The sequence below is a fragment of the Nicotiana tabacum genome, chromosome 22, assembly GCF_000715075.1.
Source record: "Nicotiana tabacum cultivar K326 chromosome 22, ASM71507v2, whole genome shotgun sequence".
Lineage (NCBI taxonomy): Eukaryota > Viridiplantae > Streptophyta > Magnoliopsida > Solanales > Solanaceae > Nicotiana > Nicotiana tabacum.
In genome coordinates, this window is record NC_134101.1 from 86,483,317 (window position 1) to 86,555,405 (window position 72,089).

The following is a 72,089-nucleotide window of genomic DNA, read 5'->3' on the forward strand; positions in this document are numbered from 1 at the left end:
CAACATTCAGATCTTGGAGGACATGCTACGTGCCTGTATTATGGATTCGGGGGTTCATGGGATCAGTTTTTATCGCCAGCAAAGTTCGCCTACAACAACAGCTACCAATCGAGTATTCAGATGGCTCTTTATGAGGTCTTATATAGGAGACGGTACCATTCTCTAGTTGGTTGGTTTGAGCCAGGAGAGGCTAGGTTGTTGGGCACTGATTTGGTACGGGATGTCTTGGAGAAAGTCAAGTTGATTCAAGATCAGCTTCATACAACATAGTTTTGACAGAAGAGTTATGTTGATTGGAGGGTTCGTGATGTAGCATTTATGGTGGGAGAGAGGGTTTAGCTTCGGGTTTCACTCATGAAGGGTGTGATGAGGTTCGGGAAGAAGGGCAAGTTGAGCCCTAGGTATATTTTTCCCTTTCAAATCCTAGAAAGAGTTGGTGAAGTGGCCTACAGACTTGCATTACCACCCAACTTATCGGCAGTTCACCCTGTGTTCCATGTTTTTATGCTCTAAAAGTATTATGGTGATCCATCACATGTATCAGAAATCAGCTTAGTCTAATTAGACAATGATTTGACTTAAGTTTAGGAGTCGATGGCCATCTTAGACAGGCAGGTCCGAAAGTTGAGGTCAAAGAATATTTCTTTAGTGAAGGTTTAATGGAGGGGTCATCGGGTCTAGGAGGCGACTTGGGATACCAAGCACGACAAGCAGAGTCATTATCATCACATTTTCGTCACTTCAGGTACGTCTTATGCACAATCTTGGACGAACATTTGTTTTAAGGTAGAGGGAATGTAATGACCCTTCGGTCATTTTGTGTATTTGAGTCTGTTTCCTCTTTTTGTGCTTCACATATGTGTATTTGTGGTTTTATGACTTTCGGGGTTGATTAGTTTCCTGGAAGGTTTTGGGTTGATTTTGACCCTTTGGTTCTTGCTTTAGAAGCCTAAGTTGGAAATGTTGACCAAAGTTTGACTTTTGTGAAAACAACCCCGAAATGGTAATTTTGATAGCTCCGAAAGATTCGTATCATGATTTTGGACTTGGGCGTATGCCCGAAATTAAATCCAGAGGTCTCTAGGTTGATTTGGCTTGTTTTATTTTGCCAAAGTTGGCAATTTGAGGTTTAGAAGTTTTTTCAAGTTTGACCGTAGGTTGAATTTTTTCTATCGAATTTAGAATTTGGTTTTGGGACTTAAAATAGGTCTGTTGTGCTATTTATAACTTGCTTGCAAAATTTGATGTCATTTGGAGTTGGTTTGATAGGATTTTGATGTTTGGTTGCAATTATGAGCACGTGATTTTTGCCTCATACGAATTACTCCAAAAGAATTTCCAAAATTAGGTCTTTTCTTTAATTATGTGTTATTCTAGGAATTACTGTGCAATTTTCTTGATTGTTTGCATATTTAATTTTAAATTAAAAATACCAAAATATAGCATCTGCACTTAGGATTTGATTTTACATTTTTGGTTAATTTAGTAAAATGTTATTTTTACAAAAAAATGAAAAAATGCACAAAAAATAACGTACTTTACATTTTTAAAGTGTTTAATGTCAAATTGTGTGATTGTTTTATTTTTATATAATTACTTGTGATAAATATTATTTGAAGTGGATTAGTATTTTAAGTCAATTTTGGTTTTATAATTTGAGTTGGGATTTTGGTTTTAATTTTTTTTTAGACAATTTAGGAAGAAAATAATTAATAAAAGAAAAGAAATCGGAATTGGGCCGAAATTAAATTAAATCCCCAAGGCCGAAATCCTTACAGCCCAATTCAAACACCCCTATACCCGGTCCAACACGACCCAGTCCCCAACCCTAAACCAAATGGCCCCGTTTTGTTAAGCGACTCAATCGGGACCGTTGGTTTCCATCCATCCAACGGTCCAGATTAAGTCTTTGATTTAATATGTCACACCCCCCATACCCTTAAACCCATCTCCATTCCCAAATCCCCCCCCCCCCCGTTCCAATCGTCTCTTTAGAGACCGGAAATCCCTCCCCCAAAACCCTAGCCGCCGCCGGCCTGCTCCACCGCCCAAAACCCGGCGGCCGGTACTCCAATGGCCACCAAATTCACACCCCAGCTTCCCCTCGACCTCCCCAACCTAACCCCTCTAACCATCACCCTCGAATCATGGCCGACTGCTTCGAATATTAGATCGAAGACAAGACCTCAAACCTCAAACCTACCCAATCAGTCCCAAATTAACACCATACCACCACTAGACCTCCTTCGTCCCTAATCCAACACCATTTTCCTTCGAATCAAGGTGGATTCCTTCGAATTTGAAATCGATTGGACGAACCCTAAAAGAACCAAGCCAGGGGATCGATACGCGTAAAAAACTAAGGTCGTAATCGACCTTAGTCGTGTGTTCTCAGTCGAGAACACTCGATTAAGGTCCATTTTGGCTTCAAAATCAAGTTGAAGCTTCGAGTAGGACGGATTCGAATGGTCTAAAATTCCAAGGTATTTCTTTCCATTTATTCTTTTTCGTTTTGTTGTCTTCTGATTAATTTTCGTTGTAATTCGTCTTTTGTCAATTATTTTCTTCCTCCTCTTTCGGACCCTTTTGTTGGTCCAGTTTGCTTGGTTGAATAACATACGTTATAAACTGTTGAATCGATTTAAATAGTTTCGTCCATTAGTCCATTTTCTTGTAGCTAATTCATGTTTGTAGTTAGTTGTTCTCTTCAAGTTATATGACGTTGGTTGTTTAATTTTCCGATCCGTATATTCTCAGCTTTAGGGGTTCATTGTTAGTTTTGAGTTTTGCTACTTGAATCAGTAGTTTTTTTAAATTCATATTCGTTTTGAATTGAGTTACAATCAATCGAAATTTAAGGTAGAGATTCAAGGGGGCTTTAATTTAAAAAGTTGGACTGAGGGTAACATGACAGCATGGGCTGTCAGGGCACTTTTTAATTTAGAAAACCATGCTGCCCATAACTAGGGGAATAAAATAATGAAATTGGGATGTAATGGGGTAACTGACACTTCTATCTTGGTTTCTCTATGAGTGGAAAAATCAGAGGGGGTGATGGGAGGAAATACTTTCTTAATAGTTAAATGCTTTTAGGAGGTGGAAAGTAGAGAACATGGGGGGATGATAAAAAGAAAAGGGGTACACATAGTAAGGGGGAGGCTGGAAAGAAAAAAGGAGGAATGAAAGGAGTTGATGCTAGTCTTTAAAAAGGGACACGGGCATTGTGATACAAGGGGGAGAGAGACCTAAAAGCTTTGGAGATTGAAAGGAGAACATTCTAAGAACTCTAAGGAGTAACACTGTTCCATTGAGTGATTGGGGATTTCTAAAGTTTTCTTAAGGCTAAAACAATTTCTGGTTAGCTGATAGTTGAAATAAGTTGAAGTCAAGTCAGGTTAAGGTCTTTTGCTCATGTGTTTGGATTGAAACTGTTTTCTGGGCTGGTATTTCACTTTTCTGGGTTGGAAACTGATTGAAAACTGTTGCTGACCACTATTCTTGCTACTGTTCTGCTGCTGTCTCCTCATCTTCTGTGTTGTTTTCGAATTCCAGGTACATATCTTTGACTCTAGGCATGTAAAGGTGGTGGACGTGATCTTGAAATGAAGGCCTCCCTTCTTATTAGCTATTTCTTTCTTCATTTGCCTTATTCCACCTGATTTGTTGGTCTAATCTTCCTGTTATAACATGTTTAAAACAAGGCCATGCTGTGAACTTTGAGGCTTGCCTTGAAAATTTGTAATTGGACCCTTGTTTGGTATTTGCTGATTCTGTTTCGTCTTTCTGTACTCACTTACTGAAGAACAAATCTGCGTGGTTGAGAATCTGAGTGTGATCTTGAAGTCCAAGTACTTTATATGTTGATTTTTTGGGATTCTGATGGCATTGAGGAGAGTTTTATCGAAGTTCAGGTTTTTCTTAAGTAGTAGTTAGTATAAAACGCATGTGAGGAGAAAGAAAAAATGGTTGAGATTTTTTTTAAGAGCCTGCAGTGATTTACTTTGATTGGCATATGAGCATGTTTTTAGTTAAAACTGGTATCCGAATTTCCGAATGCTCAGATAGTTTATTCAGGATTCAATTTGTAGAAAAATGCAGAAGTATCATGTTAGCTCAATGGCATGTTTCATTAGTTGTGATTGAATTTTGCATTTTTGAATGAGCTTGTACCAACGATTGGGCTCTGAAATCTGGGCTTAAAATGGGCCCAGCAAAGAAATATCTTTCCTCGAATCCATGGTACGTTCTGAGTCCAGAATGGGGCTCATCTTGGACCCCGGATGAAAGGCTTCAGGCAAATGGGGTTGATGACCCAAAATATGTTCTTCTTTCCTAAATAATCAGCCTTGTCTCTCTTTAGAACATTTCCCTATTAATTAGTTTGTGTGCCATATAAAATGGAATTCAGTCCTTTTAATGTTCAAGTAATTAGAACCCTTCAATTATTTGAGGGATGCCGTATTAAGCAAAATACAGTCATGACCTTAAAAATTTAGTTTAACCTCCCTTTTAAAATTAGAAACAAGGTGCACCGTGCCGGATAATAATCTCAAATTACATGGTCCTCGCTTTAGTTAATCTTGTTTACCCTAGAACTTGAAGAGCGACGTCTAGTAAATTTCATGGCCCTTGCAAAGTTGCAAACACGTAGTTGCTATAGGTGCGCTACTTAATAATTTATCTTCCTAAACTAGGGTGCGTATTTATGCGACCCAAATCCAAGTCTCAACAACGTTAGATAAAATATATCGTGGACCGCGGGTGCATTTATGTGACGTGGTTCGAGACATATTTTAAATGACGTTGCAATCTTCCTTTAAAAATGAATAGAAGCTGTTAAAAGTTAAAATTTCACATAGGATTAAACATGTTTAAAATTAGATAATTAGGCCAATAATAACAATTGAGCGACCGTGCTAGAACCACGGAACTCGGGAATGCCTAACACCTTCTCCCGGGTTAACAGAATTCCTTACCTGAATTTCTAGTTCGCGGACTGTAATACAGTGTCAACCTTTTTCCTCGACTTGGGATTTGAACCGGTGACTTGGGACACCATAATTATCCCAGGTGGCAACTCTGAATCTTTTAATAATAAATCCCGTATCGATTGTCCTTTAATTGGAAAAACTCCCTCTACGCCCCGGCGGGCGCAGGTGAAAAAGGAGGTGTGACAGCTCTGGCGACTCTGCTGGGGACAATACTCAGAATCTCTGGTTCAAGGTTCAGAATTCGAGCTTTAAATAATTGTTATAATTGGCTTGTTTTATCTGATTTTTACATGTTTGGGCCTAATGTGCTAAGTGATGCTTTTTACCACTTTGATATTATTTGAACTGTATATATAAACTGCTACGTAACCCCTCTCTTCTCTCTCCTGAGGAGTGCACGCTGGTCGTGACTTCTTTCTGTTAGTGTCATATCCCAAAATAGAACGAGGATTCGGAGGAGTTGCAAAATCGGATGATCTTTTGGTTACCGGTACACAGCTCCCATCCTCGGCTCGAGTTGTTCGCTCGGGTAAGCCAGGTCTAGAACAATACACCCAGGCATTAAACCTAGTAAAACAAAATCTTATGCCGGATCCCTAGTAGGAACGTTTGTGTGCATCATATGCATTTTTTGACTTAGGGGACTCAAAACAGGGGTTGGGTCCGTCTAGGACAAGCAACCTGAAAGGAAATGGCCATTCTGCTGCATCCTATTTGTTTTACGCATTTATTTGCTTCAAATTTGCATGCTGACCGGCTTCTGAAAATATGGGAATATCGGAAAAAGTGGGAAAAAGAGAAAAAGAAAAATAGCAGTGTAGAGAGATAATTACCTATTTTTAGAAAAAAAATAGTGCCCAAATAGCGGCGAAACTCTGCCAAAATTTTGAGAAAATGAAAAAAAAAATATATTTAGTATGATTTACTTGGAAAAAAAAACAAAAGAAAGAAGTCTTGTTTTCCAAATTAGTTTATTTTCTTTGCCCGAACTACGCCAGTTTGATTCTCACAGGGTGTGAGATACGTAGGCAACCCTCATCGGGTCCAACTTCCTTTTCGCAAAAATAGCCAAAAGAACAAAATTTTACTTTTATTTGAAAAATAGTTAGAGTGATGCCATTCTTGTCAGAAATAGCCGAATGTCCTTAAAAAGGGCGCCGGAAGGCCGTTTTTGCAAGAACAACCACCTGTGGTCATATTTTTTTTGCAAGGCTTTCACTAGTGAGCCAACACATCCTTAAAATCTTCATTCTCGAAGTGCTGAAAGGCCGTATTTGCAAAATCGGAGTTTTTATTTTATTTTTGAAAAAATGTGTGTTAATTTTATTTTGAGTCAAATAAGTCTTAAATTTTAAACACCCCAATAAACATGCAGAACAGGATAAGGTCAATCTACATTTGGGGGGTCTCACCGGGTTATTAAAGATCAGACCTAGAGGAGACATCACAAAGGCTTTGGTTACGTTCTGGGACCCGGCCCATAACGTATTTCACTTTTCGGATTTTGAACTCACCCCGACCTTGGAAGAGATAACAGGTTATATGAAAAGTACTGCAGGTTTGAGGCATAAGTATCTGATCGCTCCAATGGCCGTTAACTCTCACAAATTCATGGATTTGCTAAAGATAAGCAAGGGAATCCCATATTCCGAGTTGGAAGGGGTTTTTTCCACTCTATGTTTTATATACCAGAAGTACGGGCATGTAGGAGGGTTCAATGATCCAGAAAGCGGGGTTTGCAGTAAAGGGAACCGAACAAAATGGGACGAGCATAGGTGTTTCGCTTTCATGGTAGCATTCTTAGGCCTTGTGGTGTTTCCCCGAAAAGACGGGAATATCGATTTGAGGGTGGCTGGAGTCGTCAAGGTCCTGGTTACCAACGCCAAGAGCACTCTCGCCCCTATGATAATGGCTGAGATATACCGAGCTCTCACAGCTTGTAAAGCTGGGGCAGACTTCTTCGAGGGATGCAATTTGCTATTACAAATGTGGATGATCGAGCACTTGTGCCATCACCCTCAGTATATGAGTTATGGATTCGCAGAGAAAAGCTGCATTGAAGAATTCAACACAAGGGTTTCAGGGTTCAAGTTACCGGAGGGGTTTGGAGAATGGATAGCCCGCCTTCGCGCCATCACTACGGGATAAATAGAATGGACACTAGGTTGGCTTCCTATTGAAGAAATTATGTATATACCCGCCACAGGTCCTTACTTCCTCCTAATGGGTCTTCGAGGTATTCAGACTTACGCTCCCTACCGAGTAATGAGACAATTAGGAAGGTGTCAGGTGATGCATCCAGATGAAGATCTCAGTATCCACGCGGTTGAGATTAGTTCCGACGGCTAATTTCACGAAGAAACAATTCGTTCTGTTTGGAATGAGTGCCAGTATTTGACGGCAAGCACCCGAGTGCGGAACCTATCTAAAGGCGAGGTCTCACCCGCCTACCTTGCCTGGTATAGAAAGAAGAACGCTGCAAGGTTCGAATCAAAAAGGCTGGACAAAAAACCACACATTCATGAATTCGCCGAGGCGTCACAAGAACCGTGGGCTTGGTTGGCCAAAGAAAACGAGTACAGGGTTACAATAGGCAAATTGGAGAAACAAGTCATGGATTTGCAATTTGAGAAAGATCTGCAGGCCGCGGTGGATGAGGGTGAAAAGAAAAGGTTAGCCAAAGAAAATGAGGCCCTCCGAGCTCAAATTCAGAAACTAAAAGTAGCGGCAGAAAATCCAGTCCGAAGTAATAGAGATGAAAAGCTCGTAGCTAACCTAAGGCAGAAAGTGAGTAACTATAGTTTCTATTTGAACAAAGCAGAAGGTGAACTGGTTGGGGCTAAAAAACAATTGGCTAAAAATGTAGATGAACGGGTATGCCTGGTTAAGCAGTTAAGAGAAAGGTACGACGATGAGGTCGCGGGGTTGAAGAAAAGGGTTATCGCCACGAGAAACAAAATGATCAAGCAGGCAAAAGACTTCAAGGTTGAAAGGGAACACTGTTACACGACGTTGGCGCAGTTAGAAATAGACTTGCAACAACTTCAGGAACAAAACTATGCAGCCAAGCAAACCTTGGAGGCCAGGGCCCAGCAGATTGGGCATTTGTTACAAGAAAAGGGCATCATAAGAGAGAGAATTAGAAACATCGCTGACTACATCGTTATGAAGTTCCACATTTGTGAGGATATGACTCGCACTACATTTTTTGCAGCGGTGATGACCTTTGTTAAACAAATAATGAACAACTTGGACCGACTCCAAAGGGATCTTTCACATAGGCCTGTGGCGAGACCGAATGATGTCCCACGGACACCAGGAGCATTGATGTACTCATGATTTTCCGTTTGAATTTGTATTTCCTTTTCTGTCAGAGTTTGTGAGTCATGTTAGGTTTGTATTTTCTTTCTGTTTTGAGTCTGTATTTCTTTAGAGTATGATAGCTTAATTTTGGAGTCTGTTTGTCGTCTTTGCGTCAGAGTTTGTTAGTCTTTTGAAATTTGTTGATATTGAGTCTTTGTAATCGAAACATTTATTTTTATAAAAGCTAAAAACCCCAAAAATGTTTTATTTACTTGCACGCTTATCTGACAGAACTACGCACGGTCTGATTCATGCGGGGACATGATACGTAGTCAATATCTATAGGATTCGACCACCACTAAACAAGAAAAGGGGAAAATGAAAAAATAAATAAAGAAGGACAGAATAAAGGGAGCTTAAAAGAAGGGGCACAATTATGAGAGGCCAGAATGATGCACGCAACCGAAGCAAATGCATGATAGAAAATGGTTAATTGCCTAGGTGCATTGCATCCCAACGTGTAATTGCATATGTGTTAAACTCTAAAAACTAACAAGTTTGTTGATTTCCAGAGAATTCAAGCAGTTAGTTTATTTAGAGGATACTGGCACATTACCATTACCAAACCAGATCGAAGGGACCAATACCGGAAATCATGTCTATTCCAGATGTCGACACTAGTGTTGAGGTAGAAGAGTTGGATGTCTACAAAATGAAAGAGGAGATGCTCAAGCTTAAGCAACAGATGGCCGAAATGTACCAAGCCTGGTCCAAAGGGCAATCACCGCCAGCTTACCCTGCTAACCCTGCTTTTACCCCACCATTAGCTCAGTCTCAGGATCATCCCGCCATCGATCCAGGTTTTCCCATTTATCAACACTACCATGGCACTACTTCTCATACGCCACAAGCTCCACCACCAAAATCAATTCCACACCCTCCTCCGCCAATCACCCCTGTCTTTGTGGCATCTCCACCAGCTGCACTCCATAAATCCCCGAGCGAACCTGTGTGCCAAGCTGAGGACAACCAGTATTATCCCCCGAAGCTCACCTTCAAAGCACCCGAAGCCTATCCATATGATCCACATTCTGACCTACCGGAGAAAGCACAAAAACCGGCCAGAAATCCTGAACAGGAAGAGATGTTCAGAAAAATGAAAAGCATAGAGCAATCCTTTAGGGATATGAGAGGGCTAGGAGGTCATGTAAGCATGTCTTACAAAGATCTGTGTTTATTCCCGAATGTACAACTACCGACAGGGTTCAAAATGCCCAAGTTCGACTTGTACAACGGGCACGGTGATCCGGTGGCTCATTTGAGAGGCTTTTGTAGCAAGATGAGGGGAGCGGGCGGAAGAGATGAATTACTGATGGCGTATTTCAGCCAAAGTTTGAGTGGATCGGCGCTAGAATGGTACACCAGGCAAGATCATAACAGGTGGTACACCTGGGACGATTTGGCCCAAGCATTCGCTTGTCACTTTCAATATAATCTTGAGATCATTCCAGACCGACTGTCCCTGACCAAACTGGAAAAGAAGCATAGTGAAAGTTTTAGAGAGTATGGGTTCCGGTGGAGGGAGCAAGCAGCAAGGGTAGATCCCCCAATGAAAGAGAGCGAGATGGTTGATTACTTTTTGCAGGCTCTGGAGCCAACTTACTTTGGTCATTTAGTATCCGCAATTGGCAAGTCTTTTAACGAGGTTGTAAAAATGGGAGGTATGGTCGAGGAGGGGCTTAAGTCCAATAAAATCATGAGCTATTCAGCGATCAAGGCGACCACTCAGGCCATCCAAAGCGGCACTGGGGGTATACTTGGGAAGAAGAAGAAAGAAGATGTCACGACTGTTGTCCGGAGCCTGGTTCAGATCTAGAGGCCCGTCACCCTACTATAGCCAACCACGACCCTACCACCAAAATTACCCCCATACTCCATATAGCCCTCCACAACATTACTACCCACCGCTAGATCCCCATTTTTCCGTCCATCATGCACAAACCTATACCCAAACTCCGGCACACGCACAATGGCATGCGCCATCTCCACAAAATCCCTACCCAGCTCCACAAAACACATATCCACCCCCAAGGGCCTACAGAAATCCCCCCGGGCAGGTTTCCGACCAAACCCAGCCCTCAAGAATGAGAGGTCACAGAAGCAAAAGACTTTCACTCCACTGGGGGAATCATATACCAGTCTTTTTCACAGATTGAAGCAGTCGGGCATGTTGAATCCAATTGAGCCTAAAATGCCAAATCCTCCCCCTAGAAATCTTGACCATTCGGTGAGTTGTGAGTACTGTTCAGGGTCCCCAGGGCACGATACAAAGAAATGTTGGAAGCTGAAAATAGCTGTGCAAGAGCTTATCGATACTCATCGGATCGAGGTTCAAGCACTAGAAGCACCAAATATTAATCAGAATCCACTGCCAGCTCACCATGAGACACACATGATTGAGTTGATACACAAAGAGGGGGAGCCTAGGAAGCCCTCACAGATGGTAATGATGAACCGTTCCAGCGAAACCAACTCAAAGGAAAAAGTAACCAGTGGGAAATCAGTGGTCCAGTTGAGAGGGGTAGATGATAAGCCAGCTGTGGTAGCCGAGAGAGGGTCATCGAGCCTTGTTGCAGTGAAACCCAAGAGAGCTAAAGTGGTAGTGCCAGGGGTTGCAAGTAAACCTGTTGTGGTCGTGAAGGGTTCTCGTACAGGGCCTGTTATTATAAAACCGGTAACTCAGCTTCCAGTGATCAACAACAAGGCTGTTCCTTGGAATTATGAACGGTTGATGGTGATTTACAAAGGGAAAGAAGTCAAAGGAGAAGTGTGTAAAGCCCAAGGTCTAACTCGTTCGGGAAGGTGTTTTGCTCCCGCAGAGTTAAGAAGGGCCAATCCAGTAGCAACAAAGAATCCAGTTACCGAGGAAGAGGCGGAAGAATTTTTAAAGAAAATGAAGGCGCAAGATTATTCCATTATGGAGAAGTTGAGGAAGACCCCGACACAGATCTCATTGTTATTCTTGTTGATCCATTCAGATGAGCATCGCCAGGTATTGATAAAAATTCTGAACGAAGCCCATGTTCCGGATAAGATCTCTGTGAACCATCTGGAGAAAATAGCAAACAAGATTTTTGAGGTCAACAGGGTCACTTTTTCAGACGATGAGTTGCCCGTGGAGGGTACAGAACATAATAGGGCCCTCTATTTGACTGTGAAGTGTGAAGACTCGGTAGTCACTCGAGTACTGATTGATAATGGTTCCAGTGCCAATATCTGTCCTTTGACCACCTTGAACAAACTGAAGGTCGATGGTGACAGAATTCACAAGAACAACATCTATGTTCGAGGGTTTGATGGTGGTGGTACAGACACAGTAGGTGACATCATACTTGAATTAACAATTGGTCTGGTCGAGTTCACCATGGAGTTTCAAGTGTTAGACATGGCAGTGTCATATAATCTTCTGTTGGGGTGACCTTGGATCCACACCGCCAAAGCAGTGCCTTCTACATTACATCAGATGGTCAAATTCGAGTGGGATAGGCAAGAGATTGTAGTACATGGGGAAGACAATACAAGCGCCGTAAGTGATGCCATCGTACCCTTCATAGAGACTGACGATGACAAGGGGCCGTGGGTTTACCAGGTTTTCGATACGGTTTTAGTGGACAAAGTTCCCGAGGGTGAAAGCATCCCACTTCCCAAAATAGCAGCTGCAACTGTCATGGTAGCCTCGGAGATGTTGAAAAACGGGTTTATGCCAGGCAAAGGTTTAGGGGCTGATCTTCAGGGTATTGTTCAACCGGTTTCTTTGCCCAAAAATATGGATACCTTTGGGTTGGGGTTCAAGCCTACAGTGTCGGATGTGAGACGGGCCCGCAAATTGAAGAAAAGAGCCCGGGTCCTTCCCAAGCCAATCCTGCGCCTGTCCAGATCTTTTGTCAGGCCGAGCATCAAAAAACAATTGCTATCCAAAGTTACAGGGCCTTGGATTGGTGCAGATGGAGACTTAAATGAAGTCTTTAAAAGATTATTCACCAAAATCAACATGGTAGAAGTTGGGGAGGGGTCCAGCAAGGCGGATGTGCAGTTTGTGGGGCCAAAGGCAAAAATCAACAATTGGATGGCTACTCCTTTTCCCATTCAGAGGGAGTCTTGGTAGTTGGCTCTAATTTTTTTTCCTGTTGTCTGGATTATTCCAGGGTTGTAGTCCAGATTCCTTTTATTTTGTTGTGTTCATCAAAGTGTGAAACCTTGTTATCCCGTAATTCAATAAAATAAAAAGTTTCTTCTTCATTTCTTATTTTATTTTAATTTTGTTTCTTCTTTTCTTTTTCTGTACAGTTCTCTTTATACTGGTCTTAATGACATGGCGTGCATAAGGAATTCTCAGCCCAGTCTTAAAAATCAATCGGATTCCGCAATGATAGTTCAAGAAGTAGATTGTGATTACGAATCAGAATATGACGATGAGGATGAAGCCTTCAAAGAAATTAGTAAGGAGTTAATTCACTTCGAAGAAAAACCCAAACCCAATTTGAATGACACGGAAGCCGTCAATTTAGGGGACACATACAACGTCCGAGAGACTAAAATAAGTGTCCACCTCGAGCCAAAAATCCGGGAGGAGTTAATCAAAATACTCATCGAGTACAAAGATGTTTTTGCGTGGTCATATGACGACATGCCAGGTTTGAGCATTGATTTAGTGGTTCACAAATTGCCCACTGACCCAACATTCTCCCCCGTCAAGCAAAAGTTTAGGAAGTTCAAGACTGATATGAGTGTAAAGATTAAAGAAGAGGTTACCAAACAGCTGGATGTAAAGGTTATCCGGGTCACCCGATATCCTGTTTGGTTGGCTAATGTTGTGCCTGTGCTGAAGAAGGATGGCAAGATCAGAGTATACGTCGATTACCGCAATCTTAACAAAGCAAGTCCGAAGGATAACTTCCCACTACCCAACATCCACATTTTGATCGATAATTGTGCCAAGCGTGATATCAGATCTTGTGTGGATTGCTATCCCGGGTATCATCAGATTCTAATGGATGAAGAAGATAAAGAAAAGACGACATTCATCACACCCTGGGGAACTTATTGCTACCGGGTAATGCCATTTGGTTTGAAGAATGTTGGGGCAACTTATATGAGGGCAATGACTATAGTGTTTCATGATATGATACACAAGGAGATTGAAGTATATGTAGATGATGTGATCATAAAATCAAAGCTTCAGGCCGACCACGTCGAGGATTTGAGGAAATTCTTCCAGAGGCTTCGCAGGTACAACCTCAAGCTTAACCCCGCCAAGTGTGCATTTGGTGTTCCATCCGGAAAGCTATTAGGATTCATAGTCAGTCGGCGAGGCATCGAGTTGGACCCATCAAAGATCAAAGCCATACAAGATTTTCCCCCTCCGAGGAACAAGACTGAAGTGATGAGTCTGTTAGGAAGGCTGAACTACATCAGCAGGTTTATTGCTCAGCTCACGACAACTTGTGAGCCTATTTTCAAGTTGTTGAGGAAGGACGCTGCGATCAAGTGGACTGATGAGTGTCAAAAAGCGTTTGAAGGTTACTTGACAAACCCACCTGTGCTGGTTCCGCCAGAACCAAGGAGACCTTTGATTCTTTACTTGATAGTCTTGGAAAATTCATTTGGATGTGTATTGGGGCAGCATGACGTCACCGGCAGGAAGAAGCAAGCCATCTATTATCTTAGCAAGAAGTTCACAGCTTATGAGGTTAAGTACACTCACCTGGAAAGGACATGTTGCGCCTTAACTTGGGTGGCACAGAAGTTGAAACATTATTTGTCATCCTACACTACTTACCTCATTTCACTCTTGGATCCATTGAAGTATATCTTTCAAAAGCCTATGCCGACAGGAAGGCTTGCAAAATAGCAGATTTTGCTCACAGAGTTTGACATAATCTATTTGACTCGGACTGCGATGAAAGCCCAAGCATTGGTTGATCATTTGGCCGAGAACCTGGTTGATGAAGAGTATGAGCCACTGAGGACTTATTTTCCCGATGAAGAGGTGATGCTTACTGATGAACTAGAACAGGCCGAAAAACCAAACTGGAAACTTTTCTTTGATGGGGCTGCTAACATGAAAGGAGTCAAAATAGGAGCTGTGCTTATTTCTGAAATAGGGCATCACTATCCTATTACGGCTCAACTTCATTTTTATTGTACCAACAATATAGCTGAGTACGAAGCATGCATTTTGGGTTTAAGGTTAGCTGCGGACATGGATGTCCAGGAAGTCTTGGTCTTGGGAGACTCGGACCTTCTGGTACATCAAATTCAAGGAGAATGGGAAATGCGAGATCTGAAGCTCATACCATACCGACAATGCTTACCTGATCTTTGCCAACGGTTTAGATCAGTGGAGTTCAGGCATATTCCAAGGGTCCATAATGAGGTCGCCGATGCTTTGGCTACCCTAGCATCAATGCTGCACCATTCGGACAAAGCTTATGTCTATCCTTTGCATATTCAAGTCCGAGATCAACATGCTTATTGTAACATGATTGAAGAAGAACTGGACGGCGAACCATGGTTTCATGATATCAAGGAATACATCATAATGGGGATATACCCAGTGCAAGCCACAGGGGATCAAAAGAGAACAATTCGACGGTTGGAAAGTGGATTTTTCTTGAGTGGAGGAGTTCTGTATAAGAGAACACCAGACCTGGGATTGTTAAGATGCATAGATGCTAGACAGGCTATGGTTGTCATGTCCGAAGTACATTCAGGAGTCTGTAGACCACATATGAGCGAATATGTGCTAGCAAAGAAAATTCTCCAAGCAGGTTATTATTGGCTCACCATGGAGCGAGATTGTATTGGTTTTGTGCACAAATGTCATCAGTGCCGGATACACGGAGATTTGATTCATTCTCCACCATCGAAATTGCACACAATGTCAGCGCCATGGCCCTTCGTCGCTTGGGGCATGGATATCATTGGACCAATTGAGCCAACAGCATCCAACGAGCATAGGTTCATTCTGGTAGCCATTGATTATTTCACCAAATGGGTTGAGGCCAAAACTTTCAAATCTGTGACCAAGAAAGCAGTGGTCGACTTTGTTCACTCACATATCATCTGTCGATTTGGAATCCCGAAGGTGATCATCACAGATAACGGTGCTAATCTTAACAGTAATTTGATGAAAGAGGTATGTCAACAGTTTAAGATTACACACCGCAATTCCACCCCATATCGTCCCAAGGCGAATGGAGCAGTTGAGGCAGCCAACAAAAACATAAAGAAGATACTTCGGAAGATGGTGGAAGGTTCGAGGCAATGGCATGAAAAATTACCATTTGCATTATTGGGTTATCGCACTACTCTCCGTACTTCAGTAGGGGCAACTCCTTATTTGTTGGTATATGGAACCGAAGTCGTAATACCTGCGGAAGTTGAAATCCCGTCCCTTCGGATTGTCACTGAAGCTGAGATTGATGATGATGAGTGGGTCAAAACTCGTCTGGAGCAGTTGAACTTGATTGACGAAAAAAGGTTGGCAGCTGTGTGTCATGGCCAGTTATATCAAAAGAGAATGGCAAGAGCATACAACAAAAAGGTGCGTCCCTGGAAGTTTGAAGTGGGCCAGCAAGTGCTGAAACGCATCCTTCCACATCAGGCTGAGGCAAAAGGCAAGTTCGCCCCGAATTGGCAAGGTCCATTCATTGTAACCAGAGTGTTGTCCAATGGTGCTTTATGTCTAACAGATATCGAAGGAAAATGCATAGACATGACTATCAATTCTGACGCAGTTAAGAGATATTATGTATGATTTCTTTTAATTGTAATTGTTGTTTGTTTGCATTTGGCATGGTATCGGAGAATGAAATGACGGAGGAAATTTGTTCTTCCATCCAAACACTTCAACCTTTGCTTCCTCTTTTGAGCCTTATTTATTCTTTCACACCCCTCTTTTGGAATCAGTAATGAAAATGAAAAAGGGAGAAAAGAAAAATAATAATAATAAAGACAAAAGAAAAGTCACAAGAAAAACAAAGGAATTGAGAACTAAGTTTGACCTGATTCCTCAAAAAAGGATACCTAGGCGCCTCACGGCTCGATCATAGTATAATAAGAATCAAAAATCCCCAAGCAAGAAAAACTGGGGCAGAAGTTGTGTTTATAATTTTAGGAAAGAAAGTTGATTCCAAGAGTTGTAACGTTTTACCCATCAAACTTATTTTAAATTTTTCTTTAGCCGTACACCAGGAACCCATATTGGTATCCAAAAGACCTCCCGATCAGTATCTGAGAAGTGCCAAGTTGGGCAAATGGAAGTCTGGAGTAACACTCTGGTCCCCAGCAGAAAAGAAATGAAATGAGAGAATCCCCAGCAGAGAAGAAAGGAAATGAGGGAATCTTGTCAATAACACCCCAATCCCCAGCTGAAAAGAAATAAAATGAGAGAGTCCTATTGGTGAAAACTTTCACAGGCACCATAGGGCGACGGAAGTTGAGAGAAATAAAATGAGAGAGTCTTATTGGTGAAAACCTTCACAAGCACCATAGGGCGACGGAAGTTGAGAGAAATAAAATGAGAGAGTCTTATCAGTGAAAACCTTCACAAGCACCATAAGGCGACAGGAGTTGAGAGAAACGAGGGAGTCTTATTAGTGAAAACCCCTCGAAGGGCACTATAAGGCGACAGGGAATTGAAAGTGGGCAAACGAGGTAAGGTTTACAGAAATGATCCGTCGAGGCATCAAGTAGAACAAAGATGTTGATTCGGCAAAAGAATTGGGTTGCGGGACCTTTTGAAATGCAAAGTAAGACCATTAGAAAGATTGAGTGATACAATAGATTGGGTTGATTAAGCCGAAATGCACGACATGATCATTGAGATCGGTTACACCATTCAGATAAGTCCTTTTCCTTTTTTCTCTTCAAACAATTCTTTAGGAAGATTTTTCTTTTTATCTTTTGAAGTCATCATCTTTCATTTCTTTTGGTTAAATATATTTATGGTAGTTTGTTTTTAAGAAGGATTTTCAAAGCCAACTCCCAGTCGCCAACATGGGGCAAGGTAAATGGGGATAAGACAGGCTAAAGATAATGTGACAGGACAAGAAAGACGTCATTATAAGGCCAAATGATGGATTGGTCCAAGATTTCAGGACAGTATGGAGCAAAGGTAGAAAACAGCGGTGGAGAAGTTGGTGAATACAAAATCATCAAGAAGGTCGGGAGTTATCAGCCAAGTTGCAAGATGGTCGAACAACGCAGAACATGGAAAAGAGCGAAAGGGAAAACCATCCCCAGCAGGAACGTCCCCCACGTTTTAAACTAACAAATTTTCTTTGATTTGAAGCAGGGACAGGAAATGTTATTGATGACGGAAAGACATGCCACAAGAAAGATTGTCAAACTGGGGCAGAAAATTTTCTCTCATTTCGAAAATTTTCTGGAAGTCTAACACAAGTTTTGAGGGAAGCGGTATCCCCAATAGTTTTCGGGAGTAAGCAAAACAAGTTTTAAAGAAAGCCGTTTTAGGGGGGAAGACAACACAAGTCTTAAGGAAAGTAGTTTCAGAGGAAGGAAAACACCAGCTTTAAGGGAAATAGTCTTTGAAGGAGGAGAATAACATATTTTTGAATGAAACACCGGAATTATCCCCAGCAATTTTTAAAGGAATGAAATACCAGTTTTGAGGAAAACAGTTCTGAAAGAAGATTATTCAAGTTAGAAGGAAAATGGATCAGGAGGCAGGAAGGAACAACGGCAATAGAACGTATTTTTAAGTTGTGTTGGAAGTCAGGAGCCCGCCTGGAGAATAGAGGTGTTTTATCTTCAAGTTGTAGTTGAAGTCAGGAGCCCGCCTGGAGAACGAAGGTGTTATATCTTAAGAAATTATTGAAGTCGGGATCCCGCCTGGAGAATGGAGGTGTTATATTTTAAGAAATTATTGAAGTCAGGAGCCCGCCTGGAGAATGGAGGTGTTATATTTTATAGGCGAAGTCAGGAGCCCGCCTGGAGAATGGAGGTGTTATATTTTATAGGCGAAGTCAGGAGCCCGCCTGGAGAATGGAGGTGTTATATTAGTTGAAGTCAGGAGCCCGCCTGGAGAATGGAGGTGTTATATTTTAAGGAGTAGTTGAAGTCAGGAGCCCGCCTGGAGAATGGAGGTGTTATATTTTAAGAGTTAGTTGAAGTCAGGAGCCCGCCTGGAGAATGGAGGTGGTTGTATTTTTAAATTGTTTATTGAAGTTAGGAGCCCGCCTGGAGAACGGAGGTGTTATATTCTTATAGTCGAAGTCAGGGGCCCCGCCTGGAGAATGAAGGTATTATATTTTTAAGTCGTTGACAAAGTCAGAAGCCCGCCTGGAGAATGGAGGTGTTATTGTTTTGTTGTAATTGAAGTCAGGAGCCCGCCTGGAGAATGGAGGTATTGTCTTGTTGAGTCGTAGGAGAAGTCAGGAGCCCGCCCGGAGAGCGGAGGGCTGCAACAAAAAATCCTCAGCATAAACTCAAGTGCAGAAGTCAAAAGAGAGGCAACGATGGTCAAAGAAAGATAATTCGCATATCGAAGGAGAAACAATTCGAATATCACAAGAAAGAAAGAAACGTCAGAGGAAACACAAGCCAACAAGAAAGCAAGGCAACAAGAGCAAGTTTGAAGATCTAGATAAGATTTTGTAACTCCTAGTTTAGTCTAGCTTCTTGTTTTCTTTTAGCATGGTGTAACAAGGAGGTCAGTAAGCAGGTAGCAGCAGCAGCAATAGCAGTGACAACAAAACCACAGCTTCATGGTAGTCCCAGCTACCAAAACTTCCCGAACTACATTGACCTGATTCCTTTATAGCCAAGGATATGTAGGAAACCTTTGAAGCAGAGGTTCGATCAAATCTTTCAAAATGCTTCCCCACGGAGTATTCAAACAGGCAAAAATCACTCGTATCCGCTCACTTTATCTTTGCACGAAAACTCTTCATGTTTCCGGACAAAGAGGGGCAGCTGTGAGCACGTGATTTTTGCCTCATACGAATTACTCCAAAAGAATTCCCAAAATTAGGTCTTTTCTTTAATTATGTGTTATTCTAAGAATTACTGTGCAATTTTCTTGATTGTTTGCATATTTAATTTTAAATTAAAAATACCAAAATATAGCATCTGCACTTAGGATTTGATTTTACATTTTTGGTTAATTTAGTAAAATGTTATTTTTACAAAAAAATGAAAAAATGCACAAAAAATAACGTACTTTACATTTTTAAAGTGTTTAATGTCAAATTGTGTGATTGTTTTATTTTTATATAATTACTTGTGATTATTTGAAGTGGATTAGTATTTTAAGTCAATTTTGGTTTTATAATTTGAGTTGGGATTTTGGTTTTAATTTTTTTTTAGACAGTTTAGGAAGAAAATAATTAATAAAAGAAAAGAAATCGGAATTGGGCCGAAATTAAATTAAATCCCCAAGGACCAAATCCTTATAGCCTAATTCAAATACCCTTGTACCCGGTCCAACCCGACCCAGTCCCCAGCCTTAATCCAAACGGCCCCGTTTTGTTAAGCAACTCAATCGGGACCGTTGGTTTCCATCCATCCAACGGTCCAGATTAAGTCTTTGATTTAATATGTCACACCCCATACCCTTAAACCCATCTCCATTCCCAAATCCCCCCCCCCCCGTTCCAATCGTCTCTTCAGAGACCGAAAATCCCTCCCCCAAAACCCTAGCCGCCGCCGACCTGCTCCACCGCCCAAAACCCGGCAGCCGATACTCCAATGGCCACCAAATTCACACCCCAGCTTCCCCTCGACCTCCCCAACCTAACCCCTCTAACCATCACCCTTGAATCATGACCGACTTCTTCGAGTCTTAGATCGAAGACAAGACCTCAAGCCTTAAACCTACCCAATCATTCCCAAATTAACGCCATACCACCACTAGACCTCCTTCGTCCCTAATCCAACGCCATTTTCCTTCGAATCAAGTTGGATTCCTTCGAATTTGAAATCGATTGGACGAACCCTAAAAGAACCAAGACAGGGGATCGATACACAGTAAAAAACTAAGGTCTTAATCGACCTTAGTCGTGTGTTCTCAGTCGAGAACACTCGATTAAGGTCCATTTCGGCTTCAAAATCAAGTTGAAGCTTCGAGTATGACAGATTCGAATGGCCTGAAATTCCAAGGTATTTCTTTCCATTTATTCTTTTTCGTTTGTTGTCTTCTGATTAATTTTCGTTGTAATTCGTCTTTTGTCAATTATTTTCTTCCTCCTCTTTCGGACCCCTTTCTTGGTCCAGTTTGCTTGGTTGAATAGCATACGTTATAAACTGTTGAATCGATTAAATAGTTTCGTCCATTAGTCCATTTTCTTGTAGCTAATTCATGTTTGTAGTTAGTTGTTCTCTTCAAGTTATTTGACGTTGGTTGTCTTATTTTCCGATCCGTATATTTTCAGCTTCAGGGGTTCATTGTTAGTTTTGAGTTTTGCTACCTGAATCAGTAGGTGTTTTTTAATTCATATTCGTTTTGAATTGAGTTACAATCAATCGAAACTTAAGGTAGAGATTCAAGGGGGCTTTAATTTGAAAAGTTGAACTGAGGGTAACATGACAACATGGGCTGTCAGGGCACTTTTTAATTTAGAAAACCATGCTGCCCATAACTAGGGGAATAAAATAATGAAATTGGGATGTAATGGGGTAACTGACACTTCTGTCTTGGTTTCTCTATGAGTGGAAAAATCAGAGGGGGTGATGGGAGGAAATACTTTCTTAATAGTTAAATGCTTTTAGGAGGTGGAAAGTAGAGAACATGGGGGGATGATAAAAAGAAAATGGGTACACATAGTAAGGGGGGAGGCTGGAAAGAAAAAAGGAGGAATGAAAGGGAGTTGATGCTAGTCTTTAAAAAGGGACACAGGCATTGAGATACAAGGGGGAGAGAGACCTAAAAGCTTAGGAGATTGAAAGGAGAACATTCTAAGAACTCTAAGGAGTAACACTGTTCCATTGAGTGATTGGGGATTTCTAAAGTTTCCTTAAGGCTGAAACAATTTCTGGTTAGCTGATAGTTGAAATAAGTTGAAGTCAAGTCAGGTTAAGGTCTTTTGCTCATGTGTTTGGATTGAAACTGTTTTCTGGGCTGGTATTTCACTTTTCTGGGTTGGAAACTGATTGAAAACTGTTGCTGACCACTATTCTTGCTACTATTCTGCTGTTGTCTCCTCATCCTCTGTGTTGTTTTCGAATTCCATGTACATATCTTTGACTCTAGGCATGTAAAGGTGGTGGACGTGATCTTGAAATGAAGGTCTCCCTTCTTATTAGCTGTTTCTTTCTTCATTTGCCTTATTCCACCTGATTTGTTGGTCTAATCTTCCTGTTATAACATGTTTAAAACAAGGCCATGCTGTGAACTTTGAGGCTTGACTTGAAAATTTTTAATTGGACCCTTGTTTGGTATTTGCTGATTCTGTTTCGTCTTTCTGTACTCACTTACTAAAGAACAAGTCTGCGTGGTTGAGAATCTGAGTGTGATCTTGAAGTCCAAGTACTTTATATGTTGAATTTTTGGGATTCTGATGGCATTGAGGAGAGTTTTATCGAAGTTCAGGTTTTTCTTAAGTAGTAGTTAGTATAAAACGCATGTGAGGAGAAAGAAAAAATGGTTGAGATTTTTTTAAGAGCCTGCAGTGATTTACTTTGATTGGCATATGAGCATGTTTTTAGTTAAAACTGGTATCCGAATTTCAGAATGCTCAGACAGTTTATTCAGGATTCAATTTGTAGAAAAATGCAGAAGTATCATGTTAGCTCAATGGCATGTTTCATTAGTTGTGATTGAATTTTGCATTTTTGAATGAGCTTGTACCAACGATTGGGCTCTGAAATCTGGGCTTAAAATGAGCCCAGCAAAAGAATATCCTTCCTCGAATCCATGGTACGTTCTGAGTCCAGAATAGGGCTCATCTTGGACCCCGGATGAAAGGCTTCAGGCAAATGGGGTTGATGACCCAAAACGTGTTCTTCTTTCCTAAATAATCGGCCTTATCTCTCTTTAGAACATTTCCCTATTAATTAGTTTGGGTGCCATATAAAATGGAATTCAGTCCTTTTAATGTTCAAGTAATTAGAACCCTTCAATTATTTGAGGGATGCAGTATTAAGCAAAATACAGTCATGGCCTTAAAAATTTAGTTTAAGCTCCCTTTTAAAATTAGAAACGAGGTGCACCGTGCCAGATAATAATCTCAAATTACATGGTCCTCGCTTTAGTTAATCTTATTTACCCTAGAACTTGAATAGCGTCGTCTAGTAAATTTCATGGCCCTTGCAAAGTTGCAAACACGTAGTTGCTTTAGGTGCGCTACTTAATAATTTATCTTCCTAAACTCGGGTGCGCATTTATGCTACCCAAATCCAAGTCTCAACAACGTTAGATAAAATATATCGTGGACCGCGGGTGCATTTATGTGACGTGGTTCGAGACATATTTTAAATGACGTTGCAATCTTCCTTTAAAAATGAATAGAAGCGGTTAAAAGTTAAAATTGCACATAGGATTAAACATGTTTAAAATCAGATAATTAGGCCAATAATAACAATTGAGCGACCGTGCTAGAACCACGGAACTCGGAAATGCCTAACACCTTCTCCCGGGTTAACAGAATTCCTTACCCGAATTTCTGGTTCGCGGACTGTAATACAGAGTCAACCTTTTTCCTCGACTTGGGATTTGAACCGGTGACTTGGGACACCATAATTATCCGAGGTGGCGACTCTGAATCTTTTAATAATAAATCCCGTTTCGATTGTCCTTTAATTGGAAAAACTCCCTCTACGCCCCTGCAGGCGCAGGTGAAAAAGGAGGTGCGACAGCAATTCTAGAGGTTCTTGAGTTTCTTTTGAAATCCATGCGTTTTAGTGTCTGAATAGATGTTTTTTTTGTAATTTGATTGCGCGAGCGAGTTCGTATGATATTTTTAGACTTGTGTGGATGTTTGATTTGAAGCCCCGAGGGTTCAAGTGAGTTTCAGAAATATTTCTCAAAGGTTTGGACCCAATTACAGGTTGCTGGTATGCGGATACCTCAGGTGTCAGAATTGCGAACACCAGCATCACAATTGCGATCTTAGCAGAGGGCCTCAGATGTCGCATTTGCGATGCCTGGATTGCAATTGTGAAGTAGTACCTAGGCAGAGTGGGCTCGCATTTATGATAATTATGTCGCATTTGCGATAGGAACAGGCTTCGCAAATGCGAAGCTGATGTTGTATTTGCGACTTACCACTTAGGCTGTCACTAGCCGCAATTGCGAGGCTTTCTTTGCAATTGCGAGGGTTCGCAATTGCGACATCTACAACGGAACAAAGGGCTGGAAAGTCGGGATTTCATCATATTTCTCTCATTTTAGAATCCTAGACTCGACAGGAGGCGATTTGGAGAGGGAGTTTTTACATATTATCATTGGATAAGTAGTTTTAATCAATTTTCAACTATATTTCATGATTATATATGAGATCTAACTTCAAATTTATGAGAATCAAAGAGAGATTTTGGGGATTTTTGTCTAAGTTTTGAAAAATAAAAAGTTAGAATTTTAGAGTCGAATTGGACTCAGATTTGAAAATAAAATACATATATAGACTCGTGGGGTTATGGGTACTAAAGATCTACCCCTTGACTCAGGTTTTGACCGGGCAAGCCCGAGGTTGACTTTTGTTGGCTTTTGGAGAATTGTGTAAAGACCATAGCTTTATTAATCGTAATTGGTTTCTCTTGCATTTGTTGATGTTATTAAGTCATTTTTTGTTAGATTTGAGCAGTGTGGAGGCAGATCTTAATTGAAGGCTATTTTTGAGTGCTGATTTGGCCTAGTCAAGGTAAGTATCTCGCCTAACTTTGTGTGGAAGAACTACCCCTTATGATTTGGGTTGATTGTACTATTTGAATTATGTTGAATACGTGTACACGAGGTGACGAGTGCGTACGAGTTTATATGTGGTATTTGACCGGTTGAGACTCTTAGCAATTTAATTCTTTTATTTCCATTATAAGATTATATATCATATTCTGTTCAGGCTTTCTTTTATCCAGTAGGTGTTCTGATCTGGCCTCGTCACTACTCTACCGAGGTTAGGTTTGATACTTTCTGGGTACCGTTGTGGTATATCATGCTACGCTTTTGCATATATTTATGCAGATCCAGGTACATCTGCTCGTGCCAGACACTAGTGATTGACCAGTTATCTCGGAGACTTTAAGGTATACCTGTTAGACGCTCGTAAGCCTCAGAGTCACCTTCTTCTTTTGCTTTACTACTGTTTATCTTTATTCCAAATAGAGTTGTATTTAGAGATTATGAGTGCATTCTCTGTAGAGCTTATGACTCAGTTCTACCGAGTTTTGGGAGTTATTTGACAGTTGTACTTTTTGGATTTATTTATGATAGTTTAATAGTTTGATTTGATATTGAAGTTATTCTTGCTAATTATCAATATATGTTAATCTTCAAGACTAAGTGCTATCACGATATTTTAAGGAAAAAAATTATGGTCGTGACATAAAAGCAAATGATTAAGCAGCAGTTTTATTTTATTTTATCTGTTGAATGTTATTCCCCCACCTCCTCCTACCCCAACTATTTCTAGGTCTTCTTTTCTACTCAATTGCTTTGCAGTAGTGATTCATTTATCTCAATTCTAGTTTTTTTTTCTCTTTGGTACTATCGACTTTTTTGCTCTTTTTTTGTTTTGGAGTTTTTATTCTTCCTTACTTTATTTAATTTATTGATGCAAAAGGAAGAAAAATCCGGTTCCAAAAAGACTCCAAATTAGCCTTCTTGATGACTCGAAACAATTTCCAGAACCACACCACAAATGACTTTTTTAATAACATTGGTGGTGAATTTTAAATAATTGTTTGGTTTACTAGGTAGAGTGTAAAGTATTTGCAAGTGTAAGCAATGGCAAAATTATTTATATAGTTTTGAAAATGTAAAAAATTGTCGAGTATTTTTATGATCTGTGACTGAATTTTTTTAATAGCAGTAATACTAATTATAGTTTCCTCCGTTAACTTTAAGTTCTACATTTATGGAAGGGGCGGAGGTACAGTAGTGGGTGCGGGTTCGGCCGAACCCAGTGACTTTTTCCGAAACCCTGTATTTATATTGAAAAACTTGTCACATCTATATAAATATATCATGATGAACCTAGTAATCAAAAGAGGTTTGGGTTCAATGGTAAGGGTTGTGGGTTCTTTGGAAAAGATGTGGGTTCGATTCCCATATAAAGCAGTGCTTTATTTTGGTGTTGTTTTTTTACGTTTTTTAACAAATCAAAATGTGAGCGACGACGTTTTCTTCTTAATAAACAAAAATCATAAGCTTTCCAGCTTTAACGTTTCTTCTGACTTTCGTCTCAACAAACACTACAATAATATTATTTAATAAATAAAATACAACAACTTGTTTTCTTTCTAATAAACAAAGACCAGAAGCTTTCCAACTTTAAACACAAACGTTTTCCTCCAATTCCCAAATCAAAAAAAAAAAACTAGGGTTCTGCTCAGCTGCTGCACCTCTGCCTGTGCGATTGATTGACAATCACTGGTACCACAATCTGTCGGACGCCCTCCAACTCTCCACTGTGTATCAGTGTATGCTCTTTGTCCCTTAGAAGTTAGACCCTTCTAAGTTCTTCCTTCTTCAATTCTTATTTTCTGATTTTTTGCTTCATGTTTTAATCTTATATTTTATATTTGATAATTTATGCAAAATTTAATTTTTAATATTTGATTCTAGGGTTGTCTCATAGTTTGACCTCTATTCTCTTTGTCAATTTATGAGAACTAACTAGCTACACTAAGTTTTTAAATTTTGGGAACAAATCATATTATAGTTACAAATTGAACTATGTCAAAGGAGATAAAGAATAGTTTGTTATAGCATTTGAAACATAAAACTTCAAGTGAATTTGTTTTTTCTGATTTTTAGGTTTTTCTAGCAAAAATCGCTATGATATCCTCCTAAAGTGTGGGATTATGAGTCCGATCCTGCTAAAAGAAAATCAATTTCAGAATATCCTCCTAATTTACGTGACCGCATAAGGAGAAATTATATACAAAATGGACCTTGTCAACCTCGTGGTTTGTCTTCCCAAAAAGAGATTTTGGAGGAATAATGCGTTACTTTAGTCCTAAATGGTTTAAAACTTCATGTTCTCAATGGTTAGAATATAGTATTAAACAAGATGCAACATTTTGTTTATGTTGTTATTTGTTTAAAAAGGAGGTTGGAGGATATGGAAAAAAAGTAGGTGATGCTTTCACAACGATGGTTTTAGAGGTTGGAATAAAGGTTTAGAAAGGCTTAAATCACATGTGGGTGACATGAGTAGTGTTCATAATCGATATTTCAAGATGATGCTAGATTTAATTTGATGAGCCAAACACAATCCATTCTAACTTCTTTGGACAAGCAATCGGAGAAAATTAAAAGTGAACATCGAGTTCGTTTGAATGCTTCAATAATGTGATAAGGTATCTTTTGAAAGAAGGAATTCCTTTTCGGGGCCATGATGAGAGTGTAACTTCTACTAGAAGAGGAATTCCTTTTCGGGGCCATATATTGTGTTTGTCTTTTGTTGCTTTTTAAATATATATTAAATATCGATACTAATTTTTTAGTCAGTTTGATATTGTTTATTAGTTTTAGGTCATAGCCCTATTTTAAATTTTAGAACCCACACACTCTAAATCCTAGCTCCGCCTCTGATTTATGGTATGCTATTCATAAAAATTTATGTCTAAAAAAAAAAAAGAAACACGCATGATCTTAATATTTTGGATTGACTACTCAGTGAACATGGTGGTACTTGACGAACTATTGATTGAAATTTCTAGATATGTCCCCTCCATATTGGTTCAAAACAAATGTAATAATTAAAGAAAAGGAAGCTCATGAGTGATTCGAAAAGCCAATTTGGTATTGTTGATCCATCGGGTACTGTTAGCTATCACGGAAAACTATGCTAGATCAACTATAAAAATATATTCCATATTATTGCCTAGTTTTCTCTCTTTCTCTTCCCCCCCCCCTCCCTCCTCCCTTTGTAGCCAAATCTTTGACGTTTTCTTTAAATAATACTCCCTCCGTTTCAATTTATGTGAACTCATTTGACTGGACACAGAGTTTAAGAAAAGAGGGAAGACTTTTGATTTTATGGTGTAAAATAAGGCACATATATTTTGTGTGGCTATAAGTCATTTTGTAAAGGTAAATTGTTTCCAAATAAAAAAAAGGGTCATTTTTTTTTTGATACGGACTAAAAAGGAAATAGATTTACATAAATTGTAGGGAGTACTATAAGATGTCACCGCTAGTATTCCCAAGGAGGGGACAGAGGGTAGCAAATCTAAGACCCCATTAAGCATATGCACATGGCTAGGCAAGGAAGTTGGTAGAACACGATATCTAATATAATAAGAGACACTAAAATAAATCAATCATTTGCTAGCCAGTGCTTAAACACGTTTGAATGTGGAATATCTAAAAGGAGAGACACTAAAATAAATCAATCATTTGCTAGCTAGTGCTTAAACACGTTTGAATGTGGAATATCTAAAAGGAGATTCACAAAATCAGGAGCAATTTGATGCTAGTGAGCTGTAAGTGGCCATAATTTTAATTAATTAATTAATTATATTATTATGTTGTTAATATGTCTTCTTATGTATAGAAATACTTCTTTATTCATGGGCCAAACACATAATTAATGTTTTTACTTTTTGGATGATGGTGAGATTTGAATTCAAGACCTCTGGACTACTCTTATACTAATCGAATTATGTGATCCTTTCGTCTAACATGTTACTGTCACTACCCAATTCTATTACAGGCTATGATTGCGCCCAACACCATTGCTAGGCAAGCCAACACCGAACAATCTAGTGATTTCCCGTTTAGTAAGTTAGCCAAGTGAATAACTTTCCTCATTTTAAAAGATTTATGAAATAACAGTTGTAAAATACGTAAACAGAAGCAATTGAGTACAAATCGAAATCATACAGTGAATCCAAAAATCATGAGTCTACTGATGTGTGTGCCAAGACCCGGTGTTACAAGTATATAGGTTACTAGTAGGATATAAAAAAGAATTCTACTCTACTGTCTGAAATAGAATAGATAGAAAATAAATCAAAAGAGAGACTCCGACTGCTGCTGAATGGCTCGGAAAGGCAACTCACCGTGTAGTCTCGATCATAAGTCAAGCATGCGCGCCGAACTGATAACCAGATATACCTGCCTCAGATCCTGCACAATTAAGTGCAGAAGTGTAGCGTGAGTACATAAACAACATGTACCCAGTAAGTAGTCAGTCTAACCTCGAAAAAGTAGTAACGAGGGGTCGACTTTGACATTTACTATGGGCTAACAATGATATATTAAAATTTTATACTAAGCATGGATTTAATGAATACTGAAAATTCAATAGCATGAAGTTGTAAATTCTTCTTTTTGCAAATATTAAGTCTCAAGTTTAGTTTCATCATTTAACAACTTGTATTTCAATACATTTAAGCAATATCCATCATGAATAGCTCCAAAGGTTATCATGCGCAAATTATGTCGAGGTCGTACGACCCGATCCAATATAATATTTAAATTGCGCCCTGCCCAGAGTCGAACGACACGAGTCATAGATGCATCTATCTGCTACCGAGGCGTTCAGCTCGCTCCACAATTAGAAAATATTTCAAATAAAATCACAAATTCTCATTATAGTCAAATGTTCCATTCACAACTTCAAGTAGGTGAGTTTAAGCTTTTACAATTCTTTTATCAACTTCTAACATGACTTAAGCAATTAATTCAACAAGTAGGGGCACAAACATTTCAAGTATAGCATGGTATAGGTCCTAGACTACCCGAACAATAGCATAATTAGTAGCTATATACGGACTCTCGTCACCTCGTACGTACGTAGCCCCTACAAATAAGAGCATATGTTAATTATAATTTACCTATGGAGTTAATTCCCTCTTACAAGGTTAGAAAAGAGACTTACCTCGTCTCAAGGCCTACTTTCCGGTCCAAGGTTGTGCTCAAACCCCCAAATTTGGTGCCAAATGACTCAAAACTAGTCAAATATTATATAAAGTAATCAATTTATGCTCAAAAGTTCATACCCCAACTATTAAAGTGATTACCCAATTCTAAATGTAAGATTCTTAAAATTTACCTCCGGGTCCAAGTGCCCGGATTCCGGAAATTTTTGAAGAAAGTTGTTATCCACAACTTCATGAACTTAAATATATGATTATTACTAAATTCTATAACCAATTTCGTGGTTAAATATCATTTTTATCAAAAACCTTGATTTTCATCTAAACTTTTGATTTTCACTAATGTTTACATCTTAATCTACCCATAATCTATGTATTTAACTCATGTTGTGTAGAAACTACTTACCTCAAAGTGCTAGGTAAAAATCCTATTCCAAAAGCTCTAAAATTCGCCCAAGACATGAAGTGAAATGAGATAAATGGTCTAAGTCCCGCATTAAATGAGCTGGCATAGTTCTCTGATGTCGCATTTGCAACACCAGGTTTGCAAATGCGAAGGTCGCAAATGCGACAAATACCAAATGCGGACCCTGGGCTTTAGCTGCTCAGGTCGAAAATGTGACGGAGGGGTCGCAAATGCGAACACTGCCAGGTCGAGCTTCTTTGCAATTACGAAGCTCTTTTCGCAAATGCGAGGTTCACATTTGCGAACAATTTCTCGCATTTGCGAAACCTGCAATTGCTGCCAAGAAACACCCGAAAATTGATGTGTTTTTCATCCTTCTGAATGTCTGAAACTTACCCGAGCCCTCGGGGCTCCACACCAAACACCCACACAAGTCTAACAACATCATACAAACTTGCTCGCGCGATCGGAACACTGAAATAACATCAAAAACCATGAATCGGACGCCAAAACGCATGGATTAATTTATGAACTCAAAAACTTCTAAAAACACTTCCGCGCGTCCGATGCCTATCAAATTAATTTGGATTGATGCCAAATTCTGCGTGCAAGTCTTAAATGACATTATAGACCTATTCCAACTTCCAAAACTGGAATCCGAACCCGATATCAAAAGGTCCACCCTCGGTCAAACTTTCCAAAAACTTCAAATTTTTAACTTTCGCCAATTGACCTCGAAACGACCTACGGACCTCCGAATCCACTTCCGGACGTGCTCCTAAGTCCAAAATCACCATACGGAGCTATTCCCAGGCACGAAATCCCAAACGGACGTCTAGAATGTAAAAGTCTACTTCAACCCAAACTTATAAAATTCACTCAAATGCCAACTTTCACTATTAGGCATGCCAAACGGACATCTAGAATGTAAAAATCTACTTCAACCCAAACTTATAAAATTTACTCAAATTCCAACTTTTGCTATTAGGCACCGAAACGCTCCCGGATCATCCAAAATCCGAGCCGAACATACGCCCAAGTTCGAAATTATCATACAAACCTATTGGGCCCATCAAATCCTGAATCGAAGGTCGTTTACTCAAAATGTTGACCGAAGTCAAACTTAGCCCTTTCAAGCTAGCCTTAAGGAACCAAGTGTTCCTATTTCAACTCGAACCCTTCAAAATCTCGAAATAACCATCCACGCAAGTCATAAAACAATAAAAGCATGTACGAAAAGTCTTATTTAGGGGAACAAGGTTCTAGAAAGTAAAATAACCGGTCAGGTCGTTACAGTTATGTTGTAGGAGAGAGCACACTACATAATATTTTTGTTTACCATGAAAATGGTTATAATAATTAGATTTGATTTTGTGGTTCTAAAAATACTTGATCTGTTTTTATGCTAGTTGTTAGGTAATAGATGATAAGTGAAAGACTTGGGAACAAGATAATAGCTTGAAAACAATGTAATAATCAAATCGAATGACTGGAAATCGGGGGCCTCGGGCTTGCATATTCTGGGCCTCGAGATCGAGTCGGATGCCCGACTAAGGGCAGACGATGGAGGATTAACAGTTATGATAAATTTGATGGTGGCTCTTTATGGCCAATAATGAGTAAAATTGAAGAACAATAAATAGAACATGATGAATGCAAACAATAAATATAAATAAAAAGGGGTCAAGAGAGGATGTGTTAGAGAGCAAAGAGAATGTTCTTGTTTATTCAATATTGTATATCAAATGTCCTTACAAAATGACAAGGATCCCCTTTATATATGTGCGGGAATCCCAACATAGTATAAATACATTTATTACAAAGATATATGGCTGGTACAACCATTTAATGCCACGGTACGGGCTCATGCTAGCCTAATAAACCTAGGTCAGCTTTAATCACGTACTTTGGGAACTTCCCGTCTATCCATCATAGCCTTTGATTTGTACTGCCTCGGGGTCGACCATTGAGAATCCTTGGGGGCGTACTCTGAGCTAAACTTCGAGCCTTTCGAGGGCGGTCTCTACGAAGCACCCTAACGATCATAAATTCGAGCCCTCCGATTTTACCGTATACAGATAGTCCCCGCGTTTCTTAGATTAAAATAATAAGAAACGATTGTGACACCGATCTCCTCGAGCCTCTTATGGTGATGTCATGCTTATGACATCAACTTTTGCGATAATTGAGACATCCCATCGATATGTCTTTTCTAGGAACATTTATTATAGTGCCTGTTTACTTTCTCAAGGTGATAATATCGTCGCCGATCCGTCTCCCAACAGGCATTGATTGCGCCCGTCTATACGTTTCCCAAAGATATTGATTGTGCTGTTAGTTGCGCTGCCACCTTTTCTATAAACGGAAGCTTTTTGGAACCACATCTTCATTCAATCGTTCTTTAACAGCCTTTTTACTCTCTTCTCTTCGTCCTCATCTAGTGTTATTTCTCATGTTTGAAGCCTGTGGCCTTAAGGTCACATGGCAGTGTCCTCATCAGTTACGCCATGGCCCTTTCCCAAAGCTTTCCCCTACTGAGCGGGATTGCACTGATTTTTTATTGTTGTTATTGTTGTTGGCCCGAGGTAATGAGAGAGAAATCTCAAATTATTTTCGCATTAAAGGATATGCAGACTACGAACTTCTACTCATCTCTCTTAACTACCCGGTGCGATGCCTCACTCCTTTTGCTTTCCGTGGAGTGAGTTGGTGCCATCTACTAACTGTTGCATCCTGCACCAGTGCAACGTCTCAAATGGCTTCACAATAGTAGTGCTGGCGAGATCCATACTCGCCAAAATTTTCACCCATCCACTTCTTCATCCCTCTCCGCTTCTTCATCTTTTTCTGCTTCTTCTTCATCTTTTTCTGCTTCTTCTTCATCCTTGAAGATGCCGTTTGGAAGATCGAGATGAGGCCCCCGAGGAAATGGTTCTGGAAGACACTGCCGCCGAGGACACCCCAGAATAGATTAGACTCTTAGTTTTTATATTTTTTTTTTGCTTCCTTGTTTCTATGTAAGGACCCTTCTTGGGATTTTTTAGTCATGTGTAAGGACCTTTCATGGGCTTTTGTAATCATGGTTTATTAATGCAAAGATGTTTCTTTGATTTGTCTCTGATTTATGCTGGACTTCCTTTTATTTGTTTATGAAGAATATGAGCATGTGACTCTACCAATTGGTCCGACTATCGGACCCGGGTGTAGGTGTTCTCTCGGTTATTTGATCGGTCAATATGATTTTCCCTGAAACCCTTTGCCGTCTCTCGGACCAAGTCCGGGTTGACTTGGTACAGACTTAGACTGCCGAAACTGGCAACCTTGAATCGAGTGAGAATGGGGCCTCGATTTTTAGAACAAACTTAGCTCCTTTTAGACCCCGTTGGTAGTCTTCGAGGGAGGATTTGCTCAAACGCCTGAGAAAAACGATAGCCCCAGGACTTTCACAGACAACCCCCTGAGTGAGATTTAGCCTATGTTCAGGTGGCCTAAAAAACTCGATTTGAACTTAGAGTAAAGGTAGCCCTAAGGCTTCATTAGTGATTCTTAAGTGTGAACTGGCTCGAGCTCAGGTAGCTCGAGGGCCAAGGAATCGGGTGAGCGACCTGCATTCGTAATAGCAGAAATCCTCAAGGCAGGATACCACCTCGAGGTTGGGCTTATATATGAGTAGCTATTTAGAGCTTATCTTTCGTTTTGATAGGGATCCTCAAGATCGGGCACCATCACGAGACTCATACTGATATTAATGGCTCCTTAGAGCCTACCATCTTTTTGATGGAGGCACTCGAGATCGGGTACCATCTCGAGGCTTGTAATGATATTAATGACTCCTTAGAGACTTCCTTCTTTTTGACAGAGGTCCTCGAGATGGGGTACCATCTCGAGGCTTGTAATGATATTAATGGCTCCTTAGAGCCTTTCTTCTTTTTGAGAAGGTCCTCGAGATCGGGTACCATCTCGAGGCTTGTAATGATATTAATGGCTCCTTAGAGCCTTCCTTCTTTTTGACATAGGTCCTCGAGATCGGGTACCATCTCGAGGCTTGTAATGATATTAATGTCTCCTTAGAGCCTTCCTTCTTTTTTGACGGAGGTCCTTGAGATCAGGTACTATATCGAGGCTTGTAAATGATATTAATGGCTCCTTAGAGCCTTCCTTCTTTTTTGACGGAGGTCCTCGAGATCGGATACCATCTCGAGGCTTGTAATGATATTAATGGCTCCTTAGAGCCTTTCTTCTTTTCTGACGAAAGTCCTCGAGATTGGGTACCATCTCGAGGCTTGTAATGATATTAATGGCTCCTTAGAGCCTTCAGTCATGGGAGCAGAAATCCTCAAGATCGGGTACCACTCGAGGCTAGGTTGATGCGGAGGCCTTTGATCCTAGAATGACGTATGACAGCGTCAATTGTATGAGATGATTATGAAACAACCGAGGCGATCCCACCGGTTACATCTTCCCAAAGCGATAAAGGCTTAGTCAGTATTTTTTAATTAGCCTTTGAGGCAGGCGGACAGTTACCGCTTTCTCTATATAGGTTTGTCTTCCTTCCTTTAAGGATTCCGCTATCCTGAGTAGCTATCCCCCTTCACAAAGTTCTTCTTTCCTGCGTTAGGTCTTTCACCATTTTAACTTTGAAGCCCTCGCTCAAATTCCCGCTCTAATTCTCTGATTTTACCATAGTTATGGCTGTTATGCCGGGATCCATTCTGCAAGGAGAAGGAGGTTCTGTCTCTAGTTCCCACCTGGTTGGTGGTGTGCCGGTGGTGCCAGGCAAGCCAACCTCAAGACATTTTGTTTCGAGGGGGGATTTTTTGTCAGAAAAACCTCCCAACGTTCAGGGTCATTAGGAGTATTCCTCGAAGTTTATTTCTTTAATAGGAGAGGGGCACCTTGAGTCAGTGAGGAAAGATTGTGGATAGGGGGAAAAGGTAGTACTGTGGGTACCTTCCCCGGAGGAGAGCATTATGGATTATGCTGAGGGGTTTTTGAACGTATACACGTACCCCTTTACGCTGGGTCCCCTTGATAGGGTTGTGCTCGACTTCTGTTGGAAGTATTAGGCTACCTTGGCATAGGTTCATCTTCATTTTAGAAGATAGTATTGATGATGCGATTCTTTGCGGAGGAAGTAGGGCTCGAGTTCACCCTTAGCCATCTTATCAGGCTGTATCGGCCTTTTCATCACCGAGGCCTACTAACCCTATGATGCCAATCCACTAGGCCCTTCGTTGTCGACGATGAAAAAGATGGGGATCGGGGATGGATGAGCCGATTCGTCCGAGTACGGACTGTTGACATTATCCCTGCGAAGTTTCTGTAGTTTCCCAAGGAATAGAATTTTACATGTAAGTGGTACACTTTTGCCTTTGTTTTTTTGTTTATGGCAGAGGCGGGCCCCGTAAATGCGCCTTTATTTCCCTTTCTGCAGTAATTATATGGATACCATACGAGGTCCCCAACGTGACGGATTGGGCTTGGAAGTTGATGAACCGTGTTCGTATAGAATAACCGAGCCCTTGACAGCAAAGACGTGTATACTTGTACCAAGTAATCAAAGAATACTTTTACTCCATCAAAGCATTTCGTGTTTCAAAGGAGTTCAGTATTTCTTACAAAAACGACTACAGAGCCAAAAAGTCCCGAACACTCGGGAACTGACGTCAAAAACTCGAAGACGTATGACCATCGAGTTGGAAGCTTCGAACTTGTAAGCCCTCAATGAGGCAACATCAAGGTTACAAAAATGACCCCGAAGCCAAAACGTCCCAAACACTCGGGGACTGACATCAAAAACTCAAAATTGTATGACCCCCGGGTCGGAAGCTTCAAACTCGCAAGCCCTCAACGAGGCAATGTTAAGTCTACAATAACGGATCTAGGGCCAACTAAAATTTCAATGTCCCGGGGACTGCCAAGTCCATAAGACCTCATATGGGCAACCTCAACCCCGTAAGACCTTTATAAGGCAACACCAAAACTGTAAGACCTCAAGCAAGACATGAACCATACTTGTACCAAGTAACCAAAACTGTAAGACCTCAAAAGCATGTTTTGTTTATGGTGGAGGCGGGCCTTGTAAATGTGCCTTTCTTTCCCTTTCTACAGCAATTCCATGGATACCATACGAGGTCCCCGACCAGACGGATTGGGCTTGGAAGTTGACGACCCACTCGACTTATGATGGGCGTAAGTGGCGAGACTTGTCTAAGGGTAGATGAGAGGCAAAACACCATGGTACGTACTACGTGATTTGCTCCCTTTTTGAAAGGCACTTTCTTTTTACGCGTACTAACTCCTTCATCATAGGCATTAGAGAGTTCTTCGAGGTGAGATCGTGCCCTCTCAGAGAAGGATCGTCAACTTTAGGACCAAGGAATGTCAATAACAAGAAAAAGGGGCCTTCACAGGGCGACGGTGCTTGTATCAAGATGAGTTTAGGCCGGGGGCTCAGAGAGGATGTATCAGCCGAGCCTGTAGCACCCGAGATCTCTGGCTTTAGAAGAACAGTCCCTCCTCCGCTACTATCTTTTTTTCTCGTCGAAGGTACTTCGAGGAGCAAGGGTTCTCTACCGCCGACTTCTTCTCCTGTCGAAGGTACTTCGAGGGATGTTTGAAGCCAGTAGTCGCATATATCGGGTGATCGTATACCAACCGGGAGTGGCTCTGCTAGGGTTGATGGAGCTGGGATAGTAGATGTGCGCTCGACTTTTGAGGAAGCTCAGCGGCTTTACTCTGTGGTGAGTTTTAGCCGATCGTATTGGTTTTATAGTTTTTGCAATTTTCACTCTCTTATCGAGTTTCTCTTCCATAGGCTTTTAACAAGCTCAAGTCTGAGCTTCTTTGCCGTGAGGCCAAGCTGCGAAAAGCCATGGACGGGGAGAAATCCCTTAGGATTCTTTGCGATGAAAGGGAAGACGAGTTGGCATACTTGCGGTATGAGGCGAGTCGAAGTCTGAACTACGAAAGCTACCTAGAGGAGCAGGTAATTTTTGTTCCAAAGGGGGAGCGTGCTTCTTCTTCTATATTTTGAGGCTAATGTTTCGTTTACTTTAGTTGCAGAAAAATACGAAAGACCTAGAACTCCTTTGGGGTGAAGTCGGTCAAGCCAAGCATGAGTGCAATGAGCTAGAGGCTCAAATGGACGCCCATATTGCGGCCAATGAGAATGCTTTGGCTAAGGTTTCTAATATCGAGATACCGCTTTGGAATGCCTATGAAAATGGCTTGGTTTAGACAAGCAAGATTGCAAGTCTCGAGTCTGATCTTTTGAAGATGAAGGCCGAGGTCGTGGATGCTCGGGCTGAAGCTGAAGAGATTCGGGCTAAGTTCGATAAGGAAGTGGTTGTCTACTTAAAAGACACTGCTGATGCTTGAGCTAAATCGAGTAGTGCTCCCGATCGGGAGAGCAGAAGCAATGAGTATGCACTGTATAAATCTCGAAGGGAAACCCTCGAAGAGATTCATGCGAGGGGCTTCGATCTCCCGGAGGAGATAGCACAGGTCAAGGCGGATGAATACGATGCCAAGTTCCTTTTGTCTAATACCGAGGATAACGAGGAAAAGGCCGATAGACCACAATCCTCGAAGGGGACGTAGACTAGACTTTTTCTTCTTGATTCTTTGTACAATGTTCTTGGAGAACTTTTGCAAATGTAACCTTTGTATAGTTTCATACGTGCATATATAAAGAAGCCTTTCGATTTTCTCCTTCTATGGATTTCTATTTGCTTGTGTATGCCCTTCTTTATTTTTGAGTTTTACGTTTTGTCAATGATTAGCCAGGCGAATTGGCCTTTAAGAAAAAACCTTTAGGTTTACAGTTCGGCCCTGGGGCTCGTCAGGCTGGCTCGCAGGCTCTTATGCATTTTCCTTTAGGCGTATTTAGTTAACTGTTTCGGGCTTAGTCTCCGAGTCGGATTTTGACTCGAGCTTATTGTCCTCAAGTTTTTAAGCTAGCTATTAGGCTCTTACACGTAAGGTCGGTACGACCTCTTAACATGGGCTGGCGACAGTGGCTCTTACGCGTAGGCATCCTCTTAATATGGGCTGGTAACAGTGGCTCTTATGCGTAGGGTCGGTACTACCTCTTAATATGGGATAGCGACAGTGGCTCTTACGCATAGGGTCGGTATAACCTCTTTATGCTTTGTTTTCTCTCGTCAAAGATTTTGAATTTTTTGTGTTTTCCCGACTCTTCGACGGCTTGTTAAGAGCCTCGATTGTGAATCGTTATGTAGCAATGAACGAGCACCTCGGGAGGTTTTGCTCGGTGGCTGAATGCTTCGAAGCCTATAATTTGGAGCTGACATGGTCGAAGCTCTTTTGCCTATACCGAGGGTAGCCTATTTAACCGGTTCTTTTCAAAGTACTTTCGAAGTATTTTAAGGCCTGTGATTTTATAGCAACGGTCGGCATCCCCGAGTCGCATTAGTTTGGCTGGTACAACCTTGTGACCATAGTCATTGTGTTTGGTCGGAGCATTTCAATCCATGAGTGAAGTAGTTTTGGCGTTTATATTGAGGGTATGCCTTTTTAGGGGTCTTACAAGTTCGAATATATAGCCTTAACTTTAAGGTCAGGATAATGCCTATTTGTAAGGTCTTATAATTTTTACATGCCTTTGAGGTCTTACAGTTTTGGTTACTTGGTACAAGTATGGTTCATGCCTTGCTTGAGATCTTACAGTTTTGGTGTTGCCTTATAAAGGTCTTTTTAGGTTGAGGTTGCCCATATGGGGTCTTATGGCCTCGGCAGTCCCCAGGACATTGAAAGTTTAGTTGGCCCTGGAGCCGTTATTGTAGACTTGACGTTGCCTCGTTGAGGGCTTACAAGTTTGAAGCTTCCGACCTGGGGGTTGTATAGTTTTGAGTTTCTGACGTCAGTCCCCGAGTGTTCGGGACGTTTTGGCTCTGGGGCCGTTTTTGTAACCTTGATGTTGGCTCATTGCGGGTTTACAAGTTCGAAACTTCCGACTCGGTGGTCATATGGCTTCGAGTTTTTGACGTCAGTCCCCGAGTGTTCGGGAGGTTTTTGGCTCTGGTGTCGTTTTTGTAAGAAATACCGAACTCCTTTGAAATGCGAAATGCTTTGATGGAGGAAAAGTATTCTTTGATTACTTGGTACAAGTATACACGTCTTTGCTGTCTAGGGCTCGGTTATTCTATACGGACACAGTTCGTTCGACCGTTTGGCCCGGTACATCATTTTCATATCGAGACCCTATTTAGCACATCTTGGCTTTTCCGAAGAGGTGACCTTCCATGGGGATGCCCCCCAGTATTCGAGGTTGATTGAAGAGAAGCCTTGATACTTGTTGAGTCTTCTTTAAGCAGCATATGGATGTTGCCTCGTTAAAAACCTTGCCGGTAAAACCCTTTTCGGGATAAAAACCCAGTCGAAGGAAAAGAGTGCAACACATGATTTGAAACCTTAAGGTCTTCTAGCTAGATAGCGCTTCGAATGTCCTGTTCAGAAACCTGCACGAAGGTTAGTGTAAGATGTAAACAAACAAAAAAGAGGAATGGCCATACCTTAGTGGCGATGGTGCTTTGAGCCTCGATATGCTCCCAATGTTCACTTAGGGGATGCAGTACGATCCTTTGTTCATTGTATTCAAGTGTAGCTAAGGATGTGCCTTGTGAGCGCTATTTTACTATTTGCTTATCCTTTAACTCCTTCCATGTCGAAGGCATTGATACCGGTGCCACATCATACACTACGAACATCTCCTTGGCTGCATATTTTTCCCTATATACGGTTTTTATTTTGTCTTTCATAGGAAATTTAATCATTTGATGCAGGGTTGACGATACTTCTCTCATGCAGTGCATCCATGGCCTCCCGAGCAAGGCGTTTTACCTTATGTCTCCTTCGATGATATGAAACTTGGCGTTTTGCGTTGTTCCAGCCACGTTGACCGGGAGGATGATTTCCCCTTTGGTTGTCTCGCTCTCCATGTTGAATCCGTAGAGGATTCGAGAGGTAGGCACAATCTGGTCGAGCAGTCCGAGCTGCTCCACGACCCTTGACCTGATAATGTTGGCCGAGCTACCTGGATCCACAAGTACACGTTTAATTTGAAATGTATTCACAAGAAAAGAAATTACCAATGCTTCTTTATAAGGCTAAAAAAGGGTCTCGATGTCGTCGTCGCTGAATGTGTGAGTGTCGTCAGGTATGTAACCTCGAGTCCACTTTTCTCTGGTAATGGATATTTTTGTTCTTCTGATAGTGGGTTCCTGTGGGACATCGATTCCTCCTATGATCATATGGATGACATATTGCGGCTCATTTGTTTCATTCTTCCTGTTCGCATCTCTTTCCCGGAATTGATTTTTGGCTCAGTTGCTGAGGAACTCTCGGAGGTGTCCTTTGCTGAGTGGTCAGACTACTTCTTCCCGGAACTGTCTGCAGTCTTAGGTCCTGTGACCGTATGTGCCATGGAATTCGCACACTAAGTTGTGGTTCCTTTGTGATGGATCCAATTGTACGGGTCTTGGCCACCTAGCATCTCTGATTTTGCCAATGGTAGATACAATGTCCGACACGTCAACGTTGAAGTTGTATTCCGACAGGCATGGTGCCTCCGTCGGTCCTGTGTGCCTATTGAATTCGACTCTATTCACGAGTCCCTGAGGGTTTTGACCTGGGTCTATTCTTCAATCATTTCGGGGTATGTTACGCCTCGGGGCATTTCTCCTGTCTTTGGTGTATGGCTGGTACCTTTCTTTGTTTGGATTTGGCTTTTTTGCCAAAGTCTGCTTGGGTATACCGAGCCCAAGGGGGCTCCTAGTTGGTTGTCCTCGACCCTGATCTTTGATTGATATAGGTTGTGAACATCCAACCAAGTTACAACGGGGTACTCAACCAAATTCTGCTTTAGCTGTTTCGAATCCATCGAGTTTGTTCGTTCAAACCTTGAGTGAAGGCCTGCATTACCCAGTTGTCGGAGACTGGTGGTAGTTCCATTCATTCCATTTGAAAGCGAGATACGAACTCTCGCAACATCTCGTTCTCCTTTTGCTTGATTTTGAAGACGTTAGATTTCCTTGTTGCTACCTTGATGGCACCAACATATGCCTTTATGAAGGAAATTGCTAGCATAGCGAATGAATCAATCGAGTTTGGGGCTAGGTTGTGATACCACATCATCGCCCCTTTTGAAAGCGTCTCTCCGAACATTTTTAGTAGGACATATTCGATCTCATCGTCCTTTAGGTCGTTGCCCTTTACTGCACAAATGTAAGTAGTGACGTGCTCATTGGGGTCCGAGGTTCCGTTGTACTTAGGAAGGTCTGGCATTCTGAACTTCTTTGAAATGTGTTTTGGAGCCGCTTCCTGTGGGAACGGCTTCTGTACGAACTTCTTCGAATCCACACCCTTCAGGATCGGAGGTGTGCCGGGAATTTGGCCGACCCTGGAATTGTAGGTCTCTACCTTCTTGTCGTTGGCTTCTATCTTCTTCTCGCCCGACTCGATCCTCTTTTTGAGGTCCTCGAGCATCTTTATGATGACGGGGTTGGATACCGACCCGTTGTTGCTTGATCTTTCTGGTACCTGCTCGGCTTGGGGAGCCATTTTCGGTGCTACCATGCTGGGAGTTTTCTGGTGGCTTTGTAGCTGAGCAATTGCTAGCTGTTGTGCCTGTAACATTTCAAAAATAACGTGAAGGCTAACCTCTCGTTCTTCCCTAGCTGGGGTTTCTTGAGCTTCTTGTTGGTCTGCTTGGTACGCTCCTGCTAATATGGGAGCTTATATCGACGTGTTGGGAATCGCGTGAGACCACATTTGTAGGGATTGGATCCAGCATGCCTTGAGGGTTTAGTGGTGATGCGCCAACACCTAGAACAACTACACCATTCTCTCCATGGTCGTCAAGACCGTTGTTTTCATATGCATTTACTGAGTTAGATATTTTGACCTGAAATCAAAGATTCTTGGACAAGAAATATCATGAAAGATAACTTGTGTTATGTAGTAAACCGGCAAGAAAACAATCACTATTATTTTTATCCCCACGGTGGGCGCCAAACTATTTACCGAAAAATAGTTACTCCCTCCGTTTCAATTTATGTGAACCTATTTCCTTTTTGGTCCGTGCCAAAAAGAATGACCCCTTTCCTTATTTGGAAACAATTTACCTTTATGCAATGATTTATAGCCACACAAAATATATTTGCCTCATTTTACACCACAAGTTCAAAAGTCTTCTCTCTTTTCTTAAACTCCGTGCCCAGTTAAATGGGTTCACATAAATTGAAACAGAGGGAGTATAATAATTAGATTTGATTTTGTGGTTCTAAAAATACGTGATCTGTTTTTATGCTAGTTGTTAGGTAATGGATACTAAGTGAAAGACTTGGGAATAAGATAATAGCTTGAAAACAATGTAATAATCAAACCGAATGACTAGAAATCGGGGGCCTCGTGTTTGCGTATTTTGGGCCTCGAGGTCGAGTCGGATGGCCGACTAAGGGCAGGCGATGGAGGATTAACAGTTATGATAAATTTGATGGCGGCTCTTTATGGCCAATAATGAGCAATAACTGAAGAACAATAAATAGAACACGAAGAATGCAATCAATGGAATCAATAAACGTAAACAAAAGGGGGTCAAGAGAGGATGTGTTAGAGAGCAAAGAGAATGTTCTTGTGTATTCAATATTGTGTATCAGTTATCCTTACAAAATGACTAGGATCCCCTTTATATATGTGGAGAGAATCCCAACATAGTACAAATGCATTTATTACAAAGATATATGGCTGGTACATCCGTTTAATGCCACGGTACGGGCTCATGCTAGCTTAATAGACCTAGGTCAGCTTTAATCACGTGCTTTAGGAACTTCCCGTCTGTCCATCATAGCCTTTGATTTGTACTGCCTCGGGGTCGACCGTTGAGAATCCTGGGGGGCGAACTTCGAGCTAAACTTCGAGCCTTTCGAGAGTGGTCTCTACGAGGTGACGATCATAAAATCGAGCCCTCCGATTTTACCGTATACAATTTTAATTACTTAATTATACCGCTCTTCAGAAGCAATTAGATAGCCTTTCCTTTTGTTTTGTTAAACGCTACGATCAATTTTTAAGTTTGACAAGTACTATAACTTTCTTTGATACTTAAAATTGTTGCTCCCTGACTATTATTATTTGATGCTACTCTTTCTCTCTTTTATTGAAAATTGTTCCTCCCTTTGTTACTATCTGATGCTACTTTTTCTCCTCTTTTTCCTTATCGCCTTTTGTCTTTGTCATCTGTCTTTCTCCCCCATCTTTCTTCTTCTTCTTCTTCTTCTTCTTCTTCTTCTTCTTCTTCTTCTTCTTCTTCTTCTTCTTCTTCTTCTTCTTCTTCTTCTTCTTCTTCTTCTTCTTCTTCTTCTTCCCTTCCACCTTCTCTTGAGCCTAGGCTTGCCAAAGTATTGCAGGCATCATAAGAAAGTAGTTTAACAAAAATACATAGTTCTAATAAGTCTTTTTCCACAAAACATTTAACATAAGAGGGAGCTTCAACAAAAATCTCCATTCCTTCACATTCCTCCTTTGCCTTTTTTGCCATGTGATGAGCTGCATTATTCCCCTGCCTGAATGTGTGCCAGAGGATTATCTCCTTATGCTGGTGCATTAACCACCTGCATGCATTAACATATCATCATAAAGCATATTTCCTTGAAAGATCGATTGTATAGCCTCCACAGAATCTGATTCTATTTCAAGGGAGTATAGGTTCCATTCTTTCGCCATTTTGAGCCCTTCTATCATAGCTTTAAGCTCATCTTTTAGTGATCCACTTGCATATGACGACTTTCTAAACCCCACAATCCAGTGTCCTTTAGAATTTCTGAAAGTGCCACCCAAACCACTTTTTTGCGTAACAGTGTTATAGCTAGCATCTATGTTAAGTTTAGCCCACCACTTTTGTGTCTTGTGCCAAGCAACATTAATAGGAATTTTAGGGGGAGTGAAGATGCTTTTTTCAGTAAGGAGTTTATATTCAGTAGCATTTTTAAAGATAAAATCACCATTGATTGGGGATGAGGTGTTTTTATGATTGTTATTATTCCTATTTGTTCATGTATACCAAATTATGAAAGGTAATAGACTGTCCCAATTTATGAGATTGTTATTCATAGTGTATTTAAAATTTTTCAGTTGGATTAGCCAGTGATCACCTGAATCTTTGTAGTAGTGATGCCAACCAATCCTTTCCCAAAAGGGCTTAATAGCCTTACAATTTATACAAATGTGAGCAATTGATTCTTCCTCATTATTACTTTTTTTTAATAATGTCCTTAATGTGATTTGGGATTTCAAGAGAAAGATTATAAAAATCCCATTTTTTTCCCAATTAGTAACTCCTTTAGTTTAATAGCTTGTTCACTTTTTTGAAGAGGGCCTTCCACAGTAACTCTAAGGTTTCCTACCCCAGGGATCCAATTAGCTTCCCAAATATTTATGTTAGAGAGGATATGGGGTGACCAAGTGATTCCCTTACTGCATAACTCCCAACCCTTTTTGATGCTTTTTCAAATAAAGGTGTTTTTGTTAATAGCATTATTAGAAGCATAGGTGGAGATTATAAGAGTAGCCCAAGGAGAGGTGGGATTTGTGAGCATTCTTCAAACCATACTAGCCAATATGCAGTGGTTTTTTGAAGTAGCACTATGTATTCCTAGACCACCACTAGGTTTTGGTTGGCATATGGTAGACCAATTTATTAGGTATAATTTTTTCTTTTCATTGGTAGAACCCAGATGAAATTCCTTTGTACCTTGTCAATGTTTTTGAGAATCTTTTTTGGTAGTAAGGTATATTGCATATAGTGGTTAGGAATAGAATTTAAACAAGAGTGTGCCAGTGTAGTTCTGCCGACAATATTTAGAAAATTCATCTTCCAAGCAGCTAGTTGGGATCTCATCTTATCAATTATGAATTGGTAATCTCTTGGCCTAGGAGTGTTATTTAATATAGGCAATCCTAAGTAGGTTCCAAAAAACTCACTTTTCCTAATACCTAGTATATTTGTAATGTCTTTTATGTCAGGTTCAGGACAATTTTTTGAAAACAAAATTTTGTATTTAGCTAGATTAATTTTTGCCCAGAAATTTTACTAAAATAGTCAAGACCATCTTTGATGTAGTAACACGATTTCTTATTGGCTTTAGCCATCAAAGTGAGATCGTCTGCAAATAACAGGTGAAAAATTTTTGGACTCTTCCTGCTAGTAGTTATTGGATCCCATTTCATTAAGTCTACCTGATAATGAATATATCTTGAAAGTATTTCAAGACAAAGTATAAAGATATATGACGAGATGGGATCCCCTTTTCTAATTCCCCTAGTTGGCTCAAAAGAGTTTGTCACAGAGCCATTTAATAGGACAAATATTGAGCTAGCTATAATACAATTTAACAGGAGTTTTGAGAACTTAGGAGGAAATTTAAAGTACTGAAGGGTATAGTGTATAAACGACCATTCAATACGATCAAATGCTTTCTCCAAATCGATTTTTAGCAGCATTTGGCCTTGTTTTCCCTTTAATTTTTTTTAAGTTTGAGACAATTTCTTGGATAATAACAGCATTATCGGAGGCTCTTCTATTTTTCACAAAGCTAGCTTGGAAGGGACTAATAAGGTTATTTAGAAAAGGCTTTAACCTATTTGCTAGTATCTTTTTTATTATTTTATAAATCGTATTACACAAACCAATTGGTCTAAAATTTCTAATGTTATTAGCGTTAGATATTTTGGGTATTAGGCATAGGTAGATATTGTTAATAATAGGGGGGATTACTTGGATGTCGACTATATCTTTACAAAGCTTCACCACAGAAGGACCTATGATATTCCAATACTTTTGGTAAAAGAAAGGATGAAGTCCATCGGGACCCGGGGCTTTAAAAGGATTGAAAGAAAAAATAGCTCTCTTGATTTTAATTTCTTGCAAGGGTCCATCTATTGTAGTAAGATCCACTTGGCCAATATTTGAACTAGTGTTTAGGAGGTTTTTCCTACTAGTTATTACATGGGAGGAGGTAAAAAGTCCTTAAAATAATTGTTAACATAAGACATAATAAGAAGCGGATCATTGATCCAATTACCAACCTCATCCTTAAAAAAATTTATTTTACTACGTCTTCTTCTATTTGTGGCATAAATGTGGAAATATTTTGTGTTGCAGTCACCCTCGTTTAGCCACATGATCCTAGATCTAATCTTCCAGTAATCGTCTTCAATTAAGAGAAGATCATTGTAAGCACTTTTTAATTCTTTTTCCAGATTTGGGAGGAAGCTACTGGTTGCATAGTGGCTCGATATTTGAATACCATTTAGTCGAGCCAATAGCTCACGTTTTTTTCCCAACAAGTCCCCAAACGTACTAGCTTTCCATTTTTTACATAGTGAACAAAATTTTGGCAGTTCCTAAGGTAATTAGGGTCACACCATATTTTTTCTACTAGGGGTTAAAATTCCGGATGATTACACCAATATGTTTCTAGTCTAAAGAGTTGTTTGTGGAGGAGTCGATTTTTAGGAATTAGTTAAACTAATATGGGGTTGTGATCCAAATAAGTCTTAGGTAAATGGATTATAGAGCTATTATTAGGGAATAATTCAATCCATTTATCATTTCCAAAAACCTTATATAACCTTTCCATTATTAATCCCTTTTTTTTATGTCTATGATTGGACCAAGTAAACTTGCAACCCTTGAAACCAAGATCAACGAGATTGCAGTTATTAATTTTTTGACCTAAGAAGTTTTGCCCGTGAATCTTTTATAGGTCTACCACCAAACTTATCACTAGTAGAAAATACATCATTGAAATCCCCTCCCACCATCCAAGGTCCTATATGGTTTCTACTAATTTGCTCTAAGTTATGCCACATAACATTTCTATTATATAAAACAGTGCTAGCATAAATAGTACTAAAGAGCCACTGTTTACGTATAGGTAATACCTCAATCGTTGCATGGATTTTTTGATTCCTACGAACGAAGTTTTGGACAATCACCACCTCATGGTTGTATAGAAGCATGATACCTCCTGCTTCGCCATCTGATGGAACTTCTACCATTTCTGTGAAGCCAAATTCATTGAGCAATTCCACATGGATTCCTATTCTTGTTTCCAGTAATTCTACCATGCAAGGTCTATGAGTATCGACCATCTCTTTGAAATTCCTCATAAAGTTTTCATTATTCCCACATCTTATATTCCAAATAATGGTATTTGTGGGATGATTCATGGGAATACTAAGATTTTGGTTTAGTGGCTCCCCATTTTCCCTCACAGTCCCCAGAATAGGGTTCCTTCTCAAAGCTGGTACTAATATCATGGCCATGTTCCCCACCGTTGGATCCTGGGGTGGCCTGACGTCCATCGGGCATTTTTTACAATGCTAATAGGCAGTTGAGTACGTGCCTCTTCTCTTGTATCTCCGAAAAGAGAAATACCTTTACCCCGTCTAGGCTTGAGAACTCTAGGATTTGTTCTAAGATTATATTGAGTGGTTCCTCCTCCTCCATTTCTGCCTCTACTGGTTCTTGGTTTTGGGCTTGTTGGTGAGGTGGTGATGGAGGTTGTTGGGGTGGTTGAGGAATGTACTGCTCTTGGACTGGTGGAGGTTTCTTCCAAGGCATGAAGATAGGGTTGAGTTGGGTTAGTGATTCTGGGGAAAAAACGGCATGTCCAGAAGAGCATTTTGAGGATATATGGGGTTGAAGTGAGGGGGTAAGTTTCAATGATTTCTCATTGCATGCACTAGTTGAGGGTTCACTGAGGGAGCTAGGGTTTGTAGAATGTTGTTTAGCCAAACTTGGTTGAGGTAATTATTCATAGCTAGTTTCATGCCCTTCGCTACTAGTTGAGCCAAGTACTGGGTATTGTGAAGTATCACAATTGAGTCCTGGCCATTGATTTGCAGATTGAATGATACTGCATGACCCATTAATTCCATTTTCATCCATGATACTGGTTGATAGTCTTGTGCTTGTGGTAGTTGGACGTAAATTATCTGAAGATTTTTTACTTGTGGTGGGAAGGGTGGAAGGTTATCCATGGCAATTGCTCTGTGTTGCCTTAGGATTTGTATCAATCTGGGATGTCTCCTTATGGATGAAGGGAATTCTGGGCATTTTAAGAGGGGATGGGGATATCTAACGTTACTAACTTAGGCGTGTGAGAGGGGCTAGGGGAAGTTTGAGAGGGATTGGGTGGTAGGATGATGATTTGGTGTTCCGCTTGCATGGCTTTTGGTTGCCCAATTCCATGGTTTATAGGTATTTCCTCTATAAGAGTAGTATCCATTGCTTGATTGTTTTGGTTGGACAAATGTAAGCCTTGGCCATCTTTTTTTTGCCATTTGGCTTACATGCTCAGGGAGGGGGAGATTATGAGATCCTAAAGCAAGGATTTTGTCCCGATTTTTGGTTAAGGTAGTATAATTACAAAAGGTATTCTTTTATTAATATTTGGGGTAGTGGAAGTTGTATTAGTAGAAGGGGTACTAAAGTCATTTTCCCTTAATTCATGCATGAGATTATTTTCTCTTTTTGTTGAGTTGGACACGTTAATATCCAACATGGCACAATCCCCATTTGTGTTGGACATTTGTGCCTCTGCATGAGTTTTTTGATTATTAATAAAAAATTTATTATTTTTGATTGTTCCATTAGTTGTTTCTTCTGAAACCATGTGCTCATTTTCAAGAATATTAAAAATATTTTTAATAAGAAGTGGGGTGGTGGTTTTGGCCATGGTTACCGGATTTTTCATCATGGAGTTTACAAAATTTGTTTTTTCAATTTTTGTATCCATTGAAGTAGGGGAATCTTTCAAATCCTTCGATTTGTATTACAGATATTTAGTATCAAGATACTTACCCGTGCTAGCATTGAACATTTTAACAGGGATACCTGGACCTTTGGTGTTGTGAATTGGCTTGGTGGTATTTTGATGAGTGTTCCTTTGTGCTGGCCTCTTTTCCTTATTGAACGAGACTGTTTTCCACTCTTCTTCTTGTTTTTCCAACATTGAGTTAGTTGCCTGTGCTCCAGTTCTTTCTTTAATGGTTTTGGCATCTAATTTGATAAAGGAGCATTTGTTTTTTGTGTGTCCCAACCTACCACAATTTGTACATAGAAAATTATCTCCTTCGTAATGAATGTGTTTTTTCCCTATAGGTACAAAATAGAATAATATTTACCCGCTTTAGCTTGGTTTTCGCATTTTTAAAATGTAGCGAGAGTTTTTTTTATAAAAGTATATACAAATTTGGTCAAAATATTATAACTTGTATATAAACTTTTCGTTGTATAAAATCCAGTCAAAACATACAACTTACATATAACATGCATATAATTTTTTTATCGCATACAAATATAGTTAGTACACAAAATATGCATAAAATTTATATATTCCTGGTATACAACTTATTTATACAATATTGTTCTTTTCCCTTTTCGAGTTTCAATCTGAAATTCCAACTAAAATTAACTTTAATTTTCAACCAAACTCCCTCAAAATTGAGATATAAGCTCAACAAGATATCACCCATCGTTTCTAACAATACCGAATCCAAACAAATAATAATTTCAGAAAATTCGATTTTTAAATTCAAAACTTCGAAACTTTTTAATGGTTGTACATGGAGTTTATTTAAGTTTGTTATTTTACATATATAGGTAGAAATAAATCAAAAAAATCTTTGGTGTTAGGGTCCACTCATTCTCGGTTGTTACTCAGCTGATGAAAAAATGAAGCAGATGAAGGATTATGAAATTGGTTACGCTTATACTCCCATGCTCGAAAACCCAAGACATCCTTTGTTTTTACTGCGTCGGACTTGAGGCAGTGACAATCGTGAATACAAAGATCTTGGCACCAGTGAGCTTGAGAAGAATCGATGGCAGGAAGGTCGGAGCTTAAGGGATCCAATTTTTGTATCAATTATGTAATTATGTTAGGTAATTAAATGGGAACCACATTATTAGTGGTAATAAAGTTTATAATTAGAGGAAAGAATATGTGACTCATCAAATATTTACATTGTATTTATCATTTGTACCTATGCTTTCAGCAAATTTACTATTCGTAGCTATATAATTTTATAGCAAATCCATAAAATAAGAGATTAATTATTTTGAACTGAAATAAGATAACAACAAGCTTTTGTAGCTTAGTTGGTTAGAGCATCCACTTAGTTAGCAGAGATCTTGAATTTGACTCTCAACAAGAATATTTTATTTTCCTGTATTTTGTATTTCGCTTTTGTTGTATTCGTTACGCGAGTAAATACAATCGATACATGTTGTTTCCTTTGTATACAACTCTATATACAGTTGATAAAAATTTTATCCTTTGTATATACCCTTGTATATACATATTGTATTCGTTGCACAAACGAATATAATTGCGCGAATTAATACAGTTGATACACGTTGTACACTACTAAAAATCCGCGTAAAACCGTCCGAAAAAATTGATTAAAATCGGTCGGTAATGGCCAATTACCGTCCAAAACGTGACCACTTACGTGTGGTCGGTATTATCGACCAACTTCAGTCGGTATGCTCCACGATCGTCTGACAATTTAAATGAATTACCAACCAATATTGGCTGGAATGTTATTTTAATAATTTAATTTTACCGAGCAACGTTGGGCGGTGTTCTAAATTTAATAATTTTTTTTACCGACCAACTTTGGTCGGTAATGAAAAATACATTAATCTACAATATTTTATATACCGACCAACGTTGGTCGGTGTCGCGCCCCATTTTCTCGCGAAAGCGGATTTCGACATGTGACAACTCTTTGAATATGTATTAAAATAGAAGAGTCGCCACCTTACGATTTTTATGGTGCGTTAGGGTACCTATTTGCGAATAACTTTGTTAGACTAGCCCGTGCCACCAAAGAACGGGTAAGAGCTCAAATTACCTCAAAGAGAAGGTGTTACGAACTCTTCAAGGTCCACAACTGTGGTTCTCGGCCGAAGTTTAAACTATGTGGATTGGATAATTAATCTAGGTGATTAAATAAGCAAAGAAAGATATAGAAGTTGAAAGCTCCATTATAACATAAGAATTAACTATATGGCTAACTGATACAAGTCTTAAAAAATCACAAGGAGCATAGTTGTGTTGATTTATTACTTTATGACTAAATGCCAACAACAAGCATATAAAGAAAGGGGAGTCCTAAGTTTTTTTAGCCTAAAGGATCACCTCGTGCAACATAAATAATACTTCGCAACTCCCTTGAAGTAGGGGTTGATCATATCATTCAGCGGGCACAGACTATCATCTCCTGCTACCCAATTACTGTGTTGAAGTTATTACTTAAAGGCGCTCTAATTCGATTCCAAACCGTATCTTAAGCGTGCACTATCCGTCCTATGCCTATGGTCCAGGAGGCTTTGGACCCACTGTTAGGTGGTTTTAGACTTTACTTAGGTTGCTCAAAATGATAAAATAAGGCGACATTCAAAACAGGATGGACTGCACACAATAGCAATGAAAGGCTCAAGTTAACTTCCACACATAAGTACAAAAGCACGCGATTTCTGGTTAGACAGTTTTTAGACGCATTAGAATCATAAGGTCCTATAGGCATGATTTCTATATGATTCTGATTCCAGTATTATACAGGTAGTGCTGCAGTTTCTGGACTAACGTATAGGTGGATTAAAGCGTTATGGGTCCTATAAGCATGATTTCTAATTTCTTTGCGTAGTAAGATAATGAAAACAATCCCAGAACTTTGAATTACTAGTGCTAATATTATAGATGTGCGTCTTACGCAGGTGATAATATCCTATAAATATAATTTCTAATAGTTGCATAATAAGGCAGTGAAGTAGCTTGAAAACCTAGGATAACAGTGTTGATCTCACAAACAGTTTCTTATGCGAATGATAACATCCTATAGGCAGGATTTCTAACAATTGACAATTAGACTTAGTTTATAATGCTTTATCCCTATAAGCACGTTATCTAAGCAAGGTAGTATAAAAGTAACAGAAAGCAGGTGATCGATTATTTAAAACCTTATAGTCATGATGTCTAGATAAGTGAAGGCATATATTATAGTATCCTATAGGTATGCTATCTAAAGCGATGAGTGGTAGACATGGAACAAATGTAGCAATATATTTTGACAAGTTGAGTGAAGTGTGTGCGTGATTCTACATGCATGATTTCTATTAGTGCGCAACACACTAAATGATATAACAAATAAGACATGTTGAACTAAATAGCAAATAGAACACATAGACCCTATAGGCATGTTTTCTATCCATTCATGCCCAACCCCCTATTTATTAATTTCCCCATCATTCGTTATTACAAGTTATTATAGATCATATTGAATGATTATAGGCCCAAATACAAATACAAAATAACCCAGTAATACATCTGGTCCTTCAAACATGCTTAGAACTTCATATGGACTGCAGGCCCAATCTCCAAATATGGTCAATGCATTTTAGACTTCCAGTACCACAACATGTCCAACATACCAGGCCCAAACAAATAACTTACTTACCCAAATGGATGCCAAATTCAGCCATACAGGTGACAAACTATTTATAGAATTTAACTAGATAACTTAAACACTTAATTCTTAAAGCTATAGCTAACAACATCTCTAGTTAAGACATGTAAGTAGGACCAAGCTAGATTGAAGGCACACAAGACATATATGAGGCAAGTTGAGGCTTGTAACTTCAGAAAGAAAGATTAAAAGTGACAGGATTGACCACTATAGGATAATGAACCATTCCAAAGAGAGTTTCAAAATAAGGCATGATCCAAAATTAGCCTAAATGACTTTAGACATAAGAGTTTTGACATGAAGGTCTAGTAGAATCAAGGACAGGAACAAGTGAAATAGCAGTCTTCGCATAGAAACTCTAACATGAGAGCCTAGTGAGCATGACAAATAGGCTAGTGGGCATAGTCTACAATGGTTGACAAGAAATCACCTAGTTGAACATGGAAAAACTTAACATGCTGAGCATCATGCATAATACCAAAGTTTAGAAACATTACCAAGATTAACAGGATAGGTAGGCATCAAGGCCTAGACCAGTTAAACATATATAGAAGAAAAGTCTATGTACTGAAGTCTTAGGCAGTATTTTAGAAACACGGACGTGAACAAATCAGGAGCATACATTATACTTTACAAATAGCAAGAAAACATGTCATGCTGGTTCAGAAGTTCAGGAAACTGGCATTTAGAAATTACATGTATAGATCAACCATACAGAAGTTAACAAGTTGTACAAGAATGACTCAATAGGAAATAATATATTAGCACAAATTCTAGGCATGAATTAATCTATCACAAGAATTTAAAACAAGCAGGGAGATGAACTCCTGACATGAAGAAGGATAACATTCAACTATACACAAACACACTAAGCTAAGCCGGCTTAAGACAGTCAGAGGTCATAGGCGTACATCAAAATTTAGAGCTTTACGAAATTTCTAATGCAAGGAAACATAAGGCTATAGGATAACTTCAAAGCAAAGAGGACCACAAACAGAGACAATATAGTAGTATATTGGTTCATCGAAGCTTAAGCGACATAGATATACAGAGCATGAACATAAGCACAAGAAAATAAAATTGCGAGAGTCAAAGGCACTTACAGTTACAAATTAATGAACAAGCAACTTAGAAGAGCAATTTCCGACAGTAATTCAATTAATAGTAGCAAAGCGCAGCAGAATCCCCAAAATCCCAGTGCGTCAGAGTTCCCAAGGGTTTCGAGTGAACCCCGGACTATGCTCGCACTGAAGAGAACATAGTTAAATTCTAATGGCCTTGGCTTTTAGCCAGTCAATGTCTTAAGTTTTAGAATGTAATGAGTGAGGGTAAGAGAATAATAGTGATTGTTAAGGTTTTTCTAAACAGAATAAGGGGAGGGGTTTATATAGTGTTGAATTACGACGTGGTTATATTTTGGGTCGTGACATGTTGGTATCAGAGCCTAGGTTACATAGGTCTCACGAGTCATGAGCAGGTTTAGTAGAGTCTCACGGATCGGTACAGAGACGTATGTATTTATCCTCGGGAGGCTGCAGAACCTTTAGGAAAAACGTCATATTCTTGAATTCTATCATGGGAATCTGTTGATCCGAGTATTAAACTTCTATTATTCTATTCTCTCACAGATGGTGAGGACACGTGCTATTGGTCAGGATGGACGACCACCAATACCATCAGTTAGGGCCGCTAGAGGCCAAGGACGCGGTCGAGGCCATGGTAGGGGTAGGGGTATGGCCCGCACAATATCTACGGCAACACTTGCAGATCCCCCCGTCGCCCCAATTTATGATCAGGCTCCAGCTGGGGATGCTCCAACAACACCAGCTCAGGCACCGACTATGCCTATTGTTCTCGAGGAGACTTTGGCTCAGATTCTGACTGTGTGCACCAGTCTTGCTCAAGCAGTCGCAGTTTCTACTATTGCAGCTACTTCTTAGGTTGGGGGAGGCACTCAGACTCCTACTGCCCGTACACCCGAGTAGGTTGTTCAGGGACTCCAGACACCGGAGGCACCACTAGCCCAACAGGTTTCACCCGCTCATGGTTTTGTGGTTCAAGTTATGCCTGATGACGAGCAGCGTCGATTGGAGAGGTTTGGTAGACTTCAGCCTCTGACTTTCAGTGGTGTAGAGGGCGAGGATGCCCAGGGTTTCTTGGATAAGTGTCATAGGATGTTGTGTACAGCGGGTATTCTGAAGTCTAGTGGGATCACTCATCTCTCAGTGCCCTTCCAGCTCAGAGTTCGACTCAGGCACCATCAGTTCAGGGCTCATCTATGCCGGGTTCTTCTAGTGGGCATCCCGGTGTGCGGGGCTCCATTCAGTCCCTACCACCACTTGCTACGAGGGGTGGCTTCGAGTGTGGAGATTTGGGTTATATCAAGAGGTTCTGTCCCCGTCTTACGGGAGGTTCATCCTAGTAGAGGAGCCAACCTTTAGCTTCGGCACCGGTTACTTCCCCACCCGCTCAGTTAGCTCATGGTGGAGGTTAGTTAGCTAGGAGTCGCCCTAGAGGGGGAAGTCGATCAGGTGGTAGTTAGGCCTATTTCTATGCCCTCCCAGCTAGACCAGATGCTATTGCTTCAGATGTTGTGATCACAGGTATTATCTCAGTCTGCCACAGAGATGCCTCTGTATTATTTGATCCCGGTTCCACTTTTTCTTATGTGTCATTATATTTTTCCCATGATTTGGATATGCCCCGCGGGTCTCTTGTTTCATCTGTTCATGTATCTACACCGGTAGGCGATACTATTGTTGTGGACCATGTATATCGGTCGTGTGTAGTGACTATTGGGGTTTTGGATACCCGAGTAAATCTCTTGTTTATTAGTATGGTTGATTTTGATGTGATATTGGGCCTGGATTGGTTATCTCCGTGTCGTGCTATTTTGGACTGTCATGCTAAGACAGTGACATTGACTATGCTATTGAGTGATGAGGTTTGACTGATTATATTCCCAGCAGGGTGATTTCATTTCTAAAAGCCCAGCGGATAGTTGGGAAGGGTTGTTTTTCATACATAGCATTTGTGAGGGATGTCAGTGCAGAGACTCCCAACTATGATTTTGTTCCAATTGTGAGGGATTTTTCCGATGTGTTTCCTGCAGACCTGCCGGGCATGCCACCAGATAAGGATATTGATTTTGGTATTGATCTGGTGCCGGGCACTCAGCCTATTTCTATTCCACCATATCGTATGGCATTAGCGGAGTTGAAGGAGTTGAAGGAGCAGCTCCAAGAACTCCTTGATAAGGGGTTTATTCGGCCTAGTGTTTCGCCATTGGGTGCTCCTATTCTATTTGTAAAGAAAAATGATGGCACTATGAGGATGTGCATTGATTATAGGCATTTGAACAAGGTTACAATTAAGAACAAGTATCCTCCGCCTCGCATTGGTGATTTATTTGACCAACTTCAGGGAGCAAGGGTGTTCTCCAAGATTGATCTCCGTTCAGGTTATCACCAATTGAAGATCAGGGACTCAGATATTCTTAAGACAGCTTTCAGTACCAGATATGGTCATTATGAGTTCCTGGTGATGTCTTTTGGGCTGACCAGTACCCCAGTAACGTTTATGCATTTGATGAACAATGTGTTTTGGCCTTATCTCGAGTCATTTGTCATAGGCTTCATTGATGATATTCTGGTGTTTTCACATAGTCAAGCGGAGCATGCAGAGCATTTGAGAGTTGTGTTGCAGCGATTGAGGGAGGAGAAACTTTATGCAAAGTTCTCCAAGTGTGAGTTTTAGCTCAATTCAGTGGATTTCTTGGGGCACACGGTGTCCAGTGAGGGTATTTAGGTTGATCTGAAGAAGATAGAGGTAGTTCAGAGTTGGCCCAGATCATCCTCAGCCACAGAGATTCGCAGCTTTCTTGGTTTGGCGGGTTATTACCACCGGGTTGTTCAAGGATTTTCATCTATTGCATCACCTTTGACCAAGTTGACTCAGAAGGGTGCTCCATTCATGTGGTTAGATGAGTGTGAGGCGAGCTTTCAGAAGCTCAAGACTGCCTTGACCACAACTCTAGTGTTAGTTTTGCTATCAACTTCAGGTTCATATACCGTGTATTGTGATGCTTTGAAAGTTGGTATTGGGTGTGTGTTGATGCAGGAGGGTAGAGTTATTGCTTATGCTTCTCGTCAGTTGAATACTTATGAGAAGAACTACCCCGTTCATGATTTGGAGTTGGCTGCCATTATTCATGCGTTGAGGATTTGGAGGCATTATCTGTATGGCGTATCTTGTGAGGTGTTTACTGATCATCATAGCCTCCAACACTTGTTCAAATAGAAGGATCTCAATTTGAGGAAGCGGAGATGGTTGGAGCTGCTAAAGAACTATGATATCACTATTTTGTACCACCCAGGAAAGGCCAATATAGTGGTAGATTCCTTGAGTAGGAAGGCGGTGAGTATGGGGAGTTTGGCGTATATCCCAGTTGGGGAGAGTCCCCTTGCTGTTAATGTTCAGGCCTTGGCCAATCGGTTAGTGAGGTTAGATATTTCGGAGCCCAGTCGGGTATTGGCTTGTATGATTTCTCGGTCCTCCTTATTTGATCGCATTAGAGAGCGCCAGTATGATAATCCTCATTTGCTTGTCCTAAAGGACACAGTTCAGCACGATGATGCCAGAGATGTGACTATTGGTGATGATGTGGTGTTGAGGATGCATGGCCGGATATGTGTGCCCAATGTAGATGGACTTCGGGAGTTGATTCTAGAGGAGGCTCATAGCTCGCGGTATTCTATTCATCCAGGTGCCGCGAAGATGTATCAAGATATGAGACAACATTATTGGTGGTGGATAATGAAGAAGGATATCGTGGAATTTGTAGCTCAGTGTCTCAATTGTCAGCAGGTGAAATATGAGCATCAAAGGCCGGGTGGCTTACTTCAGTAGACAGATATTCCAGAGTGGAAGTGGGAGCATATCACCATGGACTTTGTAGTTGGGCTCCCACAGACTTTTAAAAAGTTTGATGCTATTTGGGTGATTGTGGATCGACTGACCAAGTCCGCGCACTTCATTCCTGTGTGTACTACTTATTCTTCAGAGCAGTTGGCAGAGATATATATATATTCGGGTGATTGTTCGATTGCATGGTGTCCCAGTTTCCATCATTTCAGATAGAGGTACTTAGTTTACTTCATAGTTTTGGAGATCTATACAGCGAGAGTACTCAGGTTGAATTGAGCATAACTTTTCACCCTTAGACGGACAGGCAGTCCGAGCGCACTATTCAGATATTAAAGGACATGTTGCACGCTTCTGTCATTTATTTTGGAGGGTTATGGGATCAGTTTCTACCGCTCACAGAGTTTACTTATAATAACAACTATTAGTCGAATATTCAGATGGCTCCATATGAGGCTTTGTATGGGAGACAGTGTAGATCTCCAATTGGTTGGTTTGAGCTAGGCGAGGCTAGGCTATTGGGTACAGACTTGGTGCATGATGCTTTAGACAAGGTGAAGGTGATTCAGGAGGGGCTTTGTATAGCATAATCACGATAGAAGAATTATGCTGATAAGAAGGTTCGGGATATATCCTACATGGTTGGTGAGAAGGTTCTATTGAAGGTTTCACCCATGAAAGGTGTTATGAGATTTGGGAAGAAGGGTAAATTGAGTCATCGGTTCATTGGGCCTTTTGAGGTGCTTCGGAGGATTGGGGAGGTGGCTTATGAGCTTGCTTTGCCACCCAGCTTATCGAGTGTGCATCCGGTATTTCATGTTTTTATGCTCCGGAAGTATATTGGTGATCTGTCTCATGTTTTGGATTTCAGCACAGTTCAGTTGGATGGTGATTTAACTTATGATGTGGAGCTAGTAGCTATTTTAGAGCGTCAGGTTCGAAAGTTGAGGTCAAAGTATATAGCTTCAGTGAAAGTGCAGTGGAGAGGTCGGCCCGTGGAGGAGGCTATAGGAGATTGAGCGGGAGATGCAGAGCAGATATCCTCACCTATTTGAGGCTTCAGGTATATTTCTTGACCCGTTCAAGGACGAACATTTGTCTAAGAGGGGGAGGATGTAACGACTCGGCCGGTCGTTTCATGAGTTACCGCTCCGTTTCCCCCATTTCTGCTTCTTACTGTCTTGTACATCTGTATTATATGTTATCGGGTTGATTGGTTTAGGTTCAAAGAGGTTTTGGTAAAGTTTGAGACACTTAGTCTCTTTTGAGTAAGTTTAGATCGGAAAAGTCACCCAAATGTTGACTTATGTGAAAGAGAGCTTAGATGTGAATTTTGATGGTTTGGATTGCTTCAGGGAGGTGATTTGGGACTTAGGAGCATGATCGGAATGTGTTTCGGAGGTCCAGAGTAGATTTAGGTTTGAATTGGCAAAAATAGAATTTTGGCATTTTCCAGTGGATATGTGATATTTTGATATAGGGGTTGGAATGGAATTTCGGAAGTTGGAGTAGGTCCGTGGTGTCAATTGTGACGTGTGTGCAACATTTCCGGTCATTCGAACGAGGTTTGATAGACTTTTTGATCAAAAGTGGAATTTGGAAGATTTTGGAACCTTAGGCTTGAATCCTATGTTATTTGGTTGATTCGATGTTGTTTGATGTGTTTTAAAGATTGGTATAATTTTGGATAGTGGTATATGACTTGTTCGTGCTTTTGGTTGAGGTCCCGGGGGCCTTGGGGTGATTTCGGATGGTTGACGGGAAGTTTGGAGTGGGGAATTTGCAGCTGAAGCTGCTGAGTTTGCTGTCATAACTGCACCTGCGGCTTGGGGACCGCAGGTGCGAGCCCGCAGAAGCAGAAGTGAAGTCACAGATGCGGCCAAGAGAGGGAAAGGCTGGAGCCGCAGAAGCGGAACTTTGGGCGCAGGTGCAGGAATTTGACTGCAGGTGCGGTGGCTGGGCGGATAAGTGAAATCCGCAGATGTGCACCTGGGACCGTAGGTGCGGCTTCGCAGGTGCGATAATTGGACCGCAAATGCGGTTTTGCTGGGTCAGAATATATATATTGCACACTTCGTGAATTTGAGTTATTTTCATAACCATTTCAAACGGGAAGAAGCTTTGGAGAGCTAATTGAAGGGAGAATTCAAGAGGGTTTCTTAGAGGTAAGGTCCTTAGTCCCTAAACTCATTTTTATGATGATTTTTAAGGTTGTAAGCTTGAAATCTATGGGAAAATCAGTAGCAAATTGGGGGTTAGGGTTTGGAAAATTAGAGACCTAAAATATGGGATTTGAGGGGTCATTTAAGGGTGGATTTTGGTACTTTTGATATGAATGAAATCGTGGGGGAATAAGGATTCTGTTGATGTAAATTTTGTTGGTTTTCGAGACGTAGGACTGGGGGCCGGGTTTGGTCAATTTCGGGATTCGTATTGTAATTTGATTATTTTCGATTGGGCTTTGTTCCCTTAGCATATTTTGATGGTTATATACTGATTTTGGTAAGATTCGGGGCATTTGGAGGCCACATCAAGAGGAAAAGGCATTGCGGGCTAGGATTTGGCTTGGCTTGAGGTAAGTAATGCTTCCAAACTTGGTTCTGAGGGTTCGAAACCCCGAACTATATGTTCTATGATTACTATTGAGGTGAAGCAATTCCAAGTGACGGGCGTGTGGGCATGCACCGTGAGAAATGCCACCTGAATCATTCCAGGGCACCGCTTAGTTACTCTTTACTGAGTAGATTCCTCAGACCCACTAATGCTTCTTCTTCTACAATTCCCTACATTGTGTCATCTTGGTAAAAAGTCTGATTCAGATGCGGCACCGGTTGCTCGAGAAGGTAATTAGGTCTGCGCCATGGAGGCGACCAATCATCATACTCCTACCATATATACTGATAGCCGAGCTCGAAGGTAGTACCATGACGCTTCAGCTGTATCGGCTTAGTGATACCCTGGAGATTCTTCCCAAGCCCTTTGCCGGGTTCTTACCCAGACCATGCCAGTTCACTTTCTATTTTTCTACTCCACCATTTGTCATTCTCGACGGCATTGACACGCTCGATGTGATGATAGGTTTCCCCTCCTAACCTTCTTCTGTTTCCAATAACCGGGATGGTTTGACTGGTGTAAATAAGGTTACTCCCATCTCCATGAATGATCACCTCCTGATGGTTCCATTCGAATTTCACGGCTTGATATAGTGTGGAAGCCACAGCCCCAGCGCCATGTATCCATGGTCGGCCCAACAGAAGATTGTATTAGGCGGATATGTCGAGCACTTGACATTAAACGTCGATCCAAGTTGGCCCCATCTGTAGACAAAGGATAATTCCCTAATCGTGGCCCTTTGGGACCCATCAAAAGCTTTCACATTCATGCTCCTTGCCCATATTTCATGGAAAACTTTGCCCAGACTTTTCAAAGTGTCCAACGGACAAATATTGAGGCTTGAACCTCCATCAACCAAGACCCTGGCAATGAACTTATCTTCAAATTGCACTGTGATATGCAATGCTCTGTTGTGATTCAACCCTTCAGGCGGCAACTCAACTTCATGGAAGATTATCTTATGACTTGCCACCACTTGCCCTACCATATTAGCCATCTCCCCACAGGTGATATTGTTGGGCACGTAGGCTTCACTTAACACCTTCATCTAAGCATTCTTACGTTCCTCTAAATTTTTCAATAGTGACAATATGGATACATAAGATAGGGTTTTATTCAAATGATCAATGACGGAATATTTCCTTGCTTGCACTTTCCTCCAAAGGTCATCTGGTCCTATTTCAATGACAGGCTACTTGGCAGCAGCATCCTTACTTGGTCCTCCTAAGTGTTCGGGGTGTATAGATTCCCGGTCATTCTTTGTGCAACTTTGGATTTCCCCATTTTCGCCTTCCCTTTTTGCCTAGCCTCGGCAACATAGTCCTAGGGTATTGCTTTTTAGTCGAAAGGAGGTGTGGTTGATACTGTCACTATGAAAGGTGTGGCCAATTCCATTTCAAATGGAATAGGGGTGGCCGCAGGCGGAGCTACCTCTAACTCAAACAGAACTGATGCAGTTATCTTAACTTTGATCTGTGACTGTGTCTGTACTATAATGGGAGTGAGTGTGACTTCAAGTTTAAAGTCATTGCCTTCCCGAATAAGCCCGATTGACCCCTCGGGATCCCACTCTTCGTTTGTTTCTATCATATGTATCCCGCCACCCCTATGATCAGGGAGGGGGTTATTGCAGACATTGGGTTTGGCTTCCTTCGCCTGTATGACCTTGCTGTCAATCAACATCTGGATCTTATCTTTCAATGTTCGGCATTCGTTAATAGTGTGCCCTTTCATACCAGAATGGTATGCACAGGTTTTGTTTGGGTTAACCCATTGGGAGGGATTCTCTAATGCCACAGCAGGAATAGGGGTGATATAACCAGCAACTTTCAACCTTTCGTGTAGCTGGTTGATGGGTTCAGCAATAGCAGCGTATTGTTTGGGTGGCTTGCGGTCAAAGTTTGGTCGTGGTCATGGAAAGTTTTGGCGAGCTGGAGGTGATTGGAAATGAGATGGTTGGGAATTATAGGTATGATAGGCAGTGGCTGGTTGGGAATATTTGAGAGATGATGGTTGATATGTGGGTGGTGGTTCTTGGTATGTGGGTGGAGGTGTTTGATATGTGGGTGGAGGTGCTTGATATGTAAGTGGAGATTTCGGGCCTTGAGCTATCATTACTGCCCCCAACGTCTCTTTTCTTTTATATGCCGCCTAATTGTAATGCTTTATTTGTGCCCTGTAATGCCTCAAAATTCGTTACCATCCCGCTTTTGATGCCTTCCTCAATTCTTTCCCCAAGTTTGATGATATCAGAGAATTTATGGGTTTTAATAACCATCAATCTTTCATAATACTGCAGATCATGTGCTCTGACGAAGAACTTGTTCATCTGTTCCTCATCCAAAGATGGCCTGATCTTGGCCGCTTCCGACCTCCAACGAGTATCATACTCGTGGAAGATTTCAGTGGGTTTCTTCTTAAGATCTTGGATATAGAAAACATCTGGTGCATTCTCTGTATTGAACCTGAACCGGTCCATGAAATCCGATGCCATACTCACCCAATTGGACCATTTATTGGGATTTTGACTGATGTACCAGGACAAAGCATCTCCAGTAAGACTCCTCATAAAGAGCTTCATCCGGATCTTTTCGCCTTTCTCGACCCCGGCAAGCTTGTCAGAATAGGTACTTAGATGAACCTTGGGATCACCTGTATCGTCAAACATCTCGAACTTGGGAGGTTTGTACCCCTCTGGCAGTTCTACGTCTGGCTATATGCATAGGTCTTCATAGTTCAAACCTTCTATTCCTTTGCCTCCTTCGACACCCTGAACTCGACTTGTCAACTTCTTGAGTTCTTCAGCCATGTTTTTAATGAGCATGTCCTTCTTGGAAGATTCTGGGGTATAGGAGATTGGTTGGATAAAGTGAGGCACGACTTTCCACATATATGGGGTTATTTTGGTGAGTGCCAGATGCCTGGGTGTAATGGTGGTCATTGGTAGAGTTTTGAGGTTTAAGAATGGGTTGTGGGGTATTCTGGGGAGTATCATAAGTGGCTATTGGTGGGTAATAAATTGGTTGATGGTGGTGTTGTGGCAGAGTTGGTATTGGTAGGGGATTGAGATTTTGGGGTGGGGTTATGTATTGATGCGGTGCAGGAGGGTTTTGTGGATGTTGGTTTGGTGTGTTTTGAGGAGGTGTTTGGTTCTTTATGTTTTGTTGGTTGATGTCGGGGACATTCAGGCTGAGTGATAAGTTTTCCAAGTTGCGAACCTACTCAAGCTCTCCCTGTAGCTCCAATATCTTTTGTTCCAACCTTAAGACTAGATCATTTGGTGCCGGAGTACTCCGACCATCTGAAGCTTCTGCCTTCTCAGCATTATCCTTTCGAATACCACTTAAGTCATTCATTTTCGCTTTTCCTTTGCCTTTGGTATTGCTTGGAGGAGGAGGAGGTGAAGGGCCTCTAGATCTGGTGTGATATGTTGATGATGCCAGTATGAGCGAACCAATCTTAGGGGATGGGAATAAGAAATAAAGAAAAATAAAAAGGTAAACAAGTCAGTAAGGATTCTGAAATGTTTACAATATTTAAACACATATTGCGGGAATGTGAGCCTCGTTGTGCCCGAGTAGGCTTAGCAACAAATATATTCGGAGAAATTTAGTGCCAATAACTGCCTCATTTCATTAAAATAAAAGTAAACGAACCAAAACAAAACTAAATAAGATAATGTCACTAATGACTCTTGGCCTTATTACATTTGAAAGGAAAGCAAATAAATCTAATCTACTTTGTCCTAGAAGGACCCTCTCCAGACTGGATGCACTTGCGATCAATTCTCCCAACTCGCGCAGGTTCAGTAGCAAGAATGCCCTTGCAAGATGCCCTCCGTCGTTTCCTTCACCGTTCTGGCAGTCAGTGACCCTTTTTCTCATCTTCTCTTCCAACTCTATTAAACTGTACTCCAGGTATTCCAGCCTCTCACTGGATTTAACAGCTCTTTCTTTCCACTCGTTAATCATCTATATATCAGGCTTGTGCAATGCCATATGCTCGACTTCAGACTCTCGAACTCTTTTCCGCAGCTTGTTGTACTTTACCTCAGCTTTAGCAACCTCGTCTATGACCCTGTTTCCTGGACCAGCCCTTGGCTCAACGACCCCAGTTATGTTGTCCTTCAACCATGAAGGGTAAAGGTGCTAGTGGCCCACGTGATATCGGTCTGGATCAATAGTATCCTTCTCCACAATAATCTTTAAGGTCCATATGTGTTGCGCTTCATTCTTATACGAGATGGCGTCACCTTGGAAATTGACTCTGAAGTGACATATTTTAGCGACCCGTGGTATGATTTGCCTCCTTCCTACTTGTCTCATAACCCTGAGAGGAGCATAAGAGTATATGCCCCTCAACCCGATCAGCACCAAGTGCGGAAAATCTCTGGATCTGATTCTGAATTCATCGATAAGGAACCACTCGAACATCCACTGGACTTGATCTTTAGTCAAATTTTTGAAAAACTATACCCATCCCACAACGTCCTCTGACTGAGCAAAGATGTCTGGAATATAGTTCCTTCTTTTAGGATGATGGAAGGCTATATGATCATTCCACAGCCTTCGTAGAATTCTTGACGGTATTGTCCTTTTTGGAGATGTTCCAACAACCAGACCTGTAGTAGCAAGTTGCAACCCTCAAAGAACCTGAACCCCTTCTGACATCGCTTCAAAGCTCGGTATATGTTTGCAATGATCATATGGATTATAGTGTATGTCTCTCCCTCGATCTCGTCCATCAAAGTTTTGGTCACCATGGACAACCTAGTATGGATTCTGTCCCCTTGGATTGGGAATACCAGCATGCCCAAGAAATACATAATAAACATGAAGACCCTACGATAAATCCAACCTAAACATGAAGAACTCATCATCAAAAATACAGTAGGAACTGCTGTGACTGTATCTTTCATAAAGGAACTCAAAAGGTATGTAGGAGTCCTTTAGACATTTTAAGTTGTCATTCTTCTTCAACCCCACCATTTTCAGAAATACCCTAGCAGTGCGATTTTCAGGTGCTAGCAGATTAGGTCTATCCCAAGGCAACCCAGCAAATCCTCCTATTTCTTCTAGGAGGGGAGTCATTTCTATGTTCCCAAAATGGAACACGACCCTTTCCTTGTCCCAAAACATAGTTGCAGCCTCGATCAACATTTTGTTGAGCTGAAGATCCATCAGAGAAGGCTCGTTTCACATGGTTTTGGTCACATGAAGGAAGATCCCTCCACCATTCTAGCAAGAGTGAGGGTGTGCTAACCATACCGAATCTGGGACCTCGTGTCTTATTTTTTGCAAAACAAAGAGAGTTAGGCCCTTTCCCCCTCCAGGTTCGTCTATTTATACAGTAATGATTAGCATATTGGCACTTATTTCTCCAAATTAATGCACATAATCATGGTTACGTCCATTGGGATTATGAAAAACCCGATGGACTTTTGGACAAGGCTTGTTTTAAAGGGTTATTATGCGGACAACATATTAACCCGACTAGGTTTGACCATGATGCATGTACAATTAACTAGAGTAAGGCTGCTATAGAGGTCTAGAATGGGATCCTCAAGCGGAACACGTGAGGGGGAAAGGCATGGAACTGTCGAACGCACCGCTGATCGACTAGTTTTACCGCAAATACGCCTTTCTGAATTTAAAGGGTGATATATAGGAAGAGCGCAAACACCCATCAAGCATTGCTATATGATTAATTACGCACGAGTGGAATATGATATTAAGCATGATTTATGCAGCAATAAATAGCATGTTGCCAAGTATTTGAACGTAAGAAAAATAATAAATGCAGTATTTAAATAATTTAAAGACAGTTACGGAAAAAGTAAACAAGGAGACAAGTCATTTTCAGGAATAAAAGAATCATAAATGCTTGAAAATAGACAGCTAAATTCAAATAAGGGGAAAGGGTATGTGGGATAGAGCATTCTTGGACTAATTCACAAAAGGTAAGTTCGTTATGGTAAGAGCCAAAAAATATCCCCAGTAGAGTCGCTATACTATCGCGCCCCCTTTTTTTCCCTTTCGACGGGGAAGTCCGGGTTTCGACATTCATGGGAAAATAACTTGTTTTCTTTTGGGAATCGAGTATTTGAAGAGTTTCCACCTAATGGATTATGGTGCGTTAGGGCACCTAGAGTAATTAACTCATGGACTAGTTTGCATTACCAAAGATTAGGGTAAGAGCTCGAAATAACCTTGAGGGGAAGGTGTTAGGCACCCCTCGCGGTCCACAACGGTGGGTCCCAGCCGAACTTAAACTATGTGAATTAGTCATGTTAACAAATAAACACTTTTAACACATATTTGCAAATAAAGGCATGTTTTTGACATTCTAAGTACATGTTTGATTCAAGTAATGTAAGTAAGGAAAAAGGATTTGAACAATTTGCACATATGTAAAGAAAGTAAATTCATTTAAAAACAACGGGAGTTGGGGAAAAGGGGTCCTAGGTTGGTTCGCCTACAGGATCATACCCACACAATGCCTGGTAATCACTCCTCAATGAGGGGCTACACGTGACATTAGCACGTAGTCATCATATCCTTACTACCCAATTCCCTCCCTTTGGTCATAGCCTAAAGCATTCTAGCAACCTTGAAAGATATCCTATGCGTGCACTACCCGTCCCTTCCTTGTGGCCCTGGAGGTATTTAAGACCTTTAATTTAGGTAGTTCTAGACCATCCTAAAATACTTAAAGGAGAAAAATCTAGGCGTCAATCAAAATAGTTAGGACTGCTTTAAAGTTAACAATTAAAGGCTCACATTTACCTCCACAAACATAACAAGTAAGTGCACGTCTCAAACAACAGTTTTAAGTATTTAAGAGAAAACCTTAGAACATGATATCTAGGTGAGCAGAGATTATACAGTATTGAATTAGGACCAAAGTGTCAAAGACCTATTCAGCTTGCCTACTAATTTTAGACTTGTTTGAATATGAGCAGTCACAGATAACAGAACATAGTTTTACAGTTGCAGGATTTTTAAGCACCTTATAGGCTTGCCTAGACATATAATAGTGATATCCTATGAGCATGATATCTATTTTTGATTAGGAAGGCAGTAAATCAGTAAACAATTTTAAACGGGTAATTTGGATCCTATAGGCATGCTTTCTAGTGATATTGATTAACACGAAAAGAGTAGGTTATTTAATTAAACTGATTCAGAACTTACCAGTATGAGATTAGAGTTAAACAGATTTTAGGTCTAACTAAACTGGTTTTAGATCCTATAGGCATGATTTCTATTTGAACATAAGGTGAAGCAAACAGGATTTATTTAATCAAAGTGAAATCCCTATAGGCATGATTTCTATTAAAACTAATTTTAATCCTATAGGCATGATTTTTAAGGAGACGAATTTGAATGCATGCTGTAATGGGAACTGGACTTCAATTACTTTACACCCTATAGGCATGATATCTAATTATAAAGCTGATTTAGTCCCTATAGGCATGACTTCTAATTGTGTGAAAGTAAAGCATGCAGAATTTATTTAAACCAAAGCATATCCTATAGGCATATTATCTAACAAACACATTTGAATCGAAATAAACCCTATAGGCATGTTATCTACCCGATTTTACCCATAATATGCAACTACCCACCCTTTTTCACTAATCACCCCAATATTTATTTACAATAATTATTACAGACCAAGAACTGAATATAAATTACATAAATAAAATAGAAGCTAAGCTATAGGGAGCCTGAAGCAGGCCCAAAATAGCTATGGTGTACCAAGCCCTTACTGGTCTCAAATGCCCAAAGTTCCATCGCCCAATTCATGTCTAGGTGTGTCAGAGTTCCCTAAGGACCTCAAAGATCCCGGGCAGTGCTCACACCCAGACTTTCCTCAAACAAAGATTGATTATGTGCAATGTGGAAGTGCCAGCCCTGATATCCCAGAGTTCAGAGAGATCTCAAGGGTCTCAAAGCAGTACACATATCAGAAGGGTAGGACTTAGTAATCTAAGAGTAATGTGAGAGTGAATAATGATTTAAAAGAGTTTGGTAAGCAGTAGCAACAGGGCCTTAGGAATTTTCTGAAACCAGTACATAGCTAGGGTGAAAAACAGTTTGAGAAAATCTTAAGAAAATTTTTTCGGATTAGAGAGCGAGTCATAGAACACACAGTTTCAGAACATACTTCACATAAGGAGAAAGGGGTAGGGGACACCTAGAATGCGCCTTAGTGATGGCCAAACAAAAACACAGATTCCTCAAGAAGTTATGGAATTGAAAATTTAGTTACAAAGTTATGTTGAGAACACACAGGTCTTAGACACAAATAGGATCTCATTAGTGAAGTAGAGCAAGTTAGACTTAGATGAACAAACTTGACAAACACTTCATGAAGCATTCAAGGTTTTAGAAATACTAATCATATACAGAAGAAGCAGAATTTAGACATGCTAGGTGAGACAGTAAACATACAATACAACTTCGACATACTAGTGAACAATTATCTAAAGCAAGATTGGCATGCTAAACAGTATACTAGCTATAGCTTTTAACAGAATAAACTAAACATGCTGAGTGATACAGTAATCTAGGCCTGCTGATTGCTTATTAAGTAGAATAGCAAATAGAACTGGAAATCACAACTAATGAACTGCAGCAACAAAGAAAAATACATAGTTTTGGAATGGGAATTGAATCAGGACATACCAGTTAAGGAGAGAATACAGAGTATAGAGCAGAGATGGTGCAAGTAGCCAGCCTTGGCTTACAGCCGACTGGATTAGTGAGAATCACAACTAATAGAAGAGAATAGAGAGCTTTTGAGAGTGTGTGAGTGTAGATGAACTAATGTTCGTGTCTAGAAGTGAAGAGTTAAGGAGAGTATATATAGTAGTTAAGAGCAAGGAAAATAAAGTAAAGGGAGTCAACCCTTTTGCAATTAAGGAAGCCACAAAATCAATTATACACCAATTAGTATAATTTTCCTTAATTAAGGATAATTAACCAACAGTAAAGGCTGAATATATTTAAGGAAAGAAAATCAAAAGAGAAGTATGGGTAAATGGACAGAAGTTTAATTAAGGAAATGATCAGTAAAGAATCAGTGAATTTCACGGTTAATTAAATAAGGTAAGAAAGCTAATCAAGATTGTAAATAAAGGGAATAGTCAGGAATTAGCACATAGGTCTTGACAAAGCAATTTGATAAATCAAGAATTCAAATCAATTACTGATTTAAGGATAAAAGTATAGGTTTACCATGAATAGGAAAAAATTGAACATAGACATATAGAATTAGTAGAAAAGTCGAACCAAGAACATCGATAGAGACACATTAGGAGGAGGAATAATAGAAACCAAAGCATAGGACAAAGTGAGTACATAAGTAACCTAGACAAACTCAGAATCCAAACAATAATGTCGGAAAATTAGGGGTTTTAACATAAACAAGTTAGGGTTAAAGCGATCTTTATGAAGTAGGTTAAACACACAAGAAACTGAAGATTAAACGTTCAAAATCACCAAACGTTTTGGAGAAAGAAATTTTCGGGAAACCCTAGTTTGGAAAAACTTAAAGAAGAAAACTGGAAGGCGTGTCAACGTACAGAGATTCAAACAAACAAGAAGTCATAGAAGTCGAAAAACCTGAAGTATTGTAGTGTTGAAAATCGGTCAGTAGTATAGGAATAAGAGAAACTTAAAGAAAAATCACAGAAACTTGAAAAACATTTTAAGTATGCAGAGATTCAAACAGTAGATAGCAAAGAACCCAAAATATAGTGCTAAAATCGGTTAACAGTAAAAAAAAATAAGAGATCTTTAAAGAAAAGTCATTGACAAACTTAGAATCCTTCCAGGTCTACAAAGATCGGGACAAATTCATGTCCAAAGATTAGGGTTTTGAGGAGAGAGGGGAGGGGTAAAGAGAACCTGATTTTGAACCAGAGATTTGAGCCATGGAACTTCAATAAAAATTACTCGCAAACCATGGACGAACCCTTAAAGAGCTTTGAACGAGATTTGGACTAGATCTCTTCGAGGTTCTTCCACAAAAATCTCATAATCAAACAACAAAGGGGATAAGAGACAAGTAGAGGCTTCGTACAGCCTTAGGACGCCATAGATCGGACAGGGATTCAAAGGATTAAGGTTGATTTTGGGTGATGACGATTAGGGTTAAGGGTTGGTTTCAGAGAGAACCAGAGAGGAGGGGATCCAAGGGTCACGATATGGAGGAAATGACCAGGTTTGGGGGTCGTTTGGAACTAAAAAAAAGGAAAGGGTTAATTGTGGCCATTGATCTCAATGATCAACAACCGAAATTGAAAGGGTTTGGGGCCGGATCGAGTATTAGGTTTGGGCTGGGTATGTTTTGGGTTAAAATTGGGCTGAGTATCGGGTCCAATTTAGAATCAAAATTGAATAGAAATTGGGGCCAGATTTTAAATAGCCAATTTTAATAACTAAATAATTTATAAAAAGTAATAAATGAGTACTAAAATGTTTTTTTGCACTAAAAATGATTTAAAATAGTTTTTAATATTTTAAAAATATAAAAGATCATTTTATGCATAAATAATGTAATTGTACATTAGTATGGGCTATTTTTGCAAAAATATGCAATTTAGCTTAAAAAATATAAATGTAATAACAAAAAATGTACTAAGAATATTTAAACACTATGTTGGCATAAATAATGAATTTAGGTGACTAAATCATCACAAAAGTAGTATAAAGGATAATTATTGGATATTTATATAATAAAAGAGGGAGATAAATTGATTTGGAGCCCTTAAAACTATAGAAAAATTATAAAAATGCTTATGCATGCTTATAACTGCATATGTACTATTTTGAAAGTATATATATGTATTAAAAATATGTGAGGAAAAAATTGGGTATCAACATTTATAAGATTTTTATGATGATCTGTTGCAACCCGTATGGGGTTTGGTTCGTCACTACCATCAGTCCATAGTTTGGACTTGTTACTTACTGAGTTGGTGTACTCACGTTACCCCCTGCACCCCTGTGTGCAGATCTAGGTATCTCAGGGAATGATAGCAGTTGCTGATCTTGCCAGCAGATGATTTCCTGTGGAGATTGCGAGGTAGCTGTTTGGCGACTGCAGTTCCGTCTTCTCCTTCCTTATCTTCCTTATAGTACTTTTATTCATACATTTTCAGATTAGGCCGGGTAAGAGGACTACAAATATAATCACCAATGCGATCAAAAAGCTTTGTGATGGCCCCTATGCGACTTGGCGTGATTTCCCATACTCATTGAAGGAGCAAAGTTTCGACCAGTTTAAGGTATAAATCTTCTTTTAAGTAGTTTACTACTATATATTATGATGTTTCCATCTAATATATAACTTTCGAAATGAAGAGTAAGTGTGTATGGGAAGACCTCTATAGCGAGGAAGTGACTGCAAATTTTTATTTTAAAGTCCGCAAGAGATTGGTAGAAAGAAGAACAAGACTCCTGACTTGTGTTTACAACATTTATGGGATGATTTATTAAGGCCATGGCAGACCGAGGAATTTTTATAGAAGAGCAAACTAGGGAAAAAAGCTCGCTCATCCGAGAAGGGAGGCTCCTTGCATATTGGGGGTGCTACCAGCATCGGGACAATAAGAAGAAGATTGGTAATTGCTTAAATTATTAAGTCTTTACTTTTCTAAGTGTCGCGCCCCTTTTTTCCTCGTATAGTCCGGGTTTCAACATTCATTTGGGAACAACTCGTTTCCTTTCGGGAATTAGGTATTTGAAGAGTCGCCACCTAACGTATTAAGGTGCGTTAGGGCACCTAGAGCAATTAACTCATGTAACTAGTTTGCATTACCAGAGATTAGGGTAAGGGTTCGAAATAACCTTGAGAGGAAGGTGTTAGGCACCCCTTGCGGTCCATAACGGTGGGTCCCGGCCGAACTTAGTTATGTGAATTAGTCATTTAACAAGTAAGAGGTCTCAACACATATTTGCAAATAAAGGTAGTTGACACAGTCTAAACACATATACAATCAAGAAATTTTAGATGGTCTAAGCATATATAAATTAAGCAGGTTTGAACAGTCCAAGCATACATACATAAACCAAGGAAGTTTAGGTAGTCTAAGCACACCTATGAGAATTGGGAAAGGGAAGTCCTAAGTTGATCAGCCTATAGGATCAATGTGTGCAATGCCTGGTAATCCTCGTCAACTAGAGGGGCTACACGTGACATCAACGCACAGGTCATCA

At 40.3% G+C, this 72,089-nt stretch overlaps 1 long non-coding RNA gene across 1 annotated transcript; it reads left to right on the forward strand.

Annotated features, from left to right (window-relative positions):
- Positions 1-25,794: 25,794 nt before the first annotated feature.
- LOC107831415 (uncharacterized) lies at positions 25,795-48,950 on the forward strand. Its single transcript, XR_001658353.2, has 2 exons — positions 25,795-25,952; positions 48,683-48,950. It is a non-coding gene; the product is annotated as an uncharacterized LOC107831415 (long non-coding RNA).
- The last annotated feature ends 23,139 nt before the right edge of the window (positions 48,951-72,089 follow it).